The sequence below is a fragment of the Humulus lupulus genome, chromosome 3, assembly GCF_963169125.1.
Source record: "Humulus lupulus chromosome 3, drHumLupu1.1, whole genome shotgun sequence".
Lineage (NCBI taxonomy): Eukaryota > Viridiplantae > Streptophyta > Magnoliopsida > Rosales > Cannabaceae > Humulus > Humulus lupulus.
This window is the reverse complement of record NC_084795.1, coordinates 12,905,389-12,977,477: the sequence shown is the minus strand read 5'-3', so window position 1 is coordinate 12,977,477 and position 72,089 is coordinate 12,905,389. Positions and strand designations below refer to the sequence as shown.

At 37.8% G+C, this 72,089-nt stretch overlaps 1 protein-coding gene across 1 annotated transcript; it reads right to left on the bottom strand.

The window, feature by feature from the left end:
- Positions 1 to 35,930: 35,930 nt before the first annotated feature.
- Positions 35,931 to 37,258, bottom strand: LOC133822142 (F-box/kelch-repeat protein At1g23390). Its single transcript, XM_062254375.1, has one exon. It carries the CDS (start codon positions 37,212 to 37,214, stop codon positions 36,063 to 36,065), a length of 1,152 nt encoding a protein of 383 aa, XP_062110359.1. The 5' UTR covers positions 37,215 to 37,258; the 3' UTR covers positions 35,931 to 36,062.
- Positions 37,259 to 72,089: the final 34,831 nt, after the last annotated feature.

Below are 72,089 nucleotides of genomic sequence, written 5' to 3'. Positions count from 1 at the left end.
ACATGAAATACATTATGCACGGCAGACAACGCCGGAGGCAAAGCTAACCTGTAAGCCACCTGACCAACCCTCTCCAGGATCTCAAATGGACCTACATATCTGGGGCTCAGCTTGCCTTTCTTCCCAAACCTTCTCACCCCTTTCCATGGCAAGGCTCTAAGGAAGATGTAGTCTCCTACCTGGAACTCCACGTTCCTGCGTTTGGGATCCGCATAGCTCTTCTGTCTACTCTGAGAGGTAAGCATTCTAGCTCCAATCTTCTCAATGGCCTCATTGGTCTTCTGAACTGCTTCAGGACCTAAGTATTTCCTTTCACCTGTCTCATCCCAATGAATGGGAGATCTACATTTCCTACCATATAGCATCTCATAAGGTGCAATCCCAATGGTAGACTGATAACTGTTGTTGTAGGAGAATTCTATTAAAGGCAGATACTTTCTCCAAGATCCACCAAAGTCCAGCACGCATGCTCTCAGCATGTCCTCCAAAATCTGGATCGTCCTATCAGATTGCCCATCTGTCTGAGGATGATAAGCAGTACTGAACTTCAACTGTGTCCTCCCGAGCCTCGAACTTAAACCAGTTATGACATGACCGCTAATTATCATACCATGGTCGTCTCATGCCGAATAGCTCGAACAAACCCACATTATAATGTGGTCTCAACATATATCACCGACATGCATACAAATATACAATTACGCCCTCAATGGGCCAAATTACCAAAGTACCCATGTAAACAAATGTGGACCCACATGCATGCATTTAACATCATATTTTAACATAATTCACATATACATGCATCATATCATTAATGGCATAATTAAACAAGTATGGCCCTCCAGGCCTACTAATCCCACCATTAAACCACATCGGACAATTCGGGGCATTACAGCTCTCAGCCACATAGATAGTTTAATGTGCTCATCAGCACCTGACCCTGAGATATGAATATTCTTTGATTCCTGCATACTCAATTAAATCCTCTTTTTTGAAGATTGAATGCAAACCTATAGTCCATATTTAGTAATTCGGGAACTCTTTCTTCTGTATTGAGGATCATCAAAATAAGCAAGAATACTATTTTTGTGAAAAGCAAAATTTATTTGTATTTCAATCGAAATACTGTAACAGAGCATTAGTTCGTTCTCTCGTATAATATTGATAGCCACCATTTATTTATCTTAAATAATTAAGGGTAAATACCATTTTGGACCATGTGTTCACTATTACAAAAAAATGTTTTTAGGACTCGAGGGGCATGAGTGCTCTATTTGAGATCCTTAAAAAGTGAGGTTTTTTAGGACTCGAGTTGCAAGCCCTAAAAGAATGTTTTTAGGGCCTTCATTGTGAGTCGTAAAAAGTTTTATTTTGAATTTTTAAAAAATTAATTAATATTTATGGCAGAAACCCATAGCGGAACTCCGGCGATGGCAGCGGCAGTGCTACCACTCAAAGGTGGTGGTTGTGGAAAAATAACTACTGGGTTTTGAAGCCCAAAGCACAAGCAATTCAGTGGTGGTGGTCATTTGGCTTGGGCTGGCTCGAGGCAGTTAAAAAATGCCCAAGAAGCTTTGGAAACCCACAAAGTCGCCGAACTTTGAAGGCACCGTCGAGAGGGCTAGGCGGCGCGTATGGCTTGGGGCTCGCGGGGCTGGGGGTCGAGGAATACATCTGGGCAGCGCGTGTAGGTGGGTGGTGGCCGAAAAGCCGTTGGTCGTGGCTGGCAAGGGGGGTCAGAGGTCGACAACGTGATGAATCTCCTGGGGTAACGTGTGTAGTTATTGGCAGCCAACAAGGTGGTCGTCGGGGCTGGTAGATCTGAGACGTGAGAGAGAGAGAGGGAGAGAGAGAGAGAGAGGGTGAGGCGACTGGAAGAAAAGAGAGGAGAGAGAAGCGACTGGTACAATTTTAAAGTTTTTTTAATTTTTGTATTATTATTATTATGTTAGGGGCCAATTTGAGTCCCTTCAATACTCTTTTAGGACACTCAAAGTCTCCATTGACTCAAATTTTCTCATAGTCTTTTCGGATTCACATTAGTAATTAGGGCTCGCACTGCGTGTCCTAAAAAGTTCAAGAACTTTTGTTAAAAAAAAATCAAACTTTTAGGACACACATCAATTTTTAGGGCTCGCACTGTGTGTCCTAAAATAAATTCTTTAAGGACTCTCAATGAGTGTCCTAAAAAGTCCCGGAACTGTTTTTAGGGCTCGCATCTAGGTGAGTGCCCTAAAAAAGTGTCCTAAAAGCATGTTTTTGTAGTAGTGTGTTGTGCAAAAGTTACCAATTGGACCCTCTGTTTTGTTATATGACAATTCAAAACAATGTGTTTTGTAAAATGGAACAAAATAATACCCTGAGCCCAATTTTGATCAAACTTATTTTGAATATGACCAAACCGCCCCTAGTTTTATAAATTAGTTAATTTAATAATCTCAAATAAAGCATTATAAAATTAATTATTGATATTGTTGACCACATTTTTGGCCAACGACGTGAGAACGTCAAAAACGATACAACCTTCAAGAGAAATAAAATGACACAGACAGTTTTTAACAGAAAGTAAATAAAACATGCAATTTTTATAGTGGTTCAGCCACAATATGTTGGTAATAGCCTAATCCACTTAGAGATTTGATTATATATTCACACTCAAGATCAGATGAACCTGTGTTAACTGAGTTTCTTCAGTGTGAATTCTCAGAATACAAAAGTTCTCTCACGAAAAAGCTCTTTCTCTCTCTAGAAAATCCATACCCCAAATTTCCAAAAAGTTCTCTTCTAATCCCGTAAGCCATATATTTATAGGCTTAGGATCATACACCTGCTCTCCCCCAGAATCGGGATATTTCATTATATGTATTATATTTAAATTACAAAAATATTCAAAATTTAACAGAACCCCTAATTCGTGGGAAGAATGAAAGATTCCCGCGTATGCCAAGACCGATTCTTGTTGAAGTCGTTTCTGGGAATCTTGACGTAGTCTGTTCTACCTGGTTGATGAATATCACCTTCTGGTCAACCATACCTCTACTGACCAGTTACGTACTTGGCTGGTAGGGCACGCATTCCTCTAGTCTAACATGGCACTCTGGTCTAGCATGCCATGTCTTTCGTCTAACATGGCACTCTGGTCTAGCATGCCATGTCTCTCGTCTAACATGGCACTCTGGTCTAGCATGCCATGTCTCTCATCTAACATGGCACTCTGGTCTAGCATGCAATGTCTCTACTTGGACAGTCATGCACATGCCAGTGCTGGTCGGCATGCCATTCCTGGGCAGCAAAGTCACTACTGGGCAGCTAAGTCATTTTTTGTCGGATGCAACTTACCCGGTCGGTCATGACACCTCTCAAGCAGTCAAAACTCATCATTGATGTACTGGGCTACTTATAAGCCAAATCACCCAACCATTCCTTGCCACTTGTCATTTCTACTGCCACATCATCACTTTCAAATTTTGGGGATAACATTTGCCCCTCAAGTTTATTATATGATACTTCACATAATAAACTTTTTTTTCTCCACAGTTGACGGCATTATAAAAAAAAATAACTGTTCATCTTCCCGCCATGCAGCAGACCACAACTCACAGACCACGATCACTACAAATAACTGTCCATGATCGTGGGGAGAAAAAATAGCCCAGGAATGCCAAGGGTCTAAAAATAAGTGGTAACTCCCACTTTTTTCCTTTAAATAATCCTTACTTTCTCACATTCCCACTTATACAAAAAAAAAAAATCAACTCTTAAAAACCCTTTCTCCTTCTTTCTTCTCTCTTGGCCGAAACTCCAAGGCTTCTCCTTCTCTTGGCCGAAACTCCAAGGGACTCCAAGAGGAAGCTCTTCATTCCTTCAAGCAATCTCCAAGCAAATCAAGGGTTCTCCAAATTTGGGTAAGTCTTCTCCTCCATGCTTTCATATTGTTGTTATTTTTTTTTTTTTCAAAAATTTTCATGAAAAAAAAAACATGTTGTGGTCGAAACCCCATTGAGAATTTTTTCTTGAATTTGCTCATGAATCATATAGATATAATGTGTTGGGTGACTATTTTGATGATGTTTGTATTATGGGTAACCCAACATTATCCTCAATTTCATAAGAATTTCAAGAAAAATAGGTCAATTTAGCATAAACCATGATTGTGGGTTTTGGGGTTTTTGATGGCATAGATGGTTTCAAGAGCATGGAGAAACTTTTCAACTTCTATATTTTGATCTTGTGATTGTGTGTTTGGATGAGAAAACATGTTTATGTTAGGGAGTTTAAGCTTTCATTTTCAACTCAAGGAATATAAGGGTTTTTTGGTGAGATTTGGGGGTAAAGCCGATCGGCTATTGTCACTATTTTTCTGGGTAAACATGTGGTCCGATCGGACCACATATGCACTCCTCGGACCGTGTGAAAGCCATCTCCTCGGACACACGATGCCCGATCAGAGCCCTTGGATTGTTGGCGCTGGCTCCTCGGGCGCACTTGGCTCGGACGCAACCAGCCCTCTCACTCCTCGGACTCAGGGTGTCCGACCGGATGCGCTCAGCCTGCACCATGCCAAGCATGGTCCACTCGGACCAAATCCACGCCTCCTTTCAGACACAAGGCACGCAACCTCTCGATCCTTCTCCTCGGACGTCTCTCCTCGAACGTAGAGTGTCCAATTGGACAACTGAATTGCCCTCTCGGATGGCTTGCTTGGATGCACACGGCTGAGCATGCATCTCCTCGGACACATAGTGTCCGACCGGACACTCACATAGCTCCTCGTACGCGCCTGCTTGGATGCACATGGCTGGCCATGCACCTCCTCGGACGCATGGTGTCCGACCGGACACACCCTAGCTCCTTGCACACGCCCCCTTGGATGCATATGGCTGGCCACACACTTCCTCGAACACACGGTGTCCGACCGGACATGCCCCAACAGCCCCTCGTCAGACGCTAAGCACTTGGACACTAGAAGTCTGGTTGTATATACGGGCTAATGTTGGCTCCTTTAATGCTCTCCTTGGATGCTTAGGCATTTGATCGGATGCACAGGCCCTCCTTGGCACTAGGCACAATTTTCAAACCAAACATGGTATACTCCATGCCATATGCACTTTGAACACTCTTAGGAAATTTTAAACATTTTTAGGCACTTTCAAGCACTAAAATTATTTTTTCCCAAGCATGCAACATTTTTACTATTTAGATAAGCTTTTCTAAGTAGAAAAATAAATTGTATTCTTGTTGAATTTTATGCGTATGGTTACTCACCTCCCCCTTTTTATTTATTTTTGTAGATGAATCGCTTCGAATATAGGGGAGGTGACAATCATACGGACTCTGATACATCTATCCCGCAGTCAATCGAGACCCTTCAAAGCAGCGATTCCTCATCAAAATCCTCCACCAGTCTTACTCCTAAGGATCGCCTTCGCTGCTTCAAACAGATCCTTCCCCGTTCAACCTTGTACTTCCTTCACGAGGGACAGTTTCTTCAACAAGCTGCACAGTCGATGATGAGGATGAAGAAATCCAATAGACTCCCCCAGGACCAAGATCCACAAGTTGCCTGCAGAGCGGTGCAAAAGGTGGTGGAACGTAGCGAGGCCTGCACTGCAACTTCTTCAAGATCACCCTCTCAGGAATTTGCCACCGAGGTCCAGCACTTGGCCATTCAAAAACCACGGAAGGGGAGAGAAGAAGCACCTTCCTGGTTTATTGCCCAGCCTTCAAAACTCAATCCTGGGATGTTCCGCAAACACATCCAAGCTTTGGGTTTGAGTGGGGTGAACATGACATGCCCGGGCCTTCATCAGAGAGCCAACAGGCCCGGCGAAGAATACTGCGCCTGGTCCAAGTACCATATCCACGCAGGAGCGACACTCCCACTACACCATTATTTCCGGTCTATAGAAGATTACTTCAACGTCTCCCTTTTTTAGATCGCACCGAATGGGGTCCAGGCGTTGTCTGCGCTATATATTCTCTACTTTCTGCAAGGTTGGGACGAGCCCACTCCTCATGAGGTACATTATTTGTTCGACTTCAGGACTAACCCCAGCCACAAGAACACGGGTTTCTTTCACCTCTATCAAAGGCAAAAGGGGATTAAATACCTTAGTGGTATTGCACACAAGTCGAACCCTGGGAAATATTACACAGAGTATTTCCTCACATCAGACATCAAAGCCAACAACTTGGCTTTTACACATGCGGGTCCGTTCCAGCAACCCTTGCCTACTCAAGGGATGTTCAAGCGAGCGAAGGCGTTCGCTAAAATGAGTAGCGAGGAGAAAGACGTGAAAAGTTTGGTCACTGTAGATTACCTTCAGATGGTGGGTCTAATACGGTGTAACCAAAATATCACAGTGGAAAGTACTACTGAGGAGAACAACACGACTGATCAGTCCAATGCGGGCACTGAGGTGGTGACTAACCAGTTTTCTCCTGGGCCATCTCCACTTTCCCATAGACCTGGCAAGGTTGTCATTAGAGAGCCTCAGCCTGAGCCTCGGCACAGATCTGCTATTCCTGTTCAGTCCGGGAAAGGAAAAGCCATCCAGACTGAGAGGGACCTCAGTTCATCCTCGGATGACGAGGATGACTTCCTTGATCAGATTCTCAACTCAGGTCTGGTAGTCCTAGGAATATGTTTGATAACTTGATAATTTGGGACTAATAAAATTGTAGTAGTAACATACTTATCTACATTATATTATATTTACATTTCTAACAATTTTGTGTTTTCCTCTTTTGCAGATCCAGAGATGTTCAGGCAGTGCATCGCTCCTCCTGCTCCAAAGAGGAAATCTGGCGATGGAAGTGGCTCCACGCCCCCGAGGAAGGTTCCGAGGGTAGTGCCGCCCAGCCAAGGGAGACAACCCGAGGGGTCGATTATACTCCCGCAGTTGAATCCTTCCTCGCCTCCTCCCTCTGCGAGCCTAACTCCTACCCGCTCGGCTAGCTCGAGTGAGGTCCTCCGCGCTGCTAGTGGCCTCGGAAAAGAACTACTCGAGGAGATCGTCCATGATACTTCAATGCTTCAAAGCTTCGAATCCCTTCCTCGGCTTAGCGTTGAAGTCGTCTTAAGAAGAGGGCTTGCTCAATTGATGAATGTAAGTGTTTTATCTTAAGACAATTTGTTATTAATATTTTTATTTGTAATAACCTCCTGTTTTTCATGCAGTCGCTTGTTACCATCAGTCACGCTCAGCTCCGAGCAGTTGATTATAAAGAGTTGATCAAGGTCCTAAATGATCAACTAGTGGACGTCCAAGCTAAAGTGGAGACTCTAACTGCTTCGGAGAAAGACTCCAAGTCCAAGTTGGAGCAGGCAGAGGGACCGTGGCTGAACGGGATGAGTCTCTTAGGAGACTATCTGATGAGAATCAACAGCAAGTTCAGACCAACAAGTCCTTGACTGATCAACTAGAGAAGCTGACCCATGAGAACGAGGAGTTAGCTCGCGAGAATGAGGGACTAATCAGCGAGAATGAAGAGCTGAAGCAGGAGAAGGAAGCCGATATAACCCATTACGAGGAGGCTTGCTTCAACTTCTTTTATCAGGTATGGAAGCTGAATAAACCTCTCAAGCTTGATTTTCTCATCGATGAGGTTCAGGCAGAGGAGCTTTCCAGATGTGAGGCAAGGGTTGTTGAGGAAGCTGCAAATCCTACTAGCGCTAAACCTGCCTCCTCTACACTATCTTTTCGACCGGGAGGAACAGCTAATGCTGAGGAGGGGGTTGATCAGCCTATTAGAGCAACCGACCAGTGATCCCCTATCCTACCAGCCTTGCACGACCAGTTGTTGTCTTACCAGTCTTATCGTAGTTTATTTTGGTTTTTTATACCTTTGCTCATATGATTGAGCTGTTTGGCACTTGCACTCTACTTTTCTTTTTTAACTAGCTTGAAACATTTAAGTCTTCTCATACTTAAGACATTGCAAGTTTATTGTGAATAGTAGAGTTTCTATATGCCCTCAATTTTCACATGAGTATTTAGTTTTCTAACTTAGAAATTCTAAACATTTCATAAGTCCATACTAAATATACTTCCTCACACTCTTATTGCTCTAACATTTTATGAGCATAACGTTTATTATCACACGAATATCTGCTTCTAACTTAAAAAGTTTTTAATAAAAAATTCCAAGTTACTTAAGCTTTGTCAAACAAGTTAGCTTAATGGCTTTTTTAGACTTCAAAAATTTACAAGTCAGCCTAAAAACAGATATCTTTGCTCGTGCTCTTATTGCCTATGTTGAAGTGCACGCCAGTATACCTTATGTGCACGCCAGTATACTTATGTGCCCCCCAAGTGATTGAGGATTGAAAAATCCTTGATCACTTGCTACTTGATCGAATTTGTTCGAGCAGTGACTACTCGTGAAACACAGAATATACAGACATATTTCAGTAGTTGACCACTACAAAAACATGCAACTATTTAAACGTTGGTCATTCATCTCATGGATACTGACCAGTTAAACACTGTTGGTATATATGTATATGTATTTTTAGAAGACCTGTTTTGTTTAAATCATAATGACAGTTGAACACTGCCAAGCAAGAATAATCAACACATATGAAAATTTTGTAACAAGATTCGACCACGCTGCGTGTGATCTCTTTTATTACTCGTAATAATAAATGACAAAACGTGTCTAACAACGAGTTTCAAACAAAATAACATTGTTCAAAATAACATGACTGGTTAGCAAATAGCCAGTTCACAAACAAAAAACTTAAATAACAAGTTAAGCACTTGATACAAAGCTACTGCTCTGTAAGCAGTATTCATTGATAATATTTCCTCAAGTGCTCGCCATTCCAGTAATTCCTGATCAGCTCTCCATTTAACCGAGCAAGCTTGTAGGTGCCGGGGGGCAAGACTTGCTCAATTTGATATGGTCCTTCCCAATTTGGTCCTAGTACGCCAGCTGCTGGGTCTCTGACAAACACCTTTCTGAGGACCAAATCTCTGACCTGGAACTTTCGATCTCAGACTTTGGAATTGAAGTAGCGCGCCACTTTTTGCTGGTGAGCAGCCACTCTCAGGTTTGCCTCCTCTCTTCTCTCCTCGAGGAAGTCTAAAGATTCTGCTAGCAGTTGATGATTTTCCTCCTGGTTGTACATGGTCCTTCGATGAGATGGTGGGTCTATCTCCACGGGTAACATGGCTTCATACGCATATGCCAAGGAGAATGGGGTATGTCCAGTTGCTGTCTGGGAAGTAGTCCTATATGACCAAAGGACTTCTGGTAATTCTTCTGCCCAAGCACCCTTAGCTCGCTCCAGGCGCTTTTTCAGAGTGTCCTTTAGTGTCTTGTTTACGACTTCAACCTGCCCATTGGCTTGTGGATGGGCTATCAAGGAGAAACTTTTTGTGATGCCATGCCGAGTGCAAAAATTGGTAAATATGTCGCTGTCAAATTGGGTGCCATTGTCAGACACTATCTTCTTAGGTAGACCATAGCGACATATTACGTTCTTAACTACAATGTCCAACACTTTCTTTGATGTGATCGTGGCTAATGGCTCGGCCTCAGTCCACTTTGTGAAATAATCTACTGCAACCACTACAAATTGCACTCCTCGTTTCTCTTTGGGAAATTTCCCGATCAAATCAATCCCCCACACCGCAAAAGGCCATGGACTTTGCATTTGCTTCAAGACATTTGAGGGCGCTTTGGGCACTTTAGAAAATCTTTGGCATTTGTCACATCTGTTCACGTATTCCATAGAGTCCTCGTTCATTGTAGGCCAGAAAAATCCTTGCCGCAAGATCTTTTTAGATAGACTCTGCCCCCCAGCATGATCTCCACAGAACCCTTCATGCACTTCAGCTAATAAATTCTTTGACTGGTCGGGCGTTATGCACCTGAGTAGAGGTAGGGAATACCCTCTTCTATACAACACTCCATCCATCATGGTGTACCTAGCAGCTTGCCTCATAATCTTCCTTGCTTCATTACGATCGTCTGGGAGGGTTCCTTGCTCAAGATAAGCAATGATGGGAGTCATCCAGGTGTCAGCTATCGTGATCGGCATGGCCTCCTGTTCATCAATGCTCGGCTCCTCCAAGTATTCTACCGGTACTATATTCAGAGTTTCGGCATCTTTTGCACTAGCTAGCTTTGCTAGAGCATCCGCGTTAGAGTTCTGCTCTCGCGGTACTAACTTGATGGTATATTCCTCGAACTGTGCTAGCAAATCTTTGGTCTTATTTAAGTATGCCACCATACGTAGGCCCCTTTCCTGGTATTCCCCCAAGACTTGGTAGACCACCAATTGGGAATCGCTATTTACTTCCACCGATCAGGCACGTACATCTCTAGCCAGTCGCAAGCCTGCTAGGAGGGCTTCATACTCCGCCTCATTATTAGAAGCATTGAATCCGAACCTCAATGCACAATGAATTCGGTGCTTCTCTGGTGTGACTAATATAATTCCAGCTCCTGAATGATGCTCATTCGACGACCCATCAACAAAAAGTTGCCAAGTAGGAAATTCATCTTTCTGCCCAGTGACACTCTCTCGCTGGTCCGGAACATCAGCGATCCCGGTACATTCAGCGATGAAATCTGCCAAAGCTTGATCCTTAATAGCAGTCCTCGGCTGGTACTTGATTTCGAATTGGCCTAACTCAACTGCCCATTTAAGAAACCGACCAGACGATTCCGGCTTTTGTAGGACTTGGCGTAGAGGCTGGTCAGTAAGGACCTTAATGGGGTGTGCTTGGAAGTATGGCCGCAATTTTCGAGATGTGAGTACCAAGCAATAAGCCAACTTCTCGATCATGGGATACCGGGACTCTGCTCCTATCAGTCGCTTACTAGCATAGTACACCGGGTGCTGCACTCTATCCTCCTCTCGTACTAAGGCAGCACTAATAGCATGCTCCGTGACCGCTAGGTACAAAAAGAGGTCTTCTCCATCAACTGGCTTAGAAAGAACAGAAGGTTGGGCCAAATGCTCCTTTATGGCCTGGAAAGCTTGCTCACATTCTGCCGTCCACTCAAACTTCTTGCCTCCTCTAAGCAGGTTAAAAAACGGGACACACTTGTCCGTTGATTTAGAAACGAACCTGCTCAGAGCTGCAATCCGCCCAGTCAAGCTTTGTACATCTTTTATTCTGGCCGGAGATTTCATTTCTATGAGAGCCTTTATCTTTTCTAGGTTTGCCTCTATTCCTCGGGAGTTCACAATAAACCCAAGAAATTTTCCAGAACCCACTCCAAATGAGCACTTTAGGGGGTTTAACTTCATGCTGTACTTTCTCAGTATTGCAAAGCACTCATCCAAGTCTCGCACATGCCCTTCAGCTTCCTTTGATTTCACTAGCATATCATCTACGTATACCTCCATGCTTTTGCCGATTAAGTCCCGGAACATACCATTGACCAAACGCTGGTAGGTAGCTCCTGCATTCTTCAATCCAAAGAGCATGACCCTATAGCAGTATAGTTCTATATCTGTTCGGAAGCTGGTATGTTCTTCATCAGGAGGATGCATGCTGATCTAGTTGAACCCCGAATATGCATCCATGAAAGACAATGTTTCATGACCAGAAGTTGCATCTACCAACTGGTCTATTCTCAGTAAAGGAAAGCAATCCTTTGGGCATGCTTTGTTTAGGTCAGTAAAATCTACATAAGTCCTCCATTTTCCATTGGGTTTGGGCACCAACACTGGGTTTGAAACCCAGGCAGGGTAATATGCTTCCCTTATAAACCCATTCTCCTTTAGCCGCTCTACCTCATCCTTAAGAGCTTTTGCTCGATCCTTATCAAGCAATCTCCTCTTCTACTGTACTGCTGAATAGCTTTCATCCACGTTGAGCACGTGGCTGATCACAGTTGGTGAGATACCCACCATATCCTTGTGAGACCAGGCGAAGACATCTTGATCCCTTCGCAAGAATTCTATCAGCTGTTCTTGACCCCTTTGGTCAGGTCATTCTCATCTATCGGGACCTCCTCTAACTCCTCGGATGGTCCCACATCACTTTCATAATCCCCAAAGCGAGGATCAAAGTCACTTTCCTCGCTTTGGGAAACACCCTATTTGGTGACTTCATCACCGGATGGGGTTTTCTGCTCTTTTAAACCAAGAGTGCTTTCTTGGTCAAACTCCTCTATCATCTCTTCTTGATCAGTTACAACTGCAAAACTTTGGTCGACTTCAATTTTGTCCCCCTCCTCTCTCTCAGCACATATAATCATGTTGTTCTCCTTGGCCCCTTTCCTTGCTTTAGCTACTGAGGCATTGTAGCACTCCCTAGCCTCCCTCTGGTCTCCCTGGACACAGCCTATGCCAGCACTAGTCGGGAACTTCATGGAAAGGTGCCAGATTGAAACTACCGCATGCAAGTTTGTGAGCAGTGGTCGACCAATAACTACATTGTAGGCGGACGGGCAATCAATAATCAAAAACTCGGTCATTATTATCTCATGTTTGGGAGCTTCCCCTATTGTGACTGGTAACTTAATTGTTCCAGCCGGTGACAATCCATCTCCAGTAAACCCATAAATGACTTGAGAGCAAGGCTTCAAGTCACTGATGGATAGCTTCATCCTCTCGAAGGATGACTTATAAATAATGTTTACAGAACTTCCGGTGTCGACCAAACATCTCTTCACCTTCATATTGGCAATTTGGACTGTCACAACAAGAGGGTCATTATGAGGATATCTCACGTGTTGAGCATCTTCTTCAGTGAAAGTGAGAGACTCACTTTCGTATCTCGGGTTCTTTGGTGGTCGCTCCTCTACTGTCATAATTTCGGAGGTGGATGCCGCATCCAACTCATGACGAAGGGTGCGAGCATACCTTTCCCTCGCCTTATTGCTATCTCCAGCAAGATGTGGTCCTCCACATATAGTATCTAGTGTGAAGTCCACAGGTTCAGGTTGCAAAGGTAGGGACCGTTCCCGCTTGAACCCAGGATTGTTGTTACTCCCCTCTCCTTGGGTCTTCTCTGCTTGATACTTTTTCAGCTTCCCCGACCGGAGGAGAAACTCTATCTCATCCTTGAGATGATTACACTCATTCGTGTCGTGACCATAGTCTCCATGGAAGCGACAGAACTTGTTCATATTTCTCTTACTCATCTCCTTCTTGATAGGTGGGGGTTTCTGGTAAGGGACCTCTTGATGACTGGCCAAGTAGATCTCTGCTCGACTCGCCGAAAGAGTGGTGTAGTTGGTGAATCAAGGTTCATACTTAGTCAGCTTGTCGTTTGATCCCGACTTAGCCTTTTTCTCATAGTGGTGGTCAGACCCGTTATTCCCACATTTCTTACCACCATTCTGATCGTTTCCACCATTCTTGAGGGGATCAGTCAACCCGCTCGGATTGTTCAGTCCATTCTCTCCCTTCTCAATTGCATCATCCAACTTCATATACTTGTCCGCCCGGTCTAAAAACTGTTGTAATGTTGAAATTGGATGGCGATGGATGCTGTCCCACAAAGGACTTCGATAGATAATGCCGGAAAAGATCGCCACCATCTTCCCCTCATCTCCAACCGCAGTAGCTCGGTTAGCTTCTCTCATGAACCTTTGAATGTAGTACTTGAGAGACTCATATTTTCCCTACCTAATATCCACCAAGTGATTGGCATAAACAGGAGGGGTCCGAGCAGTACTAAACTGCCTGCAAAACTCCTTCCTAAAACTTTCCCAAGAAGTGATGGAGTCTGGTTTGAATTTCCAGTACCACTCCTGGGCAGTCGGACAATGTGGTGGGGAAGACTCTGCAGCGATAGTCATCACTCACCTCGAGCAGCTCCATCTGATCTTCGAACTTCCCAATGTGTCTTATCGGGTCTGCCTTTTCTGTATAAACTGGCAGTACCGGTGCTTTGTATTTCGCTGGTGGTTGAGCTGCTCTAATTTGAGCACAAAAAGGGCTGCCACTTCTGTGGTCTACTGGATCAATCGCAGCTGGTTGTTTTGACAAACTCTGAACTGCTGCTGTCAAAGCATCAAGCTAAGCTTGAATGCCTGGGGCCACTGCTAGGGACTCATTTTCGGGACTGCCTGGTCGGGCGTTCCTATCCAGCACACCATCATCGAGTACTTCTACTCGACTGGTAGGACGGATTGGTTCTTGCCCTTCGACCGGGACGGTCCTTCTTCTATCATCAATGATGTCCCTCAGATCCTTCTGGGTAGTGTGCTTTCCCAACCGATCAAACACCGTACTCCGAGTCTTCTCGGAAGGTTTGCTTGGTGGAACATGCTCCTTGCCACTGCACTGGTTGGGATGCAGTGGTGGTCTTCCTGACTGAGCTGGGCGATTTCCTCCTCCTCGATGGTTATCATTATTTTTCTCCTTCGAATGGTCAGTGTGATGACTGTCACCTTCATCATGTCCATGCCCATCTTTGAAGTGAGAAGTCTCATTGCCACGAGGAGCCCTATTGTGCTCCTGCTTAGGAGGTGTTTTCTTGTTGCCTGACTTGCGACTTCCTGATCTGGAGGTCTCTGATTGGTGGCTCCTTGAGGGGGTTCTTGAGTTCCCCCTTTGAGTTAAGGCAGTCTGCGATCAGACTCCATCTTCTTCACGACCAGGTGGGTTATTACCACCCCTCCTTGGTCTATCATTGTTCTTATGACCAGCTTCTGTGTTCCTTGCTCCTGGGGTGACAGCCACTCCAGGTGCAGCTTGGGCATTGGCCCGGGTCAGCTGTGTAGCTACTTCCAGAGTGAGTGTAGCCTCGTGATGTCGCCTGTCGGCCTCCTCCTGTTGTCGTCGGCTCTCCTCACTCCTGGCATCCATTTCCCATCTTTGTTGCTCGAATGCAGCATTCTGCCTAGCTATTTCTTCAGCGAACGCCTCCTGCCTGGCATTGAACTGTGCCATCTCATCTTGGAAGGCGCTCATGGCTTCCTGAAGCTCTTCAACCTCTGGGGCTACGTCTTCGAGCACAACTCTAGGCTCAGTTTCACGATCTTGAAGACTAGGACCTTCTGATCTGGCAGGCTCTTTAGAGGAGCCCGTCTTCTTGGAGGCCACATTGGTGTTCTTAGGTGCCATAATTCCTCAGGGACTGTCTGTTTTTCTCTTAGGCTCTCAATGAAAGCACCAAAATGTTGACCACGTTTTTGGCCAACGACGTGAGAACGTCAAAAACGATACAACCTTCAAGATCATAATTTCACCCAATAACAATAAACTTTACCCAATAATTTCAGGAAAGAAATCATAATTTGAAAAGGAGATTTACTCCAACACTTAGGTAGTCCTCACGAGCCCCATCTTTAAGAAGAACTAGTTAAGCCATCCTCGTCCTTGAAGCCCGGACATGCCGTCCTTGTCCCTGAAGTCCAAAATCTTTGTACTCGAAACCATGAAGCCAAATTTGAAACAACACCCACAACCCAATCAAGACCCACACTCGTTGTCACCTGTTGCAGCAAATCCCCAACCACCCACACCTACTCGTCAGGGATGGATCTCATTGGGATTGTTCTAGGATGATCGGATCTCTGTGGATCTCAGGTGATTATTTTGTTCTATTTACAAAACACAGGATCCGAATTGTCGTTTAACAAAATAGAAGGTTATATCGATAACTTTTGCACAACACAAGGTCCAAAATAGTATTTACCCAATAATTAATGTTTATATATCTACTATATGTTATAATATAAGAAAATATATAATATTTAAAACTATATATTATTTAAAATTTGAAATAAAATCCACTATTTTAGTAAAACGGATTGTATTTTACAAATAATTTTTATTTTAGAAAGTGAAACAATGCTTTTAATAGTTTACATTATGTTTAAATATTTTTATAAATATTAAAAAATATAAAATATTTATATAAGTATAAGGATTATATTTTTGTTTTATCAAAATTAAGTTTGACTAAAATTGTATTAAAAGGAGTATTTTATACTAATTGGTAAAATATAAGACTGAATTTTGATATTATTTAAACTATAATAGTGCATTGAGTATTTAAGTAGAAATATAAATTGATATAATTTTTAATATATATATATATGGGTTCACTCTTAATAGTGATTGAGTTTTTTCCTCATGGATGGGTTGTCAATTAATAGTTATTGGATTAGAATCCAATGGTCCACATTTAAAGATGTTAATTAATGCTATCTTTGCTTTTTCAAACTTGGTAATGGGCTACCTGCTGACAAAGCGGTCACCTTTTAATTTAATTAAATAATTAAAAAATCATTATTTAAGATTCATTCCAAGATTCTATATCTCCATTCTTTCTTCATTCCTTCTCCATTCCTTTTGTTCTTTGTTCATTCCACATTCTTTCTAGATTCATTCCATATGCATTAATGACTCCTATCTTCCCAACTACAATTAGTTGGCTAATTAATGATGCATATTTTGAAATTTATATATATTATATATATTTTTATACAAAATTTACTCATCTTAAAAAACTTGTTTATTGAAGGAGCACCAATTTTTTAAAGTGTTTTCAAGTAAGATTTCTAAGTCATTTTCGAAAATCACTAGTAGATTTTCTATTTTTTTCCAAAAAATTCCAACTTATAATAATTATTATTATTTTGTTATGTAGGATGTGAAATTCACATAAATGAGTAAATCTTATTTCTCTTAAAAAAACTTATTTAGTAAAAACCCACAATAATTATTTTTTTCAAAGTATTTGATGAAAAAGCTCTAGATATTTCATAGTGTTCCTTGTAAGATTTTCAATCGTTTTTGTGCTTTCTTTATTTTTACAAACAAATTATCATCTATTTCTCCAATTTCATATTTCGAAATTCACTACTAGAGTTTTTTTTTTTTTAAAAATCAACTTATTTTTATTTGTCATGTAGGATTTGAAATTAAAAAAAAATGACTAAATCTTATTCCTCTTGAAAACTTGTTTAGTAAAATCTCACAAGAACAATTTAAAAAAAAATATTTGATGAAAAAGTTCTAAATTTTTCATAGTGTTTCTTGCAAGATTTTCAATCATTTTTGTGCATTCTTTATTTTTACAAACAATTTATCATCTATTTCTCCAATTTCATATTTCGAAATTCACTACTAGATCTTTTTTTTTTAAAAAAAATCCAACTTAGTTTTATTTGTCATGTAGGATTTGAAATTAAAAAAATGATTAAATCTTATTTCTCTTGAAAAGCTTGTTTAGTAAAATCTCACAAGAACAATTTTTTTAAAAAAATGTTTGATGAAAAAGCTCTAGATTTTTCATAGTGTTTCTAGCAAGATTTTCAATCATTTTTGTGATGTCTTTATTTTTACAAACAAATTATCATTTTTTTCTCCCATTGTAAAATTCGAAATTATTCAAACTTCTTAGATATCAACTATTAGGGTTATAAATTTACATTAAAGGTTAGAGGGTTTTAAAAATTTCCAATTTTTAAATTTTTTTTTAAAACATTATTATTACAAATTATTTTGTAGTTCATTTTTCTTCAATAAACTAAAAATGTGAGGAATTTTAAAGTTTTGAAAATTTCATCATGTAAATTTTTCAAACATGTTATTATTTTTCAAAAATATTTCTTACAGAGTGATAATCTTCATCAATTTTTTTTGTATAGAAATTCGTGATGGAATCAGAAATTGAATGGAGGACAGTAATTAAACATGAGTTGAAAGAGTTGAGAGATAAACTACACTCTATTAAACTAGATTTACAAGCCAAGGATAAAATTCCATGTAGATATGAGAAGAAAATTTTTTTTGCATGTGAATCCATTAGCGAAAAAGCATCACCATCACTATTTTTAAAAAAACATGTTATTAGCCAAGATGATGTTGTGTTCTTTGAATATTTTAAACTCGGTAATACTGTAAGACCGAAAGATATGGAAGTGTTAGAATACATTTTCTCAAACTCTGATCAATTGTAAGTTTTTCTATCTTAATGTATATATTTTTTAGTCATTTTTTCAATATATTTTAATGTATATTATTGTATCTATCATAGGGAAATTATAGTTGAAAGTGAGTTTAGTTTTCTACAACGGTCCAACTTCCGTTATCTTGGACCTAAAACAGAGTTGGCGACTGAGGTAATTCATTTGTATATATTAATAATTTTAGCATGACCGTTATAATTTCTTTTTGGTAAATACAGATTGTTACGATGGTTTCTTCATTCTTGACCAAGGATGAAAGGTTGAAGAATGGTAAAGAGTATAAGAATTGGTATCTTCCTGCTCGAAATATGGTGAGTTTTTTGTTGTTGTTCTTTTTTGTCAAAACATATTTCATGTTTGTGAAGTTAATTTTTTTTTTAAATTATGACAATAGAAATACTTACTACCCGACTCCTACTCCAATTTTCCACTACATCAAATTTGGAGGAAAATGCATTACCACGAAAGATTTATGGGCTCCCTCGAACATTACAATGAAGTATAATTCTAATGGTTTATGTTGAATAAATTTTTAAGCATCTATTTATTATGTAATTTCTAACAACAATTATACTTGTAGATTTATATTCCTATGTTGCTTGTAAGAAACTTCATTCTTGCACGGGTGATACTGAAAGAAAAAAAAGTAGAAATTTGGGACTCACTTGCTGATGAAAAGAATCCTATATTACAGTCATCTAAGATTGTTGATATTGTAAGTTTTTATTGGTTGAATATATTAATTTTTTATAAATTTTAAATTTATAAATTCTGATGTTAGAGTGCAAATGCAGCTACGCAATCTAGATTTGTTCTTGGAGAATCAGATCAAAAGGAAACCTGGTAGTTTCAACTTTACTAGTTTTGGTATAGTTCGTGGTAGAAATGTCCCTAGACAACAAAATTTGTACGATTGTGGAGTCTTTGTCATATTATTTATGATTAATAGTTGTAAGTTCGACTCGCAGTCTTTTGTGGTAAGTAGATTTCATACTAAGTTTTTTTTTTTAATTTTGTTCTTATCATACTATACTTGAGTAATTTTTTTTCACTATTGTAGTTCGACTCAAATGAAGAAATGTGTCACATAGCTTCGTGGATTGCATGCTCAAATTTCAACAAGAATAGAGCAAAATTATTGAAAGATGTTCGAGAGCTCATTTCAAGCAGAGGAATATAGTACTGGGGACAATGATCTTTGCCCTAATTTTGTTATTCTCAATCAAGTTGTGTGAAAGAAAGAAATTTGTATTATTATTTATCAATTTTGAGAAATTAGAAGATGATCAATATGTGGAAGAATTTGAATAGTTATTTCTGAATTAATTATTTATTAACAAGATTAAAACACATTTTAAATTTTATCATTTTCACAATGAGCGTTAATGTTTATTGGAAATTTCAAATGGTAGTTGTAGATATTAATATCATATTTATTAAATAAAAATAATTTTGTATATGTTAATTTCGAATTTAATGATTAATATATCAACCGATCAGAATTTTGAGCATGATGTTAGGGAATTGAAATGGATTTATGGAGACATGCATTTAATGAAATTAGTTGGCATGATCTTAATTGTACATGTTTTTTATGAGAAATGATTAATAACTCAACCTATCATAAATAGAGCATGATATTAGAGTATTGGAATGGATTTATGAATACATGCATTTAATGCAATTAGGTGGCATTTTCTAAATTAATTGTCCACGTTTTTTAAGAGAAGTTTTAATAAAATATATATATTTTACACAAACTAACTCAACCAAACTTTTTTATCTATAAAAAAAATTAAATATATTTCAAAATTGTGTTTTAAATTTAAATTAAAAATCAATGCATAGTAACTAAACTAGTTAATAACAACTTAACCATTTAGAATTTAATGGTATAATTATGCATAATTAACCTAACCAATAACAAAGTTATTGTGTTATTTTAGGGAATTGAAATATGTTCATTTTATGTGTTTGAGAAGTGTAACTAATCAGAAATTTGAGCATGATTTTAGGGATATGGAATAGCTCATTAATTGCTATATTTTCCATAATTATTACCCATCTTATTTATTAATTTAACCAAAACAATTCAGGTATTGGTTCAAAATGGAATTTTTTTATTTTATTTTTAAAATTGGATATTTTAAATGTCATAATTTCGAAATTATGTGGTTTTTAACATTATTTATAAATCATTTTATCTTATATACACAGTTATCATTTGTAGGCAAACGTAAACTTTGTTTTTAGGTAGAGTTTGAAATCATTTTATATTTTTAAGAATGTGTCAATTTACTTAATATTATGATGACTTAGGAGAGAAAGAAGTTAAAGAGATTTTGTTGCTTGCTACATATTTGATTGATTGTCTTGGAGTGAGTTTTGGATCCGACAATCGCGAAGCATTATTTGAGAAAATGAAGAAACTATTCGAAGAGGAACAAACAAAAGTTGATCAACACTTGAAAAATATGGATGTGCTCTTGAGAATGATGGAAAAGTTGAAGAGAGCGTAAGGAAATTGTTTGTTTGTCTATCTACTATTATACTTTGTATATTTTTATTTTTATGCTTGATTGAACTAATGAAACTTTACTTTTTATTATATAATGGTTTAATTTACAACATTCATATGATCCTTGTAAACATAAAATATAAATAGCTTTCATATAATTCTTAGTACAAAAAAAGCTTGATGCATTTATATAGAGACAATCATGCATCACAAATTGCACCAATAAAATTATTAATAGCATCTTCCAAATCCAAAAGCTTGATGCAAGTTTCAAATTTTAATCCTTTATCGAGACAATCATGCATATCTTTAGTTCTTCTATGCCAGTCCTTTGCTTTCATGAGAATGTTGTAGAAACCCTTCGAGTTTGGAAAGGATTTGGTAGAAGAAGGGATGTTATCTACCTGGCCATCATCGTTTCGTTCAAGCTCCTTATAATATTCATTCGAATCTGTACATATTGTTGGTGAATCGTTTATATTTTTAATTAACTGGACAACATCTATTTCCCCGTCAGTGTCGCTTGATTCAACATCAAAAAAGCCTTCTGAAAACTCCATAACGAGTAATGCTTGAGGCCATTTTCCGAGTACATGAAAATGTTGTTCTTCCTTAACTTGATCGATTGTATTGCTACTTTTGCCTTCAACAACAATATCTTTGTCTAGTTCACGCGAGATAATGTCTTCATATTCAACCTCATTCTCTGCATCTTTGACTTCATAGTTGGATTCACTTTTTGTTTCATGATGGCCACTATCTTCATCAACCCTTCTAGGCTCTATAGTAATCTCTATCTTGGAAATTATACTAATTTTTGTGTTATATTTAAAATTTGATGAGAAAAATAAAAAGCATTTATGATAGGTGGTTAGGAATATGAATAATTATCTTTTAAAAAGTTATACATAATTATTAAAAAGACACTTGTTCAACTTCCAGCCATTGTATTTTTCGAAATGGGAAGAATGGGAAGTGAATATGTATATTTTTAATAATTATGTATAATTTTTATTAATTAATATAAAAAAAAAATACAATGGTAAATTGAGTAGTTGCTTTTGTTTAATGGGAAGTTGAACAAGTGTCTTTTCAAAAACTATGTATATTTTTTATTAAATAATTTTGAAAAAATACATTGGTAAATTGGAAGTTGAATATGTGTCTTTTTATTAATTATGTATAGTTTTTATTAAATAATTTCAAAAAATTACAATGGTAAATTGAATTGTTTCTTTAATGGGAAATTGAACATGAGTCTTTTCAATAATTATGTATATATTTTTAAATTAATTTCAAAATAATAAAAAATTAAATTTGAACAAGTGTGTTTGTTCAATGGGAAGTTGAACAAGTGTCTTTTTAATAATTATGTGTAACTTTTTTTTTAAATGAATTAAATAAAAATCAAAATATAAAATAATATTAAATTAATATGGCAAAAATTAATGTAAATTTGTTTAAAATTTATTATGAAATTCGAAATTAATATTTTTTAATTGAAAACTTGTCTTTTGAATAATTCATAGTGTAATAAATGTATACAAATATTGAATTAATTTAGATTCTAGGTCTAGGTTCTTTGAACATAATAAATGTTGTTTAATTATATTTTGAAAATATATAATTATTAATTTTTTTTAATTGGTATTGTGAAGATGAATAGGTGTCTTGATAAATTAAACATGTGATGTAACAAATGTGTAGAAATTTGTGAGACTAAATTCATTTTTTGAAAACACAATTTTTTTTAATTCATATTAAAAAAATTCGAAAAAATAATAGGGAATCTCAATAGGTGTTACTCATATTAATTTGATAAGATGTCATCATTATTAACTACACTATTGAATGATAAGTTTTGAAATTATTTATAAATAATCTATTAGATGTATTAGTATTACATGAAAAAGAAGAAAAAATGAAAGACATGAACAAAAAGGATAAAGGGAAGCAGAAAATGGAAGACCTGAAGAAAAATGGGAAAATGAAGCAAAAGAATGAGGGGTGTACTACAAATGATGTATCTCACACGTCGGAGGAACTAAAGTGTTTGGAAACCATTGTTCCAAAAAAAAAAAAAAAGATGTCCAACAACTTATAATACAATTCGAAAATAGGAGGTACGATATAAACACTCGTCTTCTTTGCATTAGTAGTAAAATAAATACCATTCAACAACTCTTGTTGTCAGGAAGCATCTCTACTAATCTTAACTTAACTGTGTTCCAGCCCGTGAGCTCCAAATACTCCAAACTGAAACCTATCAAAGGCTCATCCATGCTCTAGAAAAGGAAGATTACTATATGTGGATTGAACTCATCAAGCTTGAATGCGATATTACTTTTCAAAAGTGGTGCTTGAAAAATTGGATCAAAGATTGAAGAATGTTGTCTCTTTTTACAATTTTTATTTACATGATTGACTCTTTCGCTTTTTGTTAAATGTATGTTGAATTTAACATATTATTATGAAATAGAAATTTGAATTTTTTAAAGGTTATAAATATTGTTATTTTGTAATATGTCTATTTCTTTTTTATCTCTATATTTCGTTATAAAAAATAAAATAAAAAATTAGTGGGTTTTGTCAAAAGTTTAAAAAGTGATTACTTTTTTATATAATTTTTTAATATAAATAATGACAATTTTTAAAAAATATTGTTAAAAAATACTTAATTATACATGTTAATAGACTTAATGCATAATAAAATAAGAATATGAGTAGTCAATGACATTTATGGATTTATTTGTATTTATTATAATTAATATTTATATTTGGTAAACTAATTCATTATAATAATAATATTTGTAGTATTTCGAAAATGGCAAATAATTAACATAATTGATTCCTCTTATTTCTCATCAGTCATTATTATTCCTCATGTTTTCTCTTCTTTATTATTGCTTCATTATATATATATATGTGTGGCTAGAACATTTTTTTTATCATCGTAAAGATTGATCATCATAGAGAGAAAATAGTTACTTTTCCGTTATAACTATAAGCAAAATATGAGATATGTAGATAATATAAAATGAGGAGATCTATAAAATATATAGAAACAACTTGTGTGTTCAAATAAAATAGAGAGAATAAAAGACATCAATGAAGTTGTTGTGTTTTAAAAAAAATATTATAGGTACAATTAATAACAATGGTTGAAATATGTTACATGATAAAAACATAGGGAAGATAAATAGTGGTCACTTGGTGAGATAGATAAGCTACCAATCTTAATTTTCATTAACATGTTTGTTTTAGATTTAAGAAAGGTAACTGAAAAATTTTAAACTTATTTTTTTATTAATAAATTTAAATTAATATTATATTTTGGTTGTTTCATTAAATTCTCAAAATTTATTTGGTTTTTAAGAAAAATTAATTAAATTTTTAAATACCTTCCAATCATAAAATTATAAAGTTTTATCTTACCAAACGTACGTGTACATGCATAAAAAATTTAGTTTTCGTTGAGGGTAATTAATCTATGGTTAGTTTCATTTTTTAGGGAATCTTGGATTGAAATTTTGAGATTCATATAATATCTCAGAGTCTCAGATAGTTGTACAATATATTTTCAGTTGATACAATAGAGAATTTAGAAGGGGATCCTATCCCGAGCTAATATTACTAGATAACATTGCACTAAGCATACCTAATTTATACATAATGAACAGTTCCAACGTACCCTAGTCAACCAATACTACAAATAGAGTCTCAAATAGTTGTCCTAGAGAGTAAGATTTAGTAGTGAATTTAGAAGGGGGTCCGATCCCGAAAAAATATTTCTAGATAACATTGCACTAAGCAGACCTAATTATGAACTAGAAAACCGTTCCAACCTACCCTAGTCACCGAGCTAACAAATACTACGGCTAGAGTCTCAAATAGTTATCCTAAAGGAATTTGACCAAAATGCATGTCATTATGCAGCCACAGTGCCAATTTGAACTCAACCAGATCCCACAGAGTTTATTTATGTCTTTCTCTTTGCTGTCAACAAACCAACTGTGTTCTTTCTGACTACAAAACCCAAAACACTGTATCTACAATGGATTGCCACATTTGCTTGTGTTGGTTCTCCTTTATATAAAACAACTAAATCTGAGTGCAACATGCTAGAACACACCAAGACAACCTAAATTCTTTGAGAACCCTAAAGAAGAGATTCAAAGAAATTAAGCACTATAGAAAAAGATGATCCACTGACTCAGTTCCTCTTCTACACAATACACACCAACCTGGGATAACGAGATGACAGGTCTTCTTTTTTGCATCACTATGTGAACATTCACTTTATACCACAACACTTGCCATCAAAAAATTCTGACATTAGGTGGTGCCGCCACTTTCCAAAGAGATGATGCCCACAAAGTGCTAATTTGTCCTTCTTTCAGTCTAAGGGACTCAAAGGCTTATTTGTATATTCTTCAATATTTGAGCATATTCATCAATCTCCCAATCATTTAAATTTATAAATAGGTAGAAATTCCAACTAAATGCTTCTCCATCATCGCCATTAAAATCTGATGCTAGACTGTTTTTCTGAACTTACTTGAAATACATTAGGAAATGCAGAAGCAAGAGATTCCTCCTCAACCAAATATCTTCCCAAAATCTAATGTTTCTCCCATTGCCCACCTTGAAAATCACCAACTTTATGTACTCTTCATAACATGAGGCAATTCCTTTCCAATAACTTGTAGAAGTCTTGTTGTTGCCGATTTTAGTATTCCACATGTTCTCTTGTAGGCCATATTTACTTTTGATCACCAAATACCACAACGAGAATCTTTCTCTTGAGAATCCCCATAGCCATTTCATAAGTAAGTATTTGTTTCTCAAAGAGAATTTTCCTATACCCAAACCACCACAACTCTTGGGTTTACATACCGTTTCCCCCCAAAGAAAGTTTCTCATTTGTCTTTCGAATGTTTCCACCACTGACAAAGAGACTTTAAATATGGAAGTTAATATGTAAGCAATGAAGATAATACTGATTAAATCAAGGTCAGCCTACCACCTTTGGACAAATAGGCATGTTTCCATCCTTCTAGCCTTTTGGAAACTTTTCTTTTAATTGGCTCCCAAAAGTTTACCTTGTTAGGTTATCTCCCAAAGGCAATCCCAAATATTTCATTGGCCAATAACCCACCGAACACCCAATAGCCTCTGCCTTGGAGATCAGCCACCTCTCATCCACATTCACCCCCAATAAATTACGTAAAGACATATTAATCTTGAGGCCTGACAAAGCACTAAAAGCTTGTAAAATTTTCGCCAAAGTTTCAAGTTCTCATCTTTGGCTTTTGGCTGTGCAAATTGTAAAATGAGTAACTCTGCTTCTCTTGCCTTATCCACTAATTTGCCTATAATACCTACCACAAGAGTAGATGTAGGAATATGTAAAATAAAATTCAAATTAATCCTAGTCTATCGTATTGTTAGTCATGCAGCTAGGATAAGATAAAGTCTAAGTTGTTAGAGTGTTAGTCTAAGGTTTTTAGTTTGTTCCTATATTTGTGTAATTTTTTGCAAAGCCTTGTATCTATTTAATTGTCTTCCAACAACAATTAATAAAATATATGATACAATTATCCAAACTTACATGGTATCAGAGCTTAACCTAAACACTACCCAACCCTAATCGCACCATCCTAAAGACAAACACGATGGAGACAGGAACTACAATCCCTACAGCCAACCCAAAAAAATCTTCTCCCATTACCAGTAAAACTGCTCCTTTGTCTATGCATATCACAGTGCATAGATTAAATTAGGGGTGTTCGTGGTGCGATTTTTCTCTAATTTTTTGGACCGCACCACATATGCGATTTAAACAACTTTCCAAACCGCAACCCGCATCACATAGACCTCAAACCGCATTAACCGCACTGCAAAAATGCGGTGTGGTGCGGTGCGGTGTGGGCAGTTTATACCTATCGCCAAATAATTTAACAATTAAATATTATAATTAAGAAATATTCATAATAAATCTCATAACCATAGAGTGTTTAACAGAATAATTAAATGTACAACAAGCGAATAAACTTTAAGCAAAACAATAAAAATATAACAAACTAGTAACAAAGAAAAAATGTAATATAAAGGTAAATATTATTTTAATTAAGGAGGAATATCTTTAGATTGAAGTAGAATATGTTTTAGCATCCTATGAAACATTATATATTTTTTTTCTAGATATTGTGTATATTATATTATACTATATAAATATTTATGCATTAACTTTAAATGTAGTAAAATTGAAAAAAATAATATAAAAAAGTTAATATATATAATGATGCGGTGCAGTGTGATTTGAACTGCATTTATAAAATTTAAAACCGCAAACCGCACCACACCGCGCGGTTTGGAAAAAATACAAACTGCAACTGCACCGCGAAGGATTCTAAACCGCAAATTGCGATACAGTGTAGGCGGTTTGTGCAGTGTGGGCAGTTTTATGAACACCCTGATAAGTACCAAATTTGTCTATTTTTAATTCATTATTCTTCTATTATTATGCACTTGATTATTTATTTATATATGTTTAATTAGTTTATTTTGTGTTTTTAGGATTTTCAAGACATTTGGGTGAAAGTGAATGAATTTGGGATGTTTTACAAGCAATGGTTAAGCTCGGAATTACAAGTCTAAAACTTCACACTTGATTTTGATACATTTTCAATACTTTTTTGGAAATATACCTAGAATAAAAGTTTTATATCTTTTTCTTAACTTTCTATAGCTTTTTGAATCGTCCAATTCCTAGTTATATCGAGGAAGTTATGCTTAAAACACTTTCGGTCACTACAGCAGAAGAAAACCGAAAACCGAATAAAGGGAGTTGTTCCCATCTTGGTGACTTTTGCGACTGTCACTTGTTTTGGACTGAAATTCTTGAATGGTTATTATGATCATTGTTGATATTATATCATGCTATATTGTGTTTTCTTGCTGGGCCTTGGCTCATGGGAGCTATGTGGTGCAGGTAAAGGGAAAGAAAAGCTCACCCAGCCTTGAGTGGAGAGCTTAGGTGGTGATGTGTACATATGCGGCCGCTTGACCACCACGGCCAAGGCGTTCTCAGAGGAACTAGGGGGTTTATCCTATTTTTGCCGCTTAGGTCGGCGGGTTTGCAAATTTGAAACTGTAATGACCATTTTGGGTTGTAAATAACTTGTAAACGTTTTTATGGGCCCATGAACAGTTTTATGTATTAAATAAAACATATCCTTCCTTTTTATTGGTTTTCCACCTTAGCCTGTTAATAACACTTAGATGCACATTTTTTTTAACCAAAGGACTCGGGTAGCGAGTCAAATTTCCGGTTCACCGATCACCGTAACTGTTCTGGGGTAACCAGGGCGTTACAGTTATATCCTTAGTTATTCAATTGTTGATATTTATTTCATTTTATGTTTTCTGCTATTAAAACTAAAACCTCTTTTTAATTTCAGTCTAATATTATTTTGAATAATAATTTGAGCATATTCCCCGTGGGCTCAACCCTTATTTACCGCTATACTGAAGTAGCTGGTATAAGTGAATAAAAAAATATATATTTAAATTTAATACGACATACGACACGCATCACACCCCTAGATAAAATGGTAACAACTATTTAGAGTGGTCTCAGTCAGTAAAGATTACTATTGATGGAAGAGGAAAATTGGGATATCTCAATGGAGACTTTAAGACAGTAAAGGAAGGTGAAGAAGGGTACAATCTATGGAGATCAGAGAACTCTCTTGTACCTGCATGGTTTCTCAACTAAATGCACAGCTCGATTGCCAAGCCGCATATGTTCATGAAGACTGCCAAAGAAGTGTGGGATTCCATTAAGGAAACATACTCAAATCTAGAGAATTTCTTTAAGATTTTTTAGTTAAAAACTAGGCTTTGGAAGTCAAAACAAGGAAATAGGGCTGTGACAATCTACTACAACGAGATGGTAGCAGTCTAGCAAGAACTCGATCAATGTTATGATGATAAGTGGGAAAACAAGGATGACTACACTCGACATCAGAAACGAGAAGAGAATGATCGTGTCTTCATGTTCCTAGCAGGTGTTAATCGTGCTCTTGAGGAAGTGAAAGAGAGAATTCTTGGGCGACGTCCACTACCATCCATTTGAAAAGTTTTTTTTTTTTTTTTTTTCTGAAGTTCGATTGGAGGAAAATCGTCGGAAGATCATGTACAGCAATGAATCTGCCAAGCAAGAAAGTGAGAACTTTGCACTGGTTATTCGAGGAGGAGGACAAGAAGGAGAAAGAAAGAAACCATGGTGTGATTTTTGTAAAAAATTGTGGCATGCAAGGGAGACTTCCTGGAAAATTCATGGAAAGCCACCTGGGGTAAAGAAGAAACCTGAAAAAGGCTGCCAAGCCATGGCCGAAGACTCACAAGAGCCATAATAGCACTGAGCGCTGGTCGTAAAGCATTGACTTATTAGTCAAGGGCGGCAATAGTGTTGAGCGCTGGTCGTAAAACATTGACTTATTAGTCAAGGACGACAATAGTGCTGAGCGCTGGTCGTAAAGCATTGACTTATCAATCAAGGACGGCAATATCGCTGAGTGTTGGTTTCGTAAAGCATTGACTTATCAGTCAAGGACGGCAATAGCGCTGAGCTCTAGTGTGAAGCAATGACTTATCAGCCAAGGGCTGCAATAGCGCGCTGAGCGCTGGTCGATATGGTTATGCTAACCAAGAGCGCATCATACGCTTGACCGACCTATTGGTCGAGGGAAAACTCAGCGCCAAGTACGTTGGGCCAGCTCCAAAGCTGGTTATACAGAGGATAGGGCAATGGGCCCCGGGGTGACTTATTAGTCCCATATCCTAGGCTAGGGCTGGGCCCCGGACTTGACTTATAAGTCAAGGACGGCCTTAGCACGCTGAGTGCTAGTCAAAAAGCATTGACATATGAGTCAAGGATGGCAATAGTACGCTGAGCGCTGGTCGTTATGGTTATGCCTAACCAAGAGCGCATCATACGCTTGACCAACCTATTGGTCGTGAGAAAACTAGAGTGCCAGTTACGCTATGCCAGTTCCAAGGCTGGTTATACATAGGACAGGGAAAAAGGTCCAAGGGTGACTCATTAGTCCCATATCCTAGGATGTTGAACCCCAGTATGACTCATTAGTCTTGAATTAGGGTGCTGAGCCCCAACATGATTTATTAATCATGTATTTTGGGCATTGGGCCCCGGTATGATTCATTGATCATTTATCATGGGCTATTGGCCCCATATGACAATGTAGTCATTTATATGAATGGTATGCATGCATGAGTAGGGTTATTACTGCTAGGCATGCTTATTATGATTTGGTAATATGTTATACTGCTTATGAGCATGTTTAAGTTTTCTGGTTGAGTCTTGGCTCACAGGTGCTTTGTGGTGCAAGTAAGGGGAAAAGAAAGTCGGATCATCCATGAGTTGGAGAGCTTAGGTGACGATGTGTACATATGCGGCTACTCGACCACCACGTCTGAGGTTTTAAAGAGGAACTAGGGTCAAACCCTATTTTGCTGCGTAGGTCGGCTGGTTGTAACTTTTTCTATTATAATTAACATTTTTAAATGTATTTTGGGATCTCATGTATCCCAAGTATAAAGTAAACATTTTAGTTAAACGATTGTACATTTGACCAAAAAATTTAACCCTAAACCGTTAATCACGTTTAGTTACATGATTATGGCCAAATGACTCGTTTAGCGAGTTTAGCACTATTTAAAATACACAGTGTAACGGTCCCTTAGTAGTAGGGCATTACATTTATTATCATTTTTTATTATTATTATACATATTTTTTTTACTATATATGTAAAAAAAATCAAATCAATTTTGTTGTTCTAACTTTTTTTTTTTTACATTTTTTTAAAGATCATGACTATTTTTTTCCTTGTTTGGGTTAAGTAACTAATAATAATCATGTTTTCATATATGATTTTTTTTTTTTCAAATTTGGATGTTCCCATTTGGGTAACCAGGTACCTATTCACATTTCATATCATATATTTTTTTCTTTCAAATTTGAATGTTTACATCAAGGTAACTGGTTACCCATTCATGTTTTTTATATCTATTTTTTTCTTTCCAAATTTGAATATTCTTATTAGGGTTACTGGTTACCCATTCAATTTTTCATATCTAATTTATTTTCTTCCAAATTTAGATGTTCTCACTAGGGTAACTGGTTACCCATTCACATTTTCATCATATTTGAATGTTCCCATCAGGGTAACCGCTTACCCATTCACATTTTCATATCTATTTTTTTCTTTCCGAATTTGGATGTTCCTATCAATGTTACCAGTTACCCATTCAAGTTTATATATATATATATATATTCCAGAATTAGATGTTCCCACTAGGATAACTCGTTACCCGTTCACATTTTCACATAATTTTTTTTTCTAGATTTGAATGTTCCCATCAAGGAAACTGGTTACCCATTCATGTTTTCATATTTTATTTGTTTTTTATTTCTAAATTTGGATGTTCCTACAAGGGTTAAAGTAAAAAAGAAAATGCTGAAAAAAATGATTTAATTTTTTTACATATAGTGGAAAAAACTATAAAACAAACAATTACAATAATAAACAATAATAAATAATAAAATAGTAAAATAATTATGTAATGTTAAAATATATGTGTAAGATAAAGAAAATGGAAGGAGAAAATAATAAGTACAAAAAAGAATAAAAAATGAAGAAAAACTGAGGAAAGAAAACTAAAAAAAATATGAAAAAGAAAACAAAATAAAAGAAATGATGTATGAAAAAAAAAAAGAAAAAAAAACTGATGAATGAACAAAAATGAAAAGAAGAAGAAGAAAAATAATGAAAAGAAAAAAAAAAGATGTAGGAAAATATTGGTCGAAAAAAATGAAAAAAAAAAAGAAGAAGAAGAAAAAGAAAAAAAAACTCATATGTGTGAAAAAAGAAAAAAAAAATTAAAGGAGAAAAGAATAAATATAAAAATGAAAAAAAATATAAGGAGAAAATGAAAAAAAAAATTGAAAAATATGAAGAAAAAAAACAACACAAATGAAAAAAAAAATAATGGAAAAATGGGAAAAAAATATGAAGGAAAAAATTAGTAGAAAAAAAATAAAAAAAAATGGAAGAAAAAATAAGTTTGGAAAAAAAAATTTAAAAACTAAAAAAATAATAAAAACAATGAAGGAAAAAAATTACTTTCAAAATCAAATAAACATAATTATCATATAAAATGAGGTATCATTATATATTTTTTCAAATGTATAAAAAAAAAATCTCATAAATATGAACTTCCAAATAAAAAAAATCATAAAAAAAAGTAGAAAAATTAAAACAACCTCAAAAAACTCATAAATATATATAAAAAAAACCCATCTAACAAAGCCGAAAGGTCCAAACTCTCATCCAATTAGAAGCAGCCAACGTCTAAGCATTCCTTCTCTCTCCAAGTACTGCCCAAGCCCAAAGTTAAAGCCCAGTCATGTTGACTTCAGTCCGAGAATTATGATTGTGAAAATTACATATTATATGAGAATTTTAATAGATTGTGCAAAAATATGGCTTTTTTTTTTCAAGAAAAGTTAATCTATGGCTTTTTTTTGTTTTAATTTTCACTTTTATGGATTTAGTTTCCCATATTTTTGTACAAAAGTTTGTTTATGCCATATTTTCACTCTTAATCAAGTTTTATGAATTTAGAAGGGTATGTTTGTAATTTGATTATTTTTTTTAGCTTATTTGATTATTTTTTATATTAATTTTATATAACTATTTTTATATTAAATTTTTCCATGGTTGTTTTGCAAATTTTTTTTTTTTTGTAATATGAATTGTGTTTATTATTTTTTTATTTATTGTAAACATTTTTTTTCTTTTTTTTTAGGTTGTAACGTTTTTTTTTAAAACTTAGGTAAGGTAACCAGTTACTTAATTAGTTTTTCAAAGTTATGTAAAAAAAATCATACAGCTAGCTTAAATAACATTTATCTAGAGGGGTAACCAATTACTTGTTTGTGTTTTTTCACATTTATGTAAAAAATAATCTTAGAGGTTAAATAACATGTATCAGGAGGGGTAACCAGTTACAGTGCGATCAGTAACTTACTGCCATAAGAGGGGTAACCAATTATCATAAGAGGTTGACGAGTCACTCATATTAGAAATGAAAAAAAAAAACATCACATTTGAAGGAAAAAAAAGAAGAGTAAGTATGATTTAGTAACCTAGGTAACCAGTTACCATATAGAACCCAGAAATATACGCACACATCAGAATGTGAAGGTAACCAGTTACCTCCTAAAATATACAAACAAACAACGTGAGGGTAACCAGTTACCACAGATCTCAAGACAGAAGAAAAAAAAAACCAGATCTAACCACGAACCAACCTCCTCCCTCGCCTCCGACCACCACCAGAAACCCCCATCCCCTACACACAAAACCCCGTCGTAAACCCAGCCATCCCCGTTGTTTTGCAAAGATCCGAGCACCACAAATCGCACACAGCCCAAGCACCACCCTTCTTCCTCGCCTCCGACCACCACTAGAACATCCCTCACCTCAGTCTATCCTCGTCGTTTTGGATTTGGGGGCTCGCGAATGGAATCGCGCAGAGATGCGCGAATTGAGTTTGTGTTCGTTGATGGTGCGGCTGGGTTGTTCTTGGCTGAGTTTCATGGAGGTGTGCGCCTAAGGTGGTGAAGGTGGCTAGGTTTCACGGAGGTGCGGCTGGGGTGTTCTTGGCAGGTGGTAAGGGGGTGGTCGGAGATGATGGTGGAGATGGTGAGGCAGCCGAGTGGAGGAGTGGCTGGGTTTCACGGAGGTGTGGCTGGGGTGTTCTTGGTAGGTAGTGAGGGTGGGTGGCCGGAGATGATGGTGGAGATGGTGAGGCAGCCGAGTGGAGGAGTTTTGGCTATGGTGGAGATGGTGAGGCGGCTAAGGCAAAATGAAAGAGAAGATGGACTTGGCTGAAGGAGTTTTGGCTATGTTAATTACTATAGTACCCCTTCTTTTGCTCATTTGTTTTGATTAATTTTGATTTCCAATATGGGATTAGTTTTCCCATAAACTAAGTTTTTCTTAATTAAATTTTCCCGTACAAATTAAAGAAAGTTGAACTCCCATATTTTTGCACATTGATGGCTAAAAAGCCATATTTTTTAAAAATCCCCATTATGATTCATACGTGCCTCATCTCTTTCATGTCGACCCAAGTTAATAGTGGCAGCCCAAAAAATTGATCAAAGCTTACACTTAACAACTCAAAGCAACCACTTTCAGTAGCTTTACTCTCTGCATGCCTTGTTATTTTTTACAAGAATAATGATATGTACACTAAAACATCACACTAACTTGATACTGTTTGGATTCCGCCAAAAATAAATTTAATTAATTAAATAAAATTATCACATCAGTTTAGGTAATATTTTTGTATATAATTTTAGTACAAATATCATTACTCTTCCTAAAAAAATATGCGGTTCTTGTACTTCTTATTTTTTTTATATTAATTTTGTTTGTGCTTAATTTTCATATCTAATACATAAACTTGTTTCTTATTTACTAAACTCTATTCTAAAATTTATTAGAATCTTTTATATAAATTTATTTACACTTTAACTTAGATTATTAATTAATTTTGGATTACTTTTCTGCAATGGAATAAAATAGAAAAGTATATATTTTTAATTATAATTCTTAATAATAGATGAGATGCCCTTTATTTTATTTTGCAAAATATTTTTTTTTCTTTAAAATGGATATTGTGACTGATGTGAGAAGTAGTGTTCAGGTCCAAAGTGGTTGTGGTGGTGAGTGGTGAGTGGTGGTGACCTTTGGAATCTCTTATCCACAATATATTTAAGTAAACATTATTGCACGGACAATGTAGCAGTAGTGCTTGCTTTCATAGACAGACAGATTATTCATATATACCTTTCATTTTAAAGTAGTCATTGTCACTACCTGCGACGCAAGTTAATTATTGTTGCTATATCTATATAATCGAAATAATCACCCATTACTCTACTTTCATGTTCGCATACCTCAATGTAACGTAAGGCATGAGTTTCTCGTGACCATACATTTGTCTACGGAGGCCTAAAACAAATTAATTAATATGTGAAACGGTAAAATATATATATATATATTTTTTAAATTATTTTAGGTAAGACTAAGGTTTAATTCAAGAAGAAAAGAAGGGTTAAGTCCACTTAAGTTGATCATGGATAAGCCAAAATATCAAATTATTCTCTAAAAGGGGAGCAAACGACAATAAAATCAAATGAACTATATACCAAGGCACACATCCTATTTATAATCACAGTCGTGAACAAATATCATATTACTATAGATAGTAGGTAAAGAGACAGATTAAAGAAATTTGTCGCCAAATCCCAATCAAGGAAAAATCCAATACCAAAATTGGAAAAAACAAACAATTTAAATCAAATGAAACGAAAACATCCAAAAAAAAAAAAAAATACTAAACTAAACATAGCAACAACAAAAGTAAACTAATAGATCTAAGAACAAGTCTAAAGTTAAGCAAAAACTTTAGTGGACTCAAACTTCTGACAACCAAGCAGACCTCCATTTGATGATAGAGAGAAGGAAACCACTCATTTGAATCCGACCCACTAAATCTAAACAAATCCATTTAAAACTCAGCCCCACAAACTCCATGACCTAAAACGCGCCCATATTTGAAGGTCGAAGAAAGGTCAACTCATCTGCTGTGGCTGAGAAGAAAGAGCATCTAGAGCACCACCACGAGATTAATCCAAACTTGGCGACTCCCATCTGAAACAACCTGCAAAGAAGAAGTTTCTCTCGGCCCAAACACAATCAGTGCAAGCACCAACTACACTTCCAGAAAGAAAAAACAACAAAATGAAAGGAGGAAGAAGTTTCCATCTTAGTGTTAATTCAAATTTGAAATATCTTTATTATTTATTTTTATATTCTTGACTATATGTGATTGGGTTGGTGTTTTTTTTTTAACTTTTCTTTCACATTCAACTTTCTAGCTAGCCAAAATAAATTATTATATACACAAATTTTTTTAAATATTAATTATAGTAATAAGTTATTATATACAAGTGCGAGGCACATGTACTAATTTATTATTATTATTATGAATCTATCTTAGTGTGTTATTCAACAGGTATCTCTAGCAATGCAATTTTTTTTTTTACTTGTTTGCTTGGAGTAACATAACTTAGTTTATTAGGATGGACTTACATAACTAATTTTATTAGCTATACTTATTTAGCTTCATAGAAAATAGGTATTCTAATGCTCAATTACAATATATATTTATTTTGCAATTGCACCTTTCTCCTTGTACTAAAATATCAGTTGGTAAATCAGTATACACAATTTGTATCAAATCTATTTACAATATTTTTGTAAAATTATTCATCATACATTGATATTTATATGTAAATTTTGTGAATGTGAAAAAATAAAGAGAAGTAATGGAATATTAATGGCAATTCATAGGTAATTATAAGACTGATAAATTAAATTTGTATTAACTCCATAAATGCGGGGCCAATAAAATACGGATAACATTTTAAAATAAATGGAATAAAAAATATATTAAACCAATCATACGATGCCACGTAGGCAGATTTTAAGCAATAGTTTTGGGGACGAATCCCAGGTCATTCTTCATAGCCATGGCTCTCTGCAAATCCCAAATGTTCACGTCAGAACAACCAATCACCATCCTCTGCATCCGAGTTCCGTCGTTCACCACCGCGTTCCGTACGCATCCCCACCTGCACTCTCCATCCAATATCTCGCACTGGATCACTTCCCCAGGGTCCGTCGGGTTGTGTAAAAATACGCTTTTGCCCATCGCCGCCACCGCGACTGACGGAACGCAGTAGCTTTCTCCTACGAACTTCTCCACCAGCTCCTTCGGCGTCTCTCCCATTTCTTCGCACTCCATAGATTCGCCACTCACTTTCCACACTTTCACGCCTTCAACACACTCGGAGCTTCCCAATAATCCAACCACGATCAAATTCCCGTCGGCCAATCCGACGACCGAGCTAAAAACGCTCTCATCAGGACGAAGATCGTACGGTCCTCGCCACGCCTTGGATTCAGGATCAAACGAGTAAGTCAGGCCGGAACATTTCTCACTCACGTACATCTCGCCACCGTGAACGGCGATCGACATCGAGGTCGAGGCGGCGGAGTCCTTCAGAGTGGAAGGCATGGACTCGCAAGTGTCCCACGTGTGAGTCCTCAGGTCGTAAATCTCGACGGCGAGCGGATCGTCCTCGAAGTCACACGCGCCACCGGCGACGACGACGCGATCGTCGACGAGAGCGACGATAGGGTCGGTCCGCCAGACCATCGGCGGAGTAGCGGCGTGGTGCCAGGTGAGGCGGAGAGGGTCGGAGGTGAAGGCGAACTGGGAAGGAGAAAGCATGTAGAGGAAATTGGAGTGGGAGGAGCGGAGGGCGGAGACGTACTTGAAGTTGGTAGAAGGTAGTTGGTGGAGATGGACCCAGACGGCAGAGCGTGGATCGTACGCGTAAGAGTTAGTCGCGTAGGGGGGTCGGGTGCTCTGAACGTGAACAAGGAGCCAGGGTTTGATTCTGTTAACGTGGCGGAGAGAGGAGTACACGGCCGCGTGCCAGTCCCTGGAAACTCTACACGCGGCGACTAGATCGGTGAGTGGCACTCGCGATAGTACGGCTTCTAGTATGTCTCCATCGATAGGAGCAGCTTTTTTTCCCTCGTCTTCGAGTTTGCTCATATTCTCAGCCATATTATTATTACTGATTGTAACGAGAAAAAAAAAGTTAATTTTTTGGATTCGTGAATGGATTGGAAGTTGGAGTTTGATAGTGCTTATATATAGTAGAGTAATAATTTCTTTTTATATAAAATGTGACGTGGAAATGGGCCACATCCAACGGTGTGGCGTACATATATTCGAAATTATAATAGATATATATATTTTTAATAATAATATTGGAAATTGACAAGGACAACACCGGTTTAGCTAAGCTTTTTCTTATTTACGCTACTTTTAAACAAATTACACGCTTTATTTAATATAAACGAAGTATTCTGTCAATGAAAGTTATTTAATTGTTAGTTAAACAACCAACACGTATGAATGAATGTGTATGATAATATTCACCGAAAATTGGAACGAAAATAAAAAACACGAAGCGTAACCTGATTACCTGCTGAAAATGATTATGGTAAGAAGATAGAATGAATGAATTTTGTGACCAAACCTACTCCGTTATTAAATGGCAACTTAATATTTAAGCTTTAAGGAATCTAGACAATGGTGTTGGATTGTTTATCCTATCTATGTTTGGTAGAGAAAAAGGAAAAGAAAGAAAGGTTGGAATATAAAAGTGGAGCAAAGAAAATATATGATTGGTTGGAAAAAAAGAGAGGGAAAGAGAAAAATAGATAGAAATTATTTATTAGAGTCTATGATGTCATTAACAAGAAAGTGGTGCAAGATAAAGTTTCTGAAAAGTAGGGTGCAGTAATTGTGGAAAACTCAGCACAATTGTGGCTGAGGAAACCGTTTGAATTTATACTCTGGTAAAACAATACAGGTACCAATTACACAATGCCAGGTGGCCCTAGTGCTGGGAAACAAGCGACCACTAAAACAGAAAATACAGCTATACAATTAACAATGAGTAACAAGATTAATTACAGTTAATAATATGGCTAATGACCATAACTGGGCATATCTTTGTTCTTAACATCCCCCCTCAAACGAGAGGGTGATTTCTTCACACCGAGTTTGGAGGTAAGATAGTTGAACCGTGCGTGGAGCAATCCTTTTGTCATGCAATCTGCTATCTGATCCGCAGATGGTATATACCGAACCTCTAATTCTCTTTTGAGTACCTTGTCCCGAACGTAGTGAATGTCCAGCTCAATATGTTTTGTTCTCGCATGATAGACTGGGTTTGAGGCATGAGCGCTTGCACTGGTGTTATCACACCAGGTGATTGGTCTTTCTGGTTGAGGAAACTTTAGTTCCTTAAGTAACGATTCTATCCACGTGATTTCTGCACTAACATGGGCAAGAGCTCTATATTCAAACTCTATACTAGATCTGGATACCACTGCTTGTTTCTTAGAAGACCAAGATACCAGTGAGTCTCCCAAGTAAACACAATAACCTCCAACGGACTTTCTGTCATCCACATTGCTGGCCCAGTCAGCATCTGAGTATCCAGTGATATTCATCCTGTCGCTACAACAAATATGTAGTCCATGCGTGCGAGTCCCTTTCAAGTACCTCAATATTCTTTTGGCTGCTTTCCAGTGAACATCTGTTGGGGCTTTAAGGAATTGACTTAGAGAGTTCACTGCATAATTTATATCCGGCCTGGTGTTACATAGATATTGCAATGCTCCAATCAAACTCCTGTACACCGTGGGATTGACCATGTTTTTCCCATCTGTTAAGGATAGTGACTTCCTCGATGCTATGGGTGTAGGACAAGGTTTGAGATGTTGCAAGTTGTTTCTTTTCAGTAGCACGTCTATGTACTTCGTTTGAGTGAGGTAGAGACCTGTAATGTCCCTCTTTAATTCAATTCCCAGAAAAAACTGGAGTGCACCGAGGTCCTTCAAGGCAAAATTCCTGTTCAGTAACTGAATAAACTCGTTTAGTTTCCAGTTGTTGTTCCCCGTTACTATGATGTCGTCAACATAAATCAACACTAGGATAATTACTTTGTTGTCTATGTAAAAGAACAGGGAGGTATCAGCCCTTGAATTCTGAAATTTCCACATCAACAATGTGCTTTTCAACTTGTCAAACCAGGCCCTTGGGGCCTGTTTCAATCCATACAGGGATTTGTGTAATTTACACACATAATCGGGTCTCTTTGGGTCTTCAAAGCCCTCTGGTTGGCACATGTATATATCCTCTTCAATATGCCCATTTAGGAAGGCATTATTGATATCTATTTGTCTAATGTCCCACTGTCTAGAAACTGCAATGCTGAGAATTACTCTGACCGTGGATGCCTTTATAACTGGGCTGAAAGTCTCTCCATAATCGATTCCTGCTCTTTGGTGATAGCCCTTCGCTACCAACCGCGCCTTATACCGCTGAAATGACCCATCTGCGTTTCTTTTGATCTTCAATACCCACTTACTACCGATTGGATTCTGCATATGTTCTCTTGGGACAAGAGAGTAAGTCTTGTTTGCCTTTAACGCTTCAATCTCTTCCTCCATGGCTTTCCGCCATCCATCGTGTTTTAGTGCTTCTGTCACGCTGTTAGGTTCGTCATCAAGCTCAGCCCACTTGGATGCACTCAAATATGTTTTTGGTTTGAAGATTCCTGCCTTTGATCGGGTTATCATTGGGTGAGATGGCAACTTGGTCTGCATTTCAGTTGCATTTAACTGACTTGTTTCATCAATCGGCCCAGTCAATTCAGCAAGGGTCTCACCCTCTTGTGTGTCGTTTGTCACTGTTGCAGGTACCACAAAACCATGGTCAAAGGTGTCAAGAGTTGCACTTACAGAGATAGAATTACTAACCTCCTGCTGGGAAGATGCTGCTGCTGGGAACGTTTCAGGAGGTGCTTGAGAGGACGAAGGGCAGGAGTTGTTTGTAGACACATGATTATAGGGGCTGAAGTGAACATTTGGAAGTTGAGACCATCACTCATTGTGGATGACAACTTGTTTTTCTGGTGCTAGAGTATTTAGGAAACCACTCTCAAATGGGAATTCTTTTTCATTGAAAACAACATTCCGTGAAATGTATATACGCCCAGTTGTGCTAAGGCATTTATATCCCCTGTATGAATCATTAAAACCCAGATTTACACATTTCAATGAGTGAAACTGAAACTTGTGGCTTTAATAGGGTCTTATACATGGGTAACATGCTGCACCAAAGGTTTTTAATTGCTTATAATCAGGTTTCCTACAGTAAAGGGTTTCAAATGGTGATTTTCCATGTAATACTGGAGTGGGAAGTCTATTTATCAAATAGACTGAAGTTTGGAAAGCATCAACCCAGTATTTGAGTGGCATTTTGGCTTGAGCAAGAAGAGTTAATCCCATTTCTACTATGTGTCTGTGTTTCCTTTCAGCTCTACCGTTTTGGGCTGAAGTATGTGGGCAAGAATGTTGGAAATGGATGCCATTGGTCTTAACAAGTTTTTCAAATACCTGATATTCACCACCCCAATCACACTTAATGCTTTTGATCTTAGTTTCAAATTGATTTTCAGCAAGGGCTTTAAATTCAACAAATGCATTTAGTGCATCAGATTTGTGTTTCAAGGGATAAAGCCAAGTGAATCTACTAAAGTCATCAATAAAGTGTATGTAAAATCTGAAATTTGTGTTAGATGCAATAGGTGCAGGTCCCCACAAGTCAGTATGAATCAAATCAAGCACCTTAGAGGCTCTATAAGTAGATAGTTTAAAGGGCAACGCATGTGATTTGCCAAATTGACAAGCTTCACAGAAACTTTCTATTCCATTTTTGGATAGCTTTACATTGTTAGAGTCACAGACAACTTTGAGAATTTTTGACGAGGGATGGCCTAGACGCCTATGCCACACATCCTTCTTGGAAACATAAACATTGGTTGGCTTAGCAACTCTTGATTTAGACAGACTAGAGACACCTGAAAAATACAGAGGATGTGTTTGATTACAACCAGATTTTGTGGGTGATGGCTTAAGCTGATAAAGTCCATCTCTAAGCACTCCTTCCAGCAGCACCTTCCTTGTGACCTTGTCCTTCACAAAACAACAACCAGAGTGAAACTCTAAGAACACATTATTATCAGCTGTTAAACTAGATACACTGATCAGATTTTTGGCAGTAGAAGGAACAAGAAGCATGTTATTCAGCAATAGTGGTTTCGACACAATATTTGTATGTAGTTTTCCAATACCCAAATGCGAAATGTTTAGTTGATTACCATCACCAATGACCAGCTTTTCCTTACCACCATATTCTTGTTTCTGACCCATGTTGTTCTCATCAGCTGTTACATGATTGCTGGCTCCACTGTCTACAAACCAGGCTTCACTATCAATCACCTCTGGCGAAGCAATGTAAGCAGCTGCTTGTTGGTTCTGTTTCTGGTTGGTATGATTGTTAGCTTTCGGATCTGAACCCATATATGATTCATCATATCGATTGTAACAAATTGCTGCAGAGTGTCCATAACGCCCACAGACTTGACAAGTGGGTTTGGACCCATTGAAACGACCTCCACGCCCACGACCTCCATTGTTTGCTCCGCGGGTATAGCCTCCACGAAAACCACTTGGGTTACTGGGTGTTGAGTGAGGAGTATTGCTGCTACGACCTCGATTGAAAGTGGTCCGATTCACTACATTAGCATTTGGGGAAATCAGTGGGTGACCAGATTTAGTATTGTTGTTGATGCTCAAATTTTGGAGACGCTCCATTTTGTTGTCAAAAGCAAGCAAGATCCCTTGTAGTTCCTGCCAAGTTGTTGATGTTGCAGAATAATGGGTAAGTATTCGATATCTAGCCCAGAAGTTACATTGGAAACAAGTTGACTCTCTGGGTAAGACTCCCCTGCTAGAGCGAGAGAGTCGGACCAGCTCTTCTTCAGCTTCAGGTACTCCTCCATGGGCATTGAGCCTTTCCTGGTTGTCTGGATCAGTGTTCTTGTTTCGTCCATCTTAGATTTTGAATGAGCCCCGTACAGATTCTCCAGAGCTTTCCATAGGGCAGCTGCCGACTCACATCCCATCACCTCGGTGGCTATACCTTCGGTCATTGAGCTATACAACCATCCCATTAACAACTGGTCGCCCACTATCCACTGTTCGAAATCTGGGTTGATGGTAACGCCGAAACCTGGTTCTCCTTCCACTGTCGTTTGAGCTGGCACGTACTCCGAGGGACATGGTCGAGTTCCATTAACAAAGCCGTCCAAACGATGACCTCTAATCACAGTAGAGACCATAGTCTTCCATAGCACATAATTTTTCCGGTCAAGCTTCAATGGGAAAGGTTGATTGAGTGTATTGAAAGACTGGGTAAAATTTTGAGGAGCTACAGTCGAAGAGCTTGCAGCACCTGCTGCAGCCGTGGTTGTGGCCAGTGGGGTCTGAGATTGGGAGGACATGGGTACTGGCCGAGCCTGTTGCTCTGATACCAAGATAAAGTTTCTAAAAAGTAGGGTGCAGTAATTGTGGAAAACTCAGCACAATTGTGGCTGAGGAAACCGTTTGAATTTATACTCTGGTAAAACAATACAGGTACCAATTACACAATGCCAGGTGGCCCTAGTGCTGGGAAACAAGCAACCACTAAAACAGAAAATACAGCTATACAATTAACAATGAGTAACAAGATTAATTACAGTTAATAATATGGCTAATGACCATAACTGGGCATATCTTTGTTCTTAACAGTGCATTTAGCTTTGGGCATAGTTTTAGAAGGTAGAGTTTTCTTGTGCAAAATTTTTATTGATTTTTTTTTTTATGCATCGTAATACTAATCTTCTAGACCATCCTCTAACTAAGTTAATTAGCTCTTTCTATGAACAATGGTAAAGTATGGTGGCTTGATCTTCTTGCCCCTTTATGACCTTAGAAGATTATTGATGCTAGAATGCTTAATTTTGGCCTTTTTAGCACTTTGATAAAATTCTCTTTCTAAAAAAGAAAAATAGATTGAAAAAACAAATTTGTTGAATTAAAAATAATAATTATTAAATCAAAATAATACATATAAAATTGGTAAATTCTAATTTTACTTTATTCTTAATTTGTCTTCTCCTTTTTCTTTTCTTCTATTTTCTTCCTTTCAACTAAATAGACAATGTTAACAAAATTTAATATATGTTTTTCTCAAAAAAAAAATTAACAAAATTTAAAATAAGTGTTGCTATTTGATACTTCAAAATAATAATTAAATTTAATTGTGCAAAATTCGATACCCATAACAGAATGACATATCTTTGTAACGTAGGACACTCCTTATCAATTCTCATTTAAAATATTTAATATTTTTCTATAGCATCTGTTTATAAAATATCTATATTTATATGCGGGGTAATTTAGTAGACCAAAACGTGTTGTGGGTCAAATTGCAAGAAAGAAAGAAAAAATCTACTGGCCTTCTTTCTTTGATGGTTTTGAGTGTTGACTTTCCGGCTAGGATTACAGATAACTTAATTAATGGGTCAAAATTATGAAATTCAGTACACTAAAGTGGGTTCATGTGCTCAGGACTTGAGACGTAGTGAGGGTATGCAAGAGCAAATTTAAAGGTAGCAGTGCAGCACAATGATATGATAGGGCAGCCAGCCACTTAGGACTTTTTGTTCTTGTGAGTCCAATTTAATCGAGAGATTTTGTTAGAATTTACGATCAAAGTTGGTAGAAAGTTTGAAACAGACTAATCGACAATTTGAGAAGAAGACCGAAGACCGTGCGTTGCTTAATGGGTCATGCTCAATCGATCCAACTGTTCTTAGTTTTATACAAATGAAACTCTTCATAATGCAATGCATTTATAAATACGACGTTTTTGGATTGAGTGAAAACAAGAAAAACGATTCTATAATATGTAAGGAATTTTTTTATAAATATATATACGGCTACTTAATTTTAAAGTTATATTTTTAAGTATGTATTTTTTTTTAATTATCATATAAATTTTAAATAGATAATATCATAAAAATAAATAAAATATGTTTAATATAATATACGAGTATTAAATAAATTATGATAAAATATTATTTATAATTTCAATAAAAATCAGTTTTTTTAAATATATAATATAATAAAATAAAGAAATTAGGGCAAAATATAGTATGAATCAAGCATCTACAACATGCAACACTACAAGCAGGCGGTGAGAAGAAGGCCCACAATCAAGAGAGGGTGAAAAGATAGTGAATCAAGTTAAATAATAATAATAAATAAAAGGAAGAAGAAGAAGAATAAGCTAAAACCTAACATTCAAATAAAACTATCAACGATAACTATAATATTGACAATCTTAAGCTTGAAGTTCCAATATTTTGATTCTTCTATGTAGCAAAATGATGTCGAGATACATCGTGCATGTGTATGAAGAAGCAGAAAAAAGAAAACTGACAAACTGTAGTAAAAAGAGAGGAGAACAAGGGAGTTTCAGATTTACAATTTAAAAAAAAAAAAACTAATTATATACAATTCCTCAGCTAGTCTCTATGTTGATCATTATGGATGTATGGTTATATACTCAAATTATGACTCTTTATAAAATTTCAATTTCTACAACATTAAAATAATTTCACATATTTTAGAAGATTACTACGCCAGAGTACCACAATTTGAAAATCCTCTAATGGCATTTCTTTTTAAAAATAAATGTAATAGCACATAAATGAAAGGGATGAATAGCATCAAATAGCATAATATAACTTAATTGAACAAGAATATAGAAAAAGAAAAGATTTGAGGATACAAATTAGAAAAGTAAAGACGAACGGTATATCTTTTATTATTTTTTTTACCGTTCTTGATTTTTTTTTCAAAAATTTGATACGGGTGTTAAAAAAGCAACTAAAAATAATAATTGAGCAACAACTAATTATAACTCAACTGCATACTAACACGTTCAAAAATAACAATTTGAAGTCATCCCACTACATACTAACACGTTTGAAAAAAATCAAAATATATTTAAAAATAATTAAACAACAATTAGATATCAACAAAACAACTATACATAAACTTAAATAACTAAAACACAACACAAAAACAATTATACATAAATGAAACAGCTACAAAACAACACAAAAAACAATTAAAAAAATTACACAAAAGAAAAAAAACAAGAAAAACCGTAAAAATGTAAAAAAAAATTTAAAAACATAAAATTGAATCAAAAAAACTTTGTTAGTATGTTAAAATATATTTTTTTAGCAAAATTAAGTGTATTGGGTAAATTTTCCGATATATAAATACATAGTTTAAATATATACTAAATTAAACAAGTGAGCATAGTTTTTAGTGTTTCTTTTTTTTCATTATTTGGGGATGCAAAAGTTCGACCATGTAGAGGGAGAGAGTTTATTCTGCTGGTGGTTCAGGAAAAAAAAGAATAAATAGTATAATAACAGGATAAGCCCAAGAGTAATAATGCAGGGACTATGTACGTTTTGTAATTAATAAGAACATAAAATGTACAGATATATTATTTGTCTCTATATTTATATATATATAGAGTAAGTTGTGGATCACAAGGTTTGATTCCTGAGATCATTAAAAGGAAAGCCCCACAAGCTTTTGGGAAGTTAGAATGTCATAATAACTTGTAAATATAATGGATAGAGTATCCTAGTATTCAATGAAATCCAAGTTTTTTATCCCAAATAAATTAAATCTAATTATAAATTGAGTTTTGAAAATTCTTATATAATCCAGTCTAATTTACTTTTAATAACTAAGTAACGCTATACACATTTTTTACAAATAATAATGTGGGTTAAATTTTAACCATAAATAATTTTAAGTGGGAATCACATTATTTTTAATTGTGTTGTTTAGATTAATTATACATTATTGTATGTAAATAATGTATGTAGTTTAAGTGTGTCTCAATCATTACTCTTATAACTAATTTATTTTTAATAACATTTATATTTTTATTTTAACTTTTTTTAAGCCTATAATATACAATATATGTTAGATTAGATTGGATCGTTCTAGTTGAATATATTGAATTTGACCGGTCTAGAGATAACAAACACTACACCAAAAATTTGAATTAGTGACATTATAATTAGTGGCATTTACAACAAAAAAAATGTCTCAGTAATAGTATTGTAGTGACATTTGGCTAAAAGTATCACTTTAATGAGAATAAATGGTATTTTAATTAGTGACATTTCTAAAAAAATGTAATTATTGATATGTTTTAGTGACATTTGATAAAAAAAATGCAATTAATTTGTAAATATTTAGTTTTAGTAACATTTATAAAAATATTACTAGAATATATTAGTAGTGGCATTGTAAAAATATCACAAAATATATTGCAAAATCATGTGTTAATTTTGATCATATTTACATTTTAAGTATATGTTTTCATATGGAGAGTTTTCTACGGCCTCACTCTAGCACTCTTTTTTTTTTTTAAAATAAAAGTACAATTATATAGTTTCATTATGAAAAGGGAGAGTAGTCTTTTATGTATAATAAAGCGTTTACATATTTTTTAACAATGTGTTTTTTCTCATTATTTGTTTAGATTATGTATTTTGATAAATTATTTTTTAGATCCAATATTTTATAAAATGGTTCAAGTAGACCCCTAAATCTGATTTTAATTAAAGTTTTTTAAACTTAAATTATAAATAATTTATCAAACTAGCAATTCAGAATAAAAACACAATTATTCTGCTTAAAATTTGTGTTGTTATATTCAATTTTTTGTTCATTAAAATCATATTTAATGACCTATTTGAACAATTTACAAAAATAAAGTTCAAAAAATAATTTATCTAAACAAATAATTAGAAAAAAAAAATCTCAAAAGGAATAAACCATGTAATAAACATGGAGTTATTTATTTTGAATAACTTTAGGTGCTGTGTTATTTAGGTGAATGTGAGTGGCCTACTATAGCTAAGCTTTTAACTTTGAAGACTAAAGGGCCCCAGCGGTTGGTGAAGTGGTGACTGAGCACTTAATCTACAGATTTTGTGGATAAGCTGGCCAACATACCGTGTCCAACTCCAAAGTCTCCAATCTATTATGTTTTTTTTCTTTTCTTTATAAATATAAAGTCGTTTGATGACCACAAAGGGACACCTCCCACAATGACATCACACATCGTCAGTAGAATAGGCCCAATTTGGCAGCGTTTTAGCTTGTTTAAGTTGTGATATATCTTATAATGACTTTCACAACCCTATTTATAGGCTGTTGTGGGCGATTAACACTCTTAATTAAAGTTAATTACATTATTTTTCCAAATAACCAAGATCGGCTCATCCACTTGACAAATTAGGCAAAATTCTACCGCCTTAAATTTTTGTTTTACTTTATAAAAAATTTCTCCTTTTGAATTAAGGTTTCAAAATGCTAACATACTAAGAGTGTGATTGGATAAGCTTCCAATTTTAGCTTATTAAAAGTTCTTTTTTGGAGAAGCTACTCCTTGAAGCTTGTTGGGGACTAGCTTTTTAAGGTAAAAAGTTTTTTTGGACAGTAAATCCAAACAAATCTCAAAATAACTTCTAAGCTCAACAGTAAAAAAAAAAGTGATTTTTTAAGTTTTGTCAACCAAGCTCTTAAGTTTTTAGAAAATGTTAAGCGGGCTGCAAATAACATGTTAAGACTTAAGAGCATGGTTTATTTAGAGAAAAGTAGGAAAAATGCATTAAATAAACGAAATGTGCTTGATTTATTTATAATTTTTTTCTTCCAAGAATTTGATATGGTAATATTTTTGTGAGTTAAGATTATGAATCTTTGCATTATTAGGTAAAAAAAATTAATCTTTGTGTTATTTTACAAGAAAAATAATAAAAAAAAATTGATGAAATAAGTGAATTTTGGGTGTGTGGTGGATTTTGTGTGAGAGAATGAAAATAGAGAGATTATGACAGGAATTGGTTGAAATGGGTTTCTCAGTTTTGGGTAAGCAATATTGATAAATAATTGCTCTGTTGCACGAGGTGTCCAACAAAACTCCTGATTTTAGCCATGGAAAAAAATGTCCAGATTTTACGAGACCGACAAAAATTCACAGATTTATTATATTTCCAAATAGTTATTTTTTTTTCAAATAAAATTAGCATGACTTGAGTGTTATTAATGTATAAGGAGGTCGATGGAGAAATTAGAAAGAGAGCGAAATTTCTTTGGAGAAAGTAATCATTAAAAAGAGATAAAACTTTTATTATTATTATTATTATTATTGAAAGATAAACTTTTATTATTTAAGACACTTACGGCTTATCAAGTCTAATTAATAAAGTAATTTTTATTTTTTATTGTGATTCAACCACTATTTAAAAAAATTGAAAACACCTAATTGGCGATTTTAGAAGAAGAATTGAAGACAGTTAATGGGACATGCTCAATCGATCCAATTACTTTTAGCTTTATTAAACGAAAGGAAACTCTTACCAACTATGATATGATGTAATGCATTACACCTCGTATTTGGATTGGGTGAAAACAAGAAAAACGATTCTTGTACAACTTGATTGTTTAATGAATGATACCATATTATACAGGTAACTTTCACCAATTTCTCTATTAGGGGTCCTTGGCAAAATCACTTTTTTTGTTTTTTTAGTGTAATTTGCATTAGGGTCTATTTTCACCCATTTCTTTATTATATATATATATATAGATATATACTCCAAAAATATTATAGGGCTGAATTAACCACGTCCACGTGAGATTATTTTCTAACTATTTCTTTTTCTAATTATTTGGGAACGCAAAGGGAGAGGGAGAGATAATTATTTTTTTTGTGTTTCAAAGGATTTACATTTAACATAAGATTTAGCATTTTATTTACAAATCGAACAACCAAAACTTTAAGGGTAATTTCACTATTTATGCATAATAGTGGGTATAATTACTAAATAATACCAACACTAATAAATTTTTCAAATTGGTGCTAAACTTTCACCAAGTACCAAAAATACCCCTCTCATTTTTTTTCACTCAAATTTTTTCCCACACAAACTCTCTCACTCTCTCAATCCCCGAAACCCAAACCCAATTCGAAGGAAACCCAAAATCCCCAAAAACCGAAGGAAACCCTCTGCGATAACCATCACCGTCGATCTCAGGCTCTCTCTTTCTCTTCTCCGAAGTCGGCCTGTCGAACCTATCGAGCCAACGGCGACAACAAAGCTCGAAACTCACGTCGTCGAACCGATCGAACCCATCAATCGAACCTATTTCTCATTAAGGTATATTCTTGAACCCTCATGATTATTTTTGTTGTTTTGATCCCTTTAAATCTGGTGGTGTGGAATGGGTATGGTAGTTCTTTAGTCTGGGTTTTTCTGTGGTTTTTTCTGGGTTTGAACCAGTAGCTCGATAGGTTCGATGAAAGTTCGATAGAAGCTCGATATTATCCATGGTAATATATGAAACTAGCTCGATATGCTCGATTATGGTTCGATAGTAGGCTCGATAAGGTAGTTTGAATGGTTCGATGGTGGATCGATAAGAGCTCGATGGATCTGTGGTATTAGGTTAAAAGGGCTCGATAGGTTCGATAAGGTTCAATAGAAGCTCGATGTTATCCATGGGTAATACATGAAACTAGCTCGATAGGCTCGATTATGGTTCGATAGTAGGCTCGATAGGGTAGTTTGAATGATTCGATGGTGGATCGATAAGAGCTCGATGGATCTGTGGTATTAGGTTAAAAGGGCTCGATAGGTTCAATAAGGGTTCGACAGTAGGCTCGATGGATCTGTGGTATTAATAAATAGGGCTCGATAGGTTCGATAATAGGCTCGATGGTTATTTATGTAGACAGATTTTGCTTAGCTCAATAGGCTCGACACTGGCTCGATAGTGTATGTTTCAGCTCGATAGAGCTCGATGACAGCTTATTTCAGTTTTTTGATGAAATTTTTTTGAATTTTTTCCTGATTATGTTTAACATTTTGTTTTCTTACCAAATTTTTTCATGTGTTGTTGCAGATGCCTAAGTTGCTTGTTCCGTTCAGTGATCACTTTCCTGGTCGAGTGACATATCGGGGTAGTAGTACTTTAAATCACATTAAGACTAGGTTTGTGGAGCTCGGGCTGCTTGAAAGGGCTAAGGAATCCCCTTTCAAGCAGTTCTTTTTGGCTTCGGAGTTTAATTTCTCCGAAGTCTTGCTGAATCAACTGTTACTGAGGAAAATCGCCAGCAACAACGATGATGAGGTGCATTTTTTCTCGAGGTCGAAGTCTTGTAGATTCGGCATGGGAGAGTTTGCCCTGGTGACGAGGTTGAATTTCAGTACCTTCCCGTAACCAGAAGAGTTGAAAGGGTGTAATCTCAGCGACCGATTGATAAAGGAGTATTTCAAGGATGTTGAGAAAGTAAAGCTCTCACAGGTGGACCATGCTTTCAAGACTTGTACGGTTGTGGAAGATGTGTACAAGCTTGGTCTATGTTTATTTATTGAGGGGATTTTGAATGCCATTGAAGGCAAGTTGCACATTTGGCGAGATATTCTGAAAATTGTTGAGGACGTAGAGTACTTCTTCAGCTATCCATGGGGGAAGTACTCTTATATGAGGCTATTGCAGTCTTGTAAGAAGGACATGGTGAAGCAAAAGGCCAACTATGATGACAAGAAGGATGCCAAGGTGCAGCAAGAGTCCAAGTACAGTATGTATGGTTATGCCCCGGCCTTACAGTACTGGGCATATGAGGCTATCCAGCAGCTTGCGACGGAGCTTGTTGGGAGCTCAGGAAACATAGTCCCGAGGATGCTTAGTTGGTCGCATCGGAGGAACAAGGATTTCACCAAGCCCGTCATCGCACCGATGTTATATGAAGAAGAATGTAAGTTATATTTTTTTATATATGCTTATCTTTTATCATTATTTGAGTTAACCAAATGTTTTATGTTGTTTGCAGTTGATTGTCCTTCCGATGTTGAAGCCTCGACCAGTAGAAAAAGACTATTATTTGTCTTTGACAGAGGGAGATCTTCCATTTTATTGTGGGCTTGGCCAGGATCCCTCTGAGGTTGATGACGAGGAGGATGCGACTTTTGAGAAAATCGCGGAGATAGTTTCTCAGGCAGCCAAGATATTTGATGATGCTGCCCCGGGGGAGGAGGTTGTAGGTCCCACCCCTCCTGTTGCCCCAGCCTCAGCCTTCGCCCCAACATTGTAATGCCCTGAATCCTCCGATGTGGTTTAATGGCAGGATTAGTAGGCCGGGAGGGCCATAACTGCTTAATTATGCCATTAAATGAATATATGCATGTTTATATGAATTATATTATAATATGATGTTATATGCATGCATGTGGGTCCACATTTGAGTATTATGATATTTTGATAATTTGGCCCGTTAATGGTATATTTGTATATTTGGGTGCATATTGTGATTTGTGAATGAGATTCCATTATTATGGAGATATATTCGAGCTATTCGGCATGAGACGGTCCTATATAATGGATTAGTAGTTTTGTCATAACAGGGTCAATTATTGGGTAATAAGAATGTTTATTTGATGATAAATTGGGAGTATTTGAGATCAGGATGAAATTCTGGAAGTTTTGACTATAATGTCCCCGGGGAGGTTTTTGGGACCCCGAGCACTAGGTTTTATTTGAGGTTACTTAAGCTTGAAGTAGCTTGTCAGATAGAACGTACGTTAGAAAACCTCTCGTTCTCTTCCCGTAGTTCATTTTTACCGTTCGAAGCCTTTTCGAAGAAATCTTGAGTTCTAGGAGTCGGAATCAAGTGAGGATCGAGGCATAGCGATCCTAGGAAAGATTAGAAGCTTCTTGACCGAAGGATTTGACAGAAAACAACCCAATCGAAGGTAATCTAAGTTTAAAGTTTTGAGTTTTTAGAGTTTATAAGCTTTGAATTGGTTTTTGTGAATCGTTGAGTTTTTGGTTCGATTGAGCCTTGGGTTTTGATGGTTTTGGGGCATTGGGAAGCTTGGGAACTTTGATTTGATGATTTGGTAATGTTTAGGCATGATTTTGGAGGCTTTGGGATGTTGGGGAACGAGTTTGGGCATGTTCTGGGTTGGGGGTCGCGACCCTATTCTTGGAGTGTCGCGACCCTAGCTCGAAGAAGCAGGTGGGGGAATTTGCCTTTGCTGGGCGCCGCGGCCCTTGCTTCAATGGTGGCTGGGGGTTGCGACCCAATGTGCTAGGGCCGCAGTTCTTGAGCAGGGTTGAGCCCGTTTGTGTGTTTTGACCCTAGGAACATAGTTTTAGGCCTCGAGATTGTTTCTACTACTTGGATTAGTTTGGATTGATGTCCCGGAGGCTAGATTTTGGTTTGGGAACCTATGTTGATCATTTTTATTGATGATGTCCCGTGTTTGGTTATGACTAGGTGACCGCTAAAGGACTAAAAATTGATCGTTCTCAAGGGTCGTTCCTTTATTCATTCTAGCTCGAATCTAAGGTAAGAAAACTGCACCCTGTGTATATATGACATGCGTGATTGTTATTGAGGCATGTTGATTAATAAATGTGGACGTGGATTGCATATTAAATGCTAGTAAATGTTGTTTACTTGTATATGGCACTGACTAGTCAGGGACACTGACCTAAGAGTCAGAAACGGCATAAGCGTCCTGAACGCATGGCCGAATGAAGATTAGATCTAATCGATATTAGCGTTGAATGGCTCTAAGGCATTAATGCTGGACCGACCCTAAGGTCGATGAACTTATAAGCACTTGGCTAGTCTAAGACTAGTTACTCAGAGACAGGGCCTAAGGCCCAGGTGACCACTTGTCACATGGCTAGGGAACAATGGTCCAGGGTTATGACTCTATGGTCTTGAGGAAGGTTATGTTGGTGACCAATCACCATGCACCTATCCTATTTAAGCTAGTGAAAGGTTTATTAACCTGTTAAGCCCCGGTGACCTTATCATCACAAGGCTGAAGGGAGCTATTCCCAATTTAGTGACTTTTGCGACTATCACCTATCTGTTTTGGACTGATAGTCCTGAATGATTATTATGATCATTGTTGATATTATATCATGATATATTGTGTTTTCTTGTTGGGCCTTGGCTCATGGGTGCTATGTGGTGCAGGTAAAGGGAAAGAAAAGCTCACCCAGCCTTGAGTGGAGAGCTTAGGTGGTGATGTGTACATATGCGGCCGCTTGACCACCACGGCCAAGGAGTTCTCAGAGGAACTAGGGGGTTTACCCTATTTTGCAGCTTTGGTCGGCGGGTTTGTAAATTTGAAACAATAGTGACCATTTTGAGTTGTAAATAACTTGCAAATGTTTTAATGAGCTCATGAGCAGTTATATACTTAATAAAATATATCCTTTTCTCTTTATTGTTTTTCCACCTTAACCTGTTAATAACACTTAGAGCACATTTTTAACTAAAGGACTCGGGTAGCAGATCAAATTTCCGGTTCACCGTAACTGTTCTGGGGTAACCAGGGCGTTACAAACATCAGCCCCAGCCTCAGTGTCAGCCCCAACACCAACCCTAACACTAGCCTTAGCCTCAGCCCCTAAGCTCGCCGACTTGATTAAGCGGTTGGACAGAGTCGAGTGTAATGCCCTAAAATCCTTAATGCGGTTTAATGGTTGGATTAGTAGGCCGAGAGGGCCATAATTGTTTGATTATGCCATTAACTGATAATATGCATGTTTATGTGAATTATATTATAATCTGACGTTATATGCATGCATATGGGTCCACATTTGATTATTAGGGTGTTTTGGTAATTTGGCCTGTTTAGGGCATATTTGTATATTTGGGTGCATATTGCGATTTGTGAATGAGATCCCATTATTATGGAGATATATTCGAGCTATTCGGCATGAGACGATCTTATATTATTGATTAGCGGTTTTGTCATAACGGGGGTCTTTTATTGGGATATTGAGTTATGAGGATGTTATTTGATGATAAATTGGGAGTTATTGAGATCAGGAAGAAATTCTAGGAGTTTTTACTATAATGTCCCCGGGGGTGTTTTTGGGACCCCGAACACTAGGTTTTATTTGAGGTTACTTAAGCTTAAAGTAGCTTGTCAGATAGAACCGTACGTTAGAAAACCTCCCTTCTCTTCCCGATAGTTCATTTTACCGTTTGAAGCATTTTCGAAGAAATATCAAGTTTTAGAAATCGGATTTAAGCGACAATCGAGGCATAGCGATCCTAGGAAAGATTGGAAGCTTATTAGCCGAAGGATTTAGTTGGAAACAATTCAATTGGAGGTAATTCAAGTTTTAAGTTTTATGTTTTTAAAGTTTTAAGCTTAGAATTGGACTTTGTGAATTGTTGAGTTTTTTGATTCGTTTGAGCCTCGGGATTTGATGGTTTTGGATCATTGGGAAGCTTGGGAACTTTGATTTGATGATTTGGAAGTGTTTAGGTATGTTTTTGGGGTGTTTGGGATGATGGAAAACGGGTTTATGGATGTATCTGGGTTGGGGGTTGCGACCCTGTTCTTGGGTGCTGCGGCCCTAGCTCGAAGAAGCAACTGGGGAGGTTTTGGCCTTGCTGGGTGCCACAGCCCTTGCTCCTGCAGTGGCTGGGGGCTGCAGCCCAAGGGGTTAAGGCCGCAGCCCTTGGACAAGTTTGAGCCTATTTGAGTGTTTTGGCCCCAGGAACTTGGTTTTAGGCCTTGGGATTGTTCCTACTACCCGGATTAGTGGGGATTGATGTCCTAGAGGCTAGATCTTGGTTTGGGAACCTTTGGTGTTCATTTTATTGATGGTGTCCCATATTTGGTTATGACTAGGTAACCGCTAAAGGCTTAAAGGTTGATCGTTCTCAAGGGTCGTTCTTATATTAATTCTCGCTCGAATCAGAGGTAAGAAAACTGCACCCTGTGTATATGTGACATGCATGGTTATTATTGATGTGTGTTGGATGCTTAAATGTGACATGCATGGTTATTGTTGAGGCATGTCAAGTGTTTAAATAAGATGCATGTGTCGCACGAGAAACATGTGACTAGGGCATGCTTTGAGTATTGAATATGAGATTGTTCAGAGCTTGAGCCTCTGTGTTTATGCGTAGTCCTAATTATGCTGGTAGTTGTTAAGTTAGCATGTTGAATGCCCTATATTCGGATATTTGACATATGATATATGTTTGGTAGCAATGCTTGCTTGTGTGTGGCACCAACTGTTCAGGATCAGCACTGGCCGCGTATCACTGACCTGAGAGTCAGAAACGGCATAAGCGTCGAGGACGCGAGGCCGAATGAAGATTAGATCTAATTGATATCAGCGTTGAATGACTCATATGGGGTATTAATGTTGGACCGACCTGAAGGTCGATGAAAATTATAAGCACTTGGCTAGTCTAGGACTAGTTACTCAGAGCCAGGGCCTAAGGCCTAGGTGGCTGCTTGTCACATGGCTAGGGAACAGTGTTCCATAGTTATGACTCTAGGGTCATGAGGAAGGTTATGTTGGTGACTAATCATCATGCACCTATCCTGTTTAAGCTACTGAAAGGATCACTTATTTATAAAGGGAACGGAACCCACTTTAGTGACTTGTACCACAGTCACTCTTTTATTCAGGGCTATAAGCCTGGTATGGTTACCGGAACCACCAGTGATAATTCACTTATCTGATTGTGATTGCCTTGATAGTCATCCCATCAGGAGGGCAGTATTCCTTATCCTGGATACCCATCATTACGTGGGTTTGTTTGCCTGCTTGACTGTGGCTATATCTGCTAGGCGTGTGCCTTATAATTTGATGACATGTTATTACTGTTCATGAGCATATTGAGTTTTCTTGCAGGGATTCGGCTCACGGGTGCTATGTGGTGCAGGTAAAGGCAAAAGAAAGCTGGACCATCCTTGAGTTGGAGAGCTTAGGTGGCGATGTGTACATATGTAGCTGCTCGACCGCCACGGCCGAGGTTTGAAGGAGAAGAGCTAGGGTTAACCCTGTTTTGCCGCTTAGACTAACTGGTTGTAAATATTTTCTTGTAATAGACCTTTAAATTATATTTTTGGGATCCCAATGTATATAATAAACGTTCTAATGAAACATTATATCTTAACCAAATTTTTAATCCCTAAACCGCTAATCATATTTAGTTACACGATTTTGGCCAAATGACTCGTTTAGCGAGTTTAGCACTGTTTACAAGGCACATCGTAACGGTTCCTGGAGTTTAGGGCGTTACATCAAGGGTCGACAGGAGACCCTTCTGAAGAACCAGTCAGTGATCTTGGACGTAGTCAGTCAGATCCTAACATTTATTAAGGAGAAACCGAGGGGCTCCACTGAAGATTTAGACTCAGAGTCATTGGATATTCCTCTAGACTATGTTGATGATCCAACCACGCCTCCTACCATCATTGTGGCACCTGATGCTGGGACTTTGGGAGTCGTTATTGTCAACCTTGAGGATGTTGCTGGGGTTTAGTTTCAGAGGACTAGACGCCAAAGACGCAAGCCAAATTGGTTTGAGGACTACACCAATCCCACGAGGAAAAGACCTCGCACTGATGCAGCTGCACTAGCAGAGGAGGCTACACAGAAGGCTACAAAGGTGTTGGACCCTCTCAAGAAGCCAGATCCCAAACAGTATAGGACAATGTGCAAGTGGCTGCTTGGAGACATGCCCAACAAGACCCCGAGGGATGTAAAGACTGGGGATCACGGTCCAGCGTGGTTTCTGACGTGGAAGACACCACAATCGTGGCTCAATGATGGGGTAAGCCATTTATACATGTTCTGTTTTTATTGACTCGATATGAGCTCGATGATAGCTCGATAAGAGCTTGATGGGAGTTTCCAGGATCGATGTGAGCTCGATGGAGCTCAATAGGAGTTTGATAGGGATGTTAAAATCAGGTTGTTGTTTAATTTTTTAGCTTAGCTCGATGGAGCTCGATAGGATTTCGATAGGGATGTTAAAATAGGGTTGTTGTTTACTGTTGAGATTAGCTCGATGTGAGCTCGATGGAGCTCGATAGGAGTTTGATAGGGATTTAAAAATAGGGTTGTTGTTTACTGTTGAGATTAGCTCGATGTGATCTCGATGGAGCTCGATAATAGTTCGATAGGGATGTTAAAATAGGATTGTTGTTTACTGTTTGAGATTAGATCGATGTGAGCTCAATAGGAGTTCGATAAGTATGTTAAAATAGGGTTGTTGTTTACTGTTTGAGATTAGCTCGATGTGAGCTCGATGAAGCTTGATAGTAGTTCGATATGAGCTCGATAGTAGTTCGATGTGAGCTCGATGGAGCTCGACAGCAGCAATTTATGATGGTCTTTGCTAACTTTTTTTATCGTACTCTCTTTGTAGCATATTGATGTGGCAGAACACATGCTTCGTATGCGTCGCAAGTATTTTCCCAATATATATCGACAAAATGCAATTGTGATGAACAGTTATTTCTCACAAGTGATACCTGCCCGATATGATCAGTACAAGAAAACAGCCGACAAAACAAAGTATACTTAGGATTCTGACGTTATGTCCATGTTGACCGGCATCGAGCAGCAGTTTCTGGCATCTTGGGGAGGAGTTGAGGATGTATATTGGTGCCAGAACTATGGACAATAACATTGGTTTTCCATTGAGGCTTCCATTTCTAGTTGGACCCTGACTGTTTACGATTCGGACAACTCGATGATTAGTGACGCAAAGCTTGACAAAATTATGAGTCCATGGTGCTTTTTGCTTCCTTCTCTGTTAATGCAGAGTAAACTATTTACTGATAGCTTGATGTTGAAGATTCCATCAGCAGGAAAGAGGTCGCATCAGTTCACATGGCGTCACAAACAGAAACACGAGCTCACTCAGTCAAAAAGAAGGTAACAAACATCATCTTCATACTAAATTTGTTTCTAACTAAAATTATAGTAATGTACACTTAATATTTACTTTTTTTTTACAGTGGGGATTGTGGTGTGTATGATGTCAAGCATATTGAGCTTCTAATGGTCGGTCTTCCATTAGAAACTATCTGCGATGAAAATATGGAGGTGTTCAGGAACAAGTGGACCACAAACTTGTGGTATCAAAATTTGTTACCTTGATGATTGTATATATACAAGGTCTTTACATGTACAGTTTCTTGTTCACATTTTTTTGATAACTTTCATGGGTTGTTATCGAGCTAATATCAAGCTATATCGAATTGTTATTGAGCAATATCATTTTCATATCGAACCATTATCGAATTACTATCGAGTTATATCGAGCTTCAATTGGGCAATATCAGTTTCATATCGAACCATTATCGAGCTACATATTATTGAGTTCATAACGAGTTTACATCAAGCTTAACATAACTTTTAAGAAAAATCAAATAAAAAAATTAGGGAAAACAAGCTAGGTTATTAATACAACAAGTCCAAATGGGAAAAATGAGTTTATAGCCTAGCTTTGCATGTAGCCCTGTTGTGGCCAAGACCACCACACATGCTACGCTTGCGCTCTTTGTGAATGATTTTGCCACTCGATGGGTAGCGGTTTGTCTTCCTTCTTCCCACCTTATTCTTCTTCGGTCGACCAACTGGTTGTTTTTCAACGGGAACACCAACTTGCATTTTCTCTATTTTCTCGTGAACTTCCCAATCATTCTCGTTGCCAGTTGGGTAAATTGTTTCTTTGTAAGACTCCCTCCACATCTCAGTAGTGTAATATGGTGAACACAGTGAGTAAATGTTGACACTGCGCAAGATGGGCGCAGCCACACCATGAACACAAAGGTAACCCATTATTTGAAACTGGCCACAAGAACATGATTTGGTCATCAAATTCACCTCACCATCACCTTCTGGGTCTACCACATGAAATTCAAACTGTCCAAGAGGATGGAATTTCAAGTACCTTGCATCATCTGCAATGCCTGAGACATTTTCTCTTATATTGTTGCTAATTTGGATGTACACTTCTCTACCTCCTCACGACGCGCGGCAAACCATGACTGAATTGTGAAATGAATGAACTCCACAAAAGTAGTGACTGGGAAGGTTCTTGCGTCTCTGGTTTTGTTGTTAAAACTTTCAGCGTAGTTGCTTATCATTACATTGTATCAATTCCCAGGAAAGTAAGCACGAGTCCACTTATCGAAGCCAATACCCTCGAGATATTGAGTTATAGCAGGATCCATTTGCTTTATATTGTTGAAGAACCTGTGAAATTTTGACTTCAGAAATGCATATGCCGCATTCCAAATCTCCTTGTGATAGTGATCGATCTTGAACTTCGCGATTACATTCATACTTATGTGATGGTAGCATGCGCCGTGGTAGGCATCAGGGAAGACCAACTCAAGAGGATGAATAATGTTAGCATGCCTGTCTGATACAAAGACAGATTATCAACAACTCCAATGGCTTCCTTCAATTTTATCATGAAATACTTCCAAGAAGCATGATTCTCACTGTCAACAATCACGAACGCAATTGGATAAATGTGGCTATTCGCATCCAATGCGACAGCACACAACATGTGGCCACCGTACCTTGACTCCAAGAAAGTGCCGTGTCCACACATATAACAGGACGACATGATGTAAACCCCCTTCTACAAACTCTGAGTGAGAAGAATCAGTAAAGAAAGCGACCGTCATCTGTGACAAAATCAGTTATTATACCTGGATTCTTTTGCTGCAGCATGTACAGGTAAGAAGGTAACTTGGAGTACGATTCTTCAAGTGTCCTCCTGACATAACCGAGTGCCTTCTCTCTGCATCTCCAAGCCTTCATATTGTTGGTTTTTATTGATCAAATCAGAGATTATACGCAGCGAAACAACAATCAAATTGTTAATTTAATCCCATAAGATTTCTAGATCTACTTCTTCACATGCATATATATATATTGAATCAAAGACATGAATAGAAAAATTACCTCAGGTCCTTCCCTGCTGCTATCTTTTTGTATGGCTAAATCATTGAGATCTCACACCAAGATCTTCCAAAATGTTCTCAGCACACAAAGAATGAGAGTGGGCTCGCTATACAAACAATATGCAAAAAACTATTTATCAGATGTTCTCAACACATGAGATCTGATAAAGTTTGGACCTAGGTTTTATGAAGAACAGTGACTTTTGTTTGTATCACTGTTCTCTTTCTCTGAGAGAGATTTCTAGATATTTTTCTATCCCTGAAAAGTTACGTTCTAAAAAAACTGATATCCTATATTTAATATATCCAATATATTAAAATAAAATCTTAGTTATTTTAAACAATTTGAAAATAACTAATCAGTTATCAGATTTTTGTTTAAATAATAATATTTTAATCAAATTACAATATCTCATTATTTATTTAATATTTAAATAACTAAAATTGTGGAACCTAGAAACTGATTACAGTCTCTTATGCGTGTAGCACATGCCAATGATGGCATGTGGTTTTTCCCAATTTTTATTATTATTTAAATACCAAAAATCCCAAAAATAAATTAATTCAAAATTAATTATATTTTTGTTAAATTAAATAATTAATTAATTACACATAATTAAACAATAATTATGTTTGATACATAGAAAAATATTTTACTTATCACATAAGTCATTTTTGCCCATTTTTGTATTTACCTTTGTCAGTGATTGTTTGAGCCATTCCGGGGATCATGGACCTATAACATTAAGCTCCAATAAATAAACTAAATAATTAAACTCTTTAATTATAATAGTTAATTTATTAATTCTGATATTACTCCACTATAAATTTAGAATTGCACTCTTTATGTTATAGATATACTTTTACATAAATCTTTTCTTAAGTCGTCCATTGATATAACCATCTTCCAATAGTTCAACCCTCTAATTAATTAGTTCATAAATTAGAATGGAAGAATTACCATTTTTCCTTTCTAATTTACTTCTTATTCCTTAAGTACCATTAATTCACTAGTGAATAATTAATCTATAATCTAATTATAGATTTGAGCTCAAAATCATTCAGTTCCAGAATTAACCCTTAAGGGAACTAATATACGATCCGTTAGGAAAGATTAGATTCCGTATTGTTGATACATGTTCCTAGCCATCCATGATATTAAATCTCCAAAACAAAAGTCATTAGCCTCATTTTTTGAAGAGACCTTAACGAATGAATCAAAAGATTTAATAAACATGAACAGGAGTTCATGAACACTCGGGATTTAGGTTGATCTATAAATGATCATCAGTTATGATATGAATTACAAGTCTTTATTGTTAAATGATTTTTGGATAAAGACTTTAATTCATATCGGTCCATATCATATATAATCATATTATATAAAGCACCTTTACCGAGATGTCTTACCACATCAATAATCTGAATCTAGATTATTTGTATCATTATGATACTCAGTAAACCATACTTACAACTCCAATTAAAAAATTCCATAACTTTAATTTGTTGTTGTTGACTATTTTTATTCATTCATGTGATCTTTGGTGAGACGGGATGGTCGTTTCGATGGGGATGATGGCTTCGCATCCATAGACCATGGAGTAAGGAATGTGCCCGATGGACGTCCTCTCGGTGGTCCGGTATGCCCACAACACGCAGGGCAACTCTTTGGGCCAGTTGCTCTTGCAGGTCTGGAGTTTTTTCTTTAACGTCTCTTTCAAGATTTTGTTGACGGCTTCCGCCTGCCCGTTTGCTTGGGGCCTGGCGACCGCGGAGAAGATTTTGATGATGCCATGTCTCTCACAAAAATCTGTGAAGTGGATGCTGTCGAACTGCTTCCCGTTATCGGATACAATTTTGTAGGGGAGGCGGTACCGACACACTATATTGTTGATGACGAAATCCAGGGCCTTCTTCGAAGTGATCGTGTTCACGGGCTCCGCCTCAACCCACTTGGTATAGTAGTCGACGGCTACGATGGCGTATTTCACTCCTCCTTTCCCGGTCAGGAGAGATCCCACCAGATCGATCCCTCACACCGCGAAAGGCCAGGGGCTAGTCATCAAGGTTATCTCTGTCGGTGGGGCCCACGGGACCTTCGCGTATCTTTGGCACTGTTCGCACTTGCGGACATAGTCGATACAATCTTTCTTCATGGTCGCCCAGAAATATCCTTGGCGCAGGATCTTTTTGGACAGACTGGGTCCGGCTGTATGATCTCCGCAAAAGCCTTCGTGCACTTCGTGCATGATGGCGCTTAGTTCTATCCCGGACACACACTTGAGGTAAGGCATGGACAACCCCCGGCGACAGAGTTTTCTATCCATCATGACATATCGGTGGACCTGGTACTGAAGCTTCCTGGTCGCGACCCTGTCTGCTGGCACCTCACCGGTTGTTAGATAGCGGATAAGAAGTCCCATCCAAGACGTGGAGTGGTCAATGGTGTTGTCCTCGGGGCTCGGATGCTTGGGATGGGGAGATGGTTAACGGGGACTAGCCCGGCTAGTTCTGCTTCGACGTCGGTGGCCAGCTTTGCTAGTGTGTCTGCGAACATATTTTGCTCTCTGGAGATCTGGCGGATGGAGTGATTTTTGAACGCCTGCAGCATCTCTCTCGTCTAAGTCACATAAACCGCCATTCTCTCTCCTTTGGTTTGATATTCCCCCGAGACTTGCCTGACGACCAGCTGGGAATCACTGTAGATCTTTAGGTTCGTGGCCCCTACTTCCCGGGCCAGGCGCAGCCCGGCCAGCATGGCTTCGTGCTCAGCTTCGTTGTTCGATGCCTTGAACTGGAAACGCAGGGTGTTTTGCAACTGGTGTCCCTGGGGTGATACCAAGATGATCCCAGCCCCAGCCCCATTCTCATTCGAGGCCCCGTCCATGAACACCTTCCACACGGGCACCGCGGGGGCCATGGGATCGCCTTCCTGGGATATCCTAGAACACTCCACGATGAGGTCGGCTAGGGCTTGCCCTTTGATGGAGACTCTAGGAATGTAGGCTATATCGAACTGACTTAGTTCCATGGCCCACTTTAGGAGTCTTCCCGATGATTCGGGCTTCTGTAACACTTGCCGCAGGGGGTGGTTGGTCAGGACTTTTATGGCGTGGGCCTGGAAGTAAGGCCGGAGTTTTCAGGACGCCATCAGCAGGCAAAAAGTCAGCTTTTCGATTAGAGGATATCGATAGTCAGCGCCCAATAATCGTTTACTCACGTAGTATACCGAGAGCTGGGTCCCTTCCTCCTCCCGTACCAATGCGGCGCTGATCGCGTGTTCGGTCACTGCCAGATAGAGGTACAGGCTCCCCGTCCATCGGCTTTGCCAGGATCGGCGCTTGGGCCAGGTGCTCTTTCAACTTTCGAAAAGCTTCTTCGCATTCGACTGTCCATTCAAGCCGTTGGCTTCCTCGAAGGATGTTGAAGAACGGGATGCACTTGTTTGTGGCTTTGGAGACAAAACGGCTTAAGGCGGCTATCCCCCGGGTCAGACTTTGCACATCCTTATGCTTCCGGGGAGAGGGCATATCAACCAGTTCCTTGATCTTATCCGGATTGTCATCTATTCCCCAGAAGCTCACTATGAAGCCCAGGAACTTCCCGGAGGCCACGCCGAAAGTGCATTTCTTGGGATTCAGCTTCATCCCGTACTTCCGAATGACTGCAAAATCTTCGGCCAGGTCGTCTGAATGCTTCCTGGATGTCTTGGACTTGACTAGCATATCGTCGATATAGACTTCCATGTTTCGCCCCAGCTGGGCCCGGAACATTCGATTGACAAGCCTTTGATAGGTTGCCCCGGTGTTTTTCAGTCCGAAGGGCATGACGATGTGGCAGTATATTCCCTTGTCGGTTTGGAAATTGGTGTCCTCCTGATCTGCCACATGCATGGAAATCTGATTGTAGCCGGAGTAATCGTCCATGAAGCTTAAGATCTCGTACCCGGATGTTGCATCCACCATTTGGTCGATCTGGGGAAGCGGGAAGCAATCCTTCGGACAAGCCTTGTTGAGATCCATGAAATCGATGCACGTTCTCCACGTTCCGTTCGGTTTCAGCACCAGGACAGGGTTTGGCCAGCCACACGGGGTATACAGCCTCGCGTATGAAGTTGATTGATGTCAGCTTCTCTACTTCCATCTTTAGGACCTCGGCCCTCTCCGTTCCCAAGGGCCTGCATTTTTGGCGGATCGGGGTCGCATTCGGGTCGATACTCAACGCGTGGCAGAAGATATGGCGGTCGATCCCCATCATATCCAAGTGAGACCAGGCCAGAATATCCTAGTTCTCCTTAACTTGGGCGATTATGGCAGCCCGGACATCTGCCGGCAGATTTTTCCTGACTTGGATGACCCTGGCTGGATCGGTGTCGCTAATGCACACCTCCTCAATCTCGTCCATGGTCTCCAAGATGCGGTCGTCTCCTATCCTTGCGTCCAGTTCATCTTCTTCCCAGATCACTCTCTCAGCAGGTGGGGGAGGAACCGGGTCGATGAAGTCCTCAAAGGGCTCGTCCCGGACCATGTATATTGGTCGAGCGGACACGTGGTAGCACTTCCGGGCACTCTTCTGATCTCCTCGGACAGTCCCCACCCCTCCGTTGTCGCAAGGGACTTTATGAAAAGATGACGGATGGAGGTGATATCCCCGAACTCGACTAATGCGGGCTGGACGAAAATGACATTGTAAGCAGTGGAGCAATCCACCACCAGGAAGGTGCAGAACTTGAACGAGTGCTGCAACTCACTCCCCAATGTTACAGGCAACTGGATCTTCCCCATGGGGAGTAACGCGTCTCCGTTGAAGTCAAGGATCTGGGTTGGGCACGATGCTAGATCCGCTTCAATTAAGCCAATCGCAGTGAAGGCGGGCTTGAATAAGATGTTGATTGAGCTCCCGTCATCTACCAGCACGCGGGACACCAACTTGTTGGCGATCTGCGCATCTATGACCAGCGGGTCATGGTGCGGGAAATGGACGTTGCGGGCGTTGTCCTCTGTGAAGGTGATAGGGAGGTTCATCAATTTCGGGCGCTGAGCTGGGGCCTGAACCAGGGCGCACACCTCCTGATCATGGTCGAGCTCGCTTAGGTAGCGCTTTTGATCGTTCCTGGATGGCCCCCCAGGTGAGGTCCGCCCGAGATGGTGGCCACATGTCCGTCCACGCAAGGGGGTGCCGTTCCGGATGGATAAGGCATTCTAGGGCCGAGTGCTTGCGCGACGGGGGCCCCCTGAGGGGTCCGTTGGACCCTGCGGATACCCTCCCGGAGGCGGATATGCCCTGAGCGCACCCTGAACCGCGGGTTGTCCGGGACCTACTGACAGGCCCAGCACTCCCACGGGTATCCTGACCCACTGGTGGAGATGCCCCAGCTTGATGAGATTCTCGATCTCATCCTTGAGCTGCCGGCACTCTTCGGTCGTGTGGCCCATATCCTTATGGTAGGCGCACCGTTTGCTGGTATCCCTCAGATTTCTCCCCCCTTTGAACATGGGGCTAGGCTTCCAGTAGTGAACTGCCCTTTCTGTGGGCAGGAAGATGTTCTCCCTGGTGTCCACCAGATTGGTGTATTCTAAATATTGGGGCTCGTAACCCCTTTTTACTTTCTTAGCCGGCTCAGACCGATTTTGGCCTTTGCCGGATCTCTTCCCCAGGGAAGGGTTTATGCTTGCCTCCGTTACTCCCGCCTGCGACTGCTGGGCCCCGAAGGGGGCAACGCTGTGACCCGCTAGTGCGGCTCCATATCTAGAAAAGTGGGCGGACTGGACTGGGGCATACCTTGAAGAGGCAGGACCGTACACCATAGGGGTGTAGGTAACCCCAGGCGTAACAGCCGATCCCGGGGCGATCGGGGGCGTGACGTAGGATTGCGCTGGGAACTTCACCCCGTACCCCGGGAACACCTGGGCACCGGGCTGTGGCGCCGGAGGCCATCCAAAAGCCTGGATCTAAGCCCTTTCCGAGTTGATAAATCCTTGGGCCCTCCTTACGAATTCTTCCAAGGTAGCCGCCTTGCTACGCTGCATGTCATCCCAGAGAAAGGACCCGGCCCAGATTCCGAACTGCAATGCCACCAGGCGCTGTCCGTCGTCCACCTTAGTCTTGGAGGCTTCTTCAGTGAAACGCTGTATGTAGGCCCTCAGTGTCTTTGTGGGGAGCTGTTTAATATTGGCGAGGGCGCTGATTTTCATATCCATCCTCATGGCGGCCATGAACTGCTTGCGAAACGTCGACTGCAGTCCTAACCAGGATTGGGTGGATCCTGGCTTAAGTCTCTTCCACCATTCCTCGGCGGGACCACCTAGAGTGATCGAAAAACAGAGGCACTTGCCGTCATCACTGACGTGGGCCACGGTCATAAGCCGGTTGTACCGGGACAGATGATCCCTAGGGTCGGTGTTTCCGGTATAGGCGGTGAGGGTCGGCATCTTGAACCCCTTGGGGAGCACAGCGTCCAGGATGTGCCTCGCACAGGGCTCTTTGTCCTCTTCATCGGAGTCGGTATCTGCTCCTTCATGCTTGTGGACCAAACGGTTCGTGACCTTTTTCAAAGCGACCAGCTGCTCCATGAGCTGCCTGGCCGTGCCATCCTCCAGGGGGATTCTTTCGTTCCTTCTGTCGTTGATGTTGTTCCTAAGGTCGCCACCTCGGGGGAGGATCTTTTCCTTACGGGCCCGCTCTTTCCGAGCGTTCAGTCCGTTGCGTAGGTCTATCCAGGAAGTGTCGTCCCCTGAACTAAGTGCATGACGTTCTTCGCTACGTGGGCGTTCCCGGCGATTTTTGTTTACCGAGGCACTGGGATGCAAAGACCTTTCTCGTTCGTCTCGCCCTGGGGCGTGCTAGGGCCGTTTTGCGTAGACCTCGACCGTAACCCCAACTGGCTATACGTCTCCCGAACGATCGTCCTGGATCATCTTTCCTGGACACCGTCCGGGTCTGGACCCACACTTGGGCCGTCATTCCCCTACTAAGGGCCTGGGCTGGGCCCAAATCCAATTACCCAGACTGTGGGCCTGGATCACCGTCCCGGGCCCAAGGCAGGAAATGGGGACAACAAGTTATGATATGAATTACAAGTCTTTATTGTTAAATGGTTTTTGGATAAAGACTTTAATTCATATCGGTCCATGTCATATATAATTATATTATATAAAGCACCTTTACCGATATGTCTTACCACATCAATAATCCGAATCTAGACTATTTGTATCATTATGATACTCAGTAAACCGTACTTACAACTCCAATTAAAGAATTCCATAACTTTAATTTGTTGTTGTTGACTATTTTTATTCATTCATGTGATCTTAATTCTCTCGTACTAATACAAGATCACATCCTCAATAATGAATATGGAATTTTTCTGATATTTACAAAATTATTCAAACAATAATTTAACAATCTAAATATAACAATAATAATAAACCATTGTATTTATTTATTCACAGAAAAACAAATGTCTTTACATACTTTTAGGACACACTCCTAACACATATAACTCATATCGATCCCAAAATTATTCTTCATGTCCTCATTTATGTTGTTTGGTGGGTAGCTAGTGCCATAAGTAGCATATTTGTTCTTGATAAGGTACCCAATGACAGAAGGTGCTGCTTGACGGTGGTCTTTTTGTCGCAATTCTAGTGAGCAAGTATGTACACTATTATAAACAATGATCTCAAACATCTTTCGATCGCGCTACTTTTTCCCCTCTTATTCTCCAACCACAATCAGGATCCTTGCAGGTGATATACAACACATCAGTACCAGACTTCTTAACCATAAACTCAAAATCATCATTGCGAAGAGAGTCGCTTTGGTTTTCAACTCCATATTATTCTCAAATGTCTTCCCAAGATGTAATTCCCCCAACGCTACACCGGATGAGGGTGATTCCGAATGACTAGAAGCCATGATATATTCTTTTGTAAACATGGGAGCACTCCATTTTCTGTGATCTTCTGTTGAACATATTGGAATGTTCCCTGTATAGTTATATTCTGTTCCACCAGGACGACTAGAGTTGGTGCCAGGTGTTCGACATCCTTGACTTGGCGGGTTCGCCCATGCAATATGACGTATTGGTTGTTCTTGTGCTTGTTCTACTTGCAAATGTTCAGCTACTGGATCATCATTCACTAAATTGTATCCTAAGTCCTCATTGTGTTCAGCTACTAGATCGTCATTCACATAGGGGTTGTACTCATACTGGTTGTCCCTCAGGTCACCAAAATGACATCCTAAAGTACTGGTTGCTCCCTCAGTTCCAGGAGTGGAATATGGGTCTACAATGACAATCCTTTTAAGAGGAGTGACACACAAGGCCAACATTTCTTTAGATGTTACTCCTAAGAATGCACAGACACCAAGATCACTTTCAACATGAACAAGTGTAAACGGTTGGTCGCCGCATGTGTAAGGAACCTCCAATTTTAACTCATACATCTGTTTATCAACTTTAAGTTCCTTGTGCAATATGTCAAGAAGTTGCAAGTACGTTATAGTATCCTCCATCGGTATCACCATGCATTGAGGGTCCTTGAAAATCCACTTATTCCCTTGTAATTCCCAAACACCATTGTAGGATACAAAAACGTAGACAATAGAGCCTGTGTAGGAAAAAAAAACATTAAAATTGTCAGGAAAACTATCATTTTTTCATAAATTCATGAAAAAAGAACATTATCGAGCTATCATCGAGTTTTATCGAGTTAGCATCGAGCTCTTATCGAGTTAGTATCGAGCTACCACTTCTTAAACCGAACATAAATCCTAACCAAAACCTCCATCGAACCCTATCAAGCACATATCGAGAAAACCTAAACCTATCGAGCTATAATCGAGCTCAAATATTGTAGGGTCCAATCGAACCCTTATCGAGTTTCAATCGAGCACAATCGAGCAACAAAACCTAAACCTATCGAGCTATAATCGAGCTACATCGAGCTCATAAAAGACCTTCTTATACATATCATCGAGCTCATATCGAACCGTTATCGAGCTCCTATCGAGCAAAAACCCAGAAAAATGCAGATCGCGGAATCTCTCTAAAAATCCCAAAAAATACACCAATATAGGCTCAGATCTATTCAAAATAGCCAAAAAAATGTAAACAAATAATACCCAACACATAAAATGTACAATCTTATTACCCATGGTTTTTCTCCTCCAAAAACTCTCAAAATAGATGTTGCATTTGATATTGACGACTTCACAGAGACAATGGAGATGGCTAACAATGATTTTGACAAGAAAATTATACAAATCTGTAGGTTTTAGAGATGATTTCGTGAGAATGAAAGAGAGAGGGGGAAGAGAGAGGAAGAGAATGTTTTAAGATTTTTTGATATAATGAGAGGGGTATTTTGGGTATGAGATAAATGTTTAGCATCAAATTGAAAATATTAATAGTGCTAAGATTTTTTAGTAATATTAGGCATTATTAAGTATTATTTGTGAAATTTCTCAACTTTAATTAGTGAGTATATTTGTCATTTTAGAAGTGTTTATGGCAACTTTTGATGGTCGTTTGGAGTAAACGATGGTAAGAATGTGACTTACTTTTTAAATAATTGCTAAGAGTCATTATTGCTACCCAATACCACAAAGAGGTGGTGATGGTGTACCGTTATTGGTGCAATTTAATATCGGATATCATATATTTGAATTTAATAAAAAGATTATGAGATATCGCTAACCAACCACAGGGTGTCACCTTGGTGTTGGACACCTTAAGGTGTCAAATAACAGCACTCTACTTTTTAAGAGAGTTAACTTGGTGTATAGTAATTCTAGGTCTCTCACGATCATCGATTCGAGAAGATAATTTGAATGATCAAAATTGTTATGATTAAAAGTAATCTTTTTATATTAGGTTAACTAAAAGATAATTAAAATTCAAAAAGGTTATACAGTTTATAAGCAACAAAACTAATAAATTATCATCTTACCAAAAATAAAAGATAAATTTAATAAATCACCAAATAACATATTATTATTTTCTATTTAAAAGTTACAAGATAATATCATAAACTAGTAGTCATCTATAATAGCTTATAATGTAACTTAAAAATCTCAAAATTAAATAAGTTACTATAAGCTACCAAATAGTAACACTAATAAGCTATTAGATAGTAACTACAGTAACAAGTTACCATAATATAACCTAAACTAAATGGTGGTTTGGAAGGTTTTCCCACCAAAACTAAAAAATGTGAGGTTAAGTTTAAAAAAATATAAAAATTAAGAAATTTTGCTGCCAATTACTCTTAAAAGTCCTTGAATTAAGAAGAATTCCGGAACTCCAAAATTTCTCTTTTTGCAGGCTGAATTGGCATATGCCTATCATTTGAGGATTCACCCTCATAATTTGTAGGATTTGTTATGAGAATAAATTATTTTGATTTTGAGTACTATTATTTTTGTAATTATCTTAGTATTGACATTTTTGCAATTATTTTACAAAACTTATAAAGTGTATAAATATTCCAGAAAAAAAAAGGATAGAGAAGATGCCCAAGAGTAATAATGTAGGGACTATACATTGTGTGGTTAATATATCTGAAAACAAAAAGATATTTAACTTGTGGATGGCAAAGTTTGACAAATGGGATCATTAATAGGAAACCCCACAACTAACATTTGGGAATTTAGATTTTTGTCGTAATATCCCATAAATACAATGGATAGACTATAGAGTATCACATAAATACTACCAACCAACAAATTTTTCAACTGTAGTAGGACCTACTTATTCTATCGGTTTAGAGTATGATGGATGGATCATGGAGGCAACAATTTTGATGAAAAAATAATTAGTTAAAATAAAATGCTAAGTTTATCCTATTTTAATTTTTATTATATTTATATTTTAAGTATATAACTTCACATCAAGAGACCCATTTAAAAAATAAATAAATAAAATAAAATAATCTGTATGGGTGTGGTGCCTTTGGTCCAATCGGTACTAAGGGGTGGAGTTGGATGGGGTGTTGTCTTCTTCGTGGAGGAAATGCGAGTGAGACTCTTGGCCTCGTTGGCGCCATTGGGTGGTGACATGCAGCTCGTGGTGGGGGTTTCAGAGTGGAACAATATGCAGCTTGGTTGCTCGGCTACGAGAGTACTGTGCTGTTTGGCTTCGTTTAGTTCTGCTTTTTTGTTTGTTTGCTTTTGTCTATTTTAGTTATTTTGCAGTGAATAATGGTGTCCTTGGTTTGTGCCAATTGTGGTTAAATCTTTTCTCTTTTTCAGACAGATTATTATAGGTCTTTGATCTTTGGTGAAATGTGGATTCGATATTGGAATACCAATACCGTTGCTTGATGGTCTTATTTTTAAAAGGCATCCCTCTGTTGAGTGTTTTTGTTTAGGAGTCCAGACTTATGAAGAAAATAAGTAAAAGTTTTAATTTTCTAATTAGTGTTTGGATTTCTATTTAAAAAGAGTTTTTTTTTATTGAAGAAGTGTTTTTAGAGTATTTGGTATGTATAGTATAAAAGTTTTTTTTATGATATATACCAAATTTATTTTTGAATAAATGTTACAATTATAATATTTTTATTAATCCAATGATTAATAGAAAAATCTGATTTTTTTTAATTTTTTAAAAAATCTAAATTAAAATTTAACAAGAAAAAGCACACAAAAGTTTAAATTAATATTAAAATACAAAAATTTGAATCTAGTTAGAACCAGATTTTATGCTTAAAAAAATAACAAGAATTTTTTTTGTTTCTATTTTATTATTATTTTTTTAAAGAAATAGTTTTTTTTTATATAAAAAGAGAGAAATTTTTTTAAGAAATCACATTTTTTTAGAACAAAAGAAATAGTATAACAAGAAACTATTTTTTTTAGAAAGAAATGTCGTAATATATATACACAATTTAAGATAAAGATGTGATTTAATTTTTTTCTTTTATAAAAAAATAGTAAAATATGTATTATGAAAGATTTATTAAAACAATAAAATAATTTTTCGTATTTTTTTAAAAGTCATTCCTTAAAAAAATTGGTGAGTCACTCTTTCTCTAATAAGTTTTTCTAAATTAAAAAAATATTTTTCATGTTTCATCCAAACACACTTAAAAGTAACT

Bases quoted from the DNA above. Each gene is read 5' to 3' on its own strand.
- LOC133822142 (XM_062254375.1), bottom strand. From the start codon at position 37,214: ATGGCTGAGAATATGAGCAAACTCGAAGACGAGGGAAAAAAAGCTGCT.